Source organism: Scyliorhinus torazame, chromosome 4 (assembly GCF_047496885.1).
Source record: "Scyliorhinus torazame isolate Kashiwa2021f chromosome 4, sScyTor2.1, whole genome shotgun sequence".
NCBI lineage: Eukaryota > Metazoa > Chordata > Chondrichthyes > Carcharhiniformes > Scyliorhinidae > Scyliorhinus > Scyliorhinus torazame.
This window is the reverse complement of record NC_092710.1, coordinates 179,330,168-179,402,256: the sequence shown is the minus strand read 5'-3', so window position 1 is coordinate 179,402,256 and position 72,089 is coordinate 179,330,168.

The following is a 72,089-nucleotide window of genomic DNA, read 5'->3' as shown; positions in this document are numbered from 1 at the left end:
GTCGTATAGAAGACAAAATGACATTTGTGTCTGGCACCAATGGAGCAATAGTGACAACAAATTTATTGATGGCTCTGAGATCTTGCACAAAACACCACTCGTTTGGTCTTCCTACATTTGGAATGGGGAGTATAGGGGTGTTACAGGGCCTTTGTGTTCTCTTCAGCACCCTTTGCTGTAATAGTGCGTTGTTCACTCCCTCGATCCCTTTTTCTACTTCCGGTGCCAACCTGTATAGTTTGAAGAAGGGCAGGGCAACGTTTTCTGTAACTGCACCCTATGCGCAGGGGCAGAATGTACTTTTCCAACATGATTTTTATGTTGGGCCCATAGATGTGCCAGTACCTGGGCCAGGATTGAAGGGAGTAAATGATGGCTCTCTCGGGGAGGTTGTTGTCTTTCAGATGTGGCGGGCCATTGCTCCTCTTTCCAGGTCACTTTGCCCTCCTGTTTGCCATAAAATTCTATCAGGCAATTTCGTCCGTCCATTTCAATATAAATCCCATGTATTACTTTTTTCCTTTGGCCTCTTTGACCACTTCTCCTATTTGCTTTTCATTAGCGGGGTGTCTTACGGCCAATGTTAAATGGGGTTCTGAAGTTTAACCCATCCTAAAAAGTTCCCTCTGACTATGGGTCAACTGCACTAACATTCCTAATCCCACAACACCGAAAAATAAAAAGGAGTGATATGCAATGAGGTCTGCTTTCCTAAGTGACTTTGTGTTTGTAAATTGTATGCGTGCTCATCCTCACGAGCATTTTCTTTCTTTTAAACTGATTTTAATTTCCATATAGAACATAGAACATAGAAAAATACAGCACAGAACAGGCCCTTAGGCCCACGATGTTGTGCCAAACCTTTGTCCTAGATTATGTTTCAGTTCATTAGAGAAATCTCAACAAAAATCACTTAAGTTATAATCCCTGACTCACAATGACAGACGATAAAAAATACAACCCACTTAGCACTTCATGCTTTGACTAAAATTAATTGGTTAAACAAAACACACAGATTCTCATAGCTCACAAATATCACAGTTAATTGGTAGCCTTATCTCACGGCTACAGATAAATCTGAATTCCCTTTTTCTACAGGAACCCATCTGTTACGCTTTTACCTTAATCTTCTATTTACCTTTACTCCCCTGTTTTTTTGTTTCGAGAGGGAGTCAGCTTAATTAGATTCCTATGTGGGACACATAGGTTTTCCTACCTCATTCCGCTGCTTTACGATTGATTCTTTTCATTTTCTTACTCATTTTGACTCCCTTATCTGTCCTCTTTAAGGAGTTCACCTTCTTTCTCGTTCCAGATGTCTTTACCGAGGCTTCGGGATGACCTGTTAGGGGGCGTTGAGTTTATTGCTCATCGTTCCTTCTGCAAAATACTTTAGAACATATATATAACAATAACAACGACCGCAGAAATCATTTACAAATACTACAGGGAGCGCACACCGGTGTTTATCCTTTCACGAACCTCAAAGTCTTTTTTCTTTAAAATTTTAGTCTCTGAGTCACCTTTTTTCTTCCCATGCAGCTATCATTAATTTATTAATTAAAATAACTCATCCTAGCATGAGTCACTGGCCAGTAATAAAGGCTGCCGAGCAGCAGACCCCCCCCTTTCAGCTAGGGTCACGCTATGGCTCTCTCCCTTTCAGCTGAGAGAGTCCTGTTTAGAGAATCATTTCAGGGTTCAGGTCCCGTTAAATTAGGGAAACTGCAACGACTACGCCAATTTGACGTGGAAATTATAATAAAGACAAATTCCTCGAGGTTCGATTTAAGGAAATTTATTTACACAAATATATTTGCAGAGAGAGAGTGTTCCAGCTGCAAAGCCATTGCACTGTGCTCTGAGATTCGATTGAAGGAAGCATATATTTATAGTCTGAAATAACAGCTTGAAGTAAACAGGCATGTTTATATTAAATAGACCTTGGAAAGTACGTAAGATGAAATCCGTAGGACGTATGTTCTTGCCCTTGGCTAAAAATAACTCGAGTACACATTTTGTTATCTTTCGGAGGACAGTGTGTTACCATAATAAGGCCGAGACCAGAATATTCAGCAGTATTTCATTTATGTTACCTGACCTACTTATTTTCATTCAAAAGCAGTGTTGAACTATAGTCAAGCATTTCCCAGCATGCTTCTAAGTTGGCAACTCATTGATTTCCCTTCCACACGGTTGGATAGAAAGAGGATCAAATACAGCAGAAGTCCTGGCATTGATCAGGGGTTGGGCCAAATAGTCGGTTTCTGTGTTGTATATCCTACGTAATCTGATGTAATCCATATGGTGTACAATGAACACCATGAGGGTCAATTTCCAGGACCAGAGTCCCAAGTGCAAAGAACATAAGAAAGACCTCCAACTTGAATGAGGCAATTTTTCAAGGTGCCTGACAGTCATTTTACATCTGCAAACATGGGGCCTAACACCTGTTTTATGTCCCTTCTGGGAAACTGAGCATTGCAGAGTAGAATAGTGGCGGTAGCTTGGCTTATTTCTCCCTGGATTTTCAGCAGTTGCTGAAGTAGCCACTATGAGGCAAAAGATTAGTTTTAAAGATCTCATTCCTGCGAAATCAGTGGGAGCTGGAGTACAGTATCGTGATTCACCCCCTCCATCCTCCTCTTGGGACTTAACTTCAAGCCGCGGCCAATTTGGCAAGTGGCCTGGAATTTATCCTTTTAAAATAGGCAAGCTGCCTGCAGAGGTGCGGCAGGCGCCAGCAACTTAACATTAGCTAATGCTAATGAGACCCAAGGCCTAATTTTAGGCCAACCTTGGGCCTACTGGTTGGGGAACGGGATCAGTATTCAATGCTTATTTCAGGCCAGAAACCAGGCCTGACGTGATTTTCACCCATACATTTTATTTAAAGAAACAATAAACGCGATTTGCCCAAATCTGCAGTCTACAAATCGGCAAAATCTTTCTGTCATTCAGACAAGTTCTACTTGTAATACAAAACAAGTGCTTCTCTCTATCAGATTCATTATTCACTGAAGGAGAATTGATTAAAACCAGGTGGTCAGTTATTTGAACATGTTAAAAAAATGTGGAAATGTTGAATCTGTTTCACAAAAAAACTGTCCATCCATATGTCCTGAAGTTCAAATTAAATTTACCCAGTTCGCTTCAGCATAACCCTTAAATGGAATAGCTGATTTTAGGAAGTGTCAGTGTTCCGTGATGCGACCATCAATTCACACGAGACGGAGAGTTGAAGTGAACAGTGGTTTTAATCAGCTAGAACTGTGCCTGCCTGCGACTGCTCTGTACTGAGTGCCGCCTACATGCTGCACATCTATATACCTCCCCCAGGGGGCAGAGCCATAGGCGGAGCCCACAAGGGCACCAACATAATACAATGTAATGTAATGTAATACAATGGTGGGCCATAGGCGGAACCCACAAGGGCACCAACATAATACAATGTAATGTAATGTAATACAACGGTGAATGGTAGCAGTAATACATTCACCACATTCCGAATACGGAAATAAAATCAATAATTGTACAGGTAATCTGGAGAAGATGACAATTTGATGAAAAGTTAATTCCATTTAAAAAGCTACAAATCTGTTTTAACTATAATGAAGTTAAAGCACAAAAATTAATTGGTCATTTTTCCTAAATGTCAAAAGAGTCCACACCGGGTTGTAGAGAGAAATAAAGTTTTATTACAATAACTACTATTGACAAGGCATGAAAGATCCCAGCCAGGTCCCTCCTTTTGGTACCCAAACTGGCCGACTTTATCCAGAAGTTTAGCTATACATGGTTTAGGGTTCCCGACCCCTTTAATGAGGAGAGCTTGTATTTGGCGAGTCTCTCGGGGACTTTAATCATTGCCACTTCGTAGGTCCTGTGCAGGTTATGACAGCCCCTCCCCCGCAAAGTCTGAAGAATCTTCCGACGATTGTGGCAATGGAGGGCACCGGACTCGCTTCAATTGTGTGTCGTGTGCCCGTGGCGCAGGTTCGGGTGGAGTGTACAGGGAAGGTGAATGACACTTTTGGTTAGCCAAATCGGAATCTCTGCTGGAGGCTACAACATGGTGAACTCCCCATCGGAGACCACCGATGATTGGGTCTCCATCTCTGAATCTGTGGCAACGACTTTGTTCATGTCAGCGTCTTTACCGCTTGGGGTTCAGATCTCCCCGTTCAGGCAGCAGATTCGGCTGGACAAGCACTTTTTGTTCATGAAGAATTGGTTGCCTGAACCTAATGTGATCAAAGTGCTTTTGCATTACCCAATCCTCACCTTGTACTTGGCAGGAAACCAGCCCTGTCTGGTAGATTAATATCCAGGAGATCCACAGGCGCCGTCTGCAAAATTTGATATTTTCACTGCGGTCGACATCGAATGGTGCAAAGCCCTTGCAGGTCCTGGTTATGGACACCGATGTGAGGGAAGACCATGCCCAGTCCCGCCGGTAAGGTAGGTGGTTTAATTCCCGCCGGTGGGACTGCGGCCCATCGCGGGCCAGAGAAATCGGTGGGGGGGGCGGGGGGGGCGCCGATCGACGCGGTGCGATTCCTGCCCGCACCGAATTCGGCGGCCTGTGGAACGGGATTCACGTCGACCCCCCCCCCCCGGTGATTCTCCGACCTGGCAGGGGGTCGGAGAATCCCGTCGGGTGTAGCACACACTCACCAGGATTTCCTAATATGGCAAAGCACAAATGTGAAGAAAGAACCAAAAATTTGGGGCTGTTAATGGAAATTATGGGCTAATTTGACAGGTGTTTTAAAATTATGAAGCGATGGGAGGAGGAGTTGGAAATGGATAGTCTCCAATGTTAGAGCAGCCTAGGATGAGTGAACCTGGTGGAGAACGTGACGTGAAGGTGCTGTCTATGTCGAGTCCGGTTTTTTGAAGCAGGGGACGTTCAACACTGATCACGCTGCAGTCCATTGAACCTTGGCGTTCCTGGGCTCCTTTTCAGCATTTTACAGGGACAGCATCTGTTCTACGGCTCTTTTAAGGACAAGGTTGGGTCTTGCAAGCAGTTTTCTCTGCTTCGTGATGTTGTTTATCCCGCATACCAGCCAGCCCCATTCAGCAGGAATGGCCTATACATACGGTGCTCAGCTTGTTTCCTGAGCCCAGTGAGGAACCCGGTTACAAGTTCTCTCGGAATTCTTCCGGCTGTATTAAACCTGTAGTGCTGGAGAATAACTGATGGTATTGGTCGTGGTTCACTGACAGTATTGGTCGTGGTTCACTGCTAAGTCTGCCAGCGCAGGAAAGGTCTTTGTGTCCAGGGCCACCGGCTAAGTCAGGCTCTTAATGATGCCTAACATCTGGGCTCCAGAGGCAGTCAAAAAGATTACCTTCTGTTGGTCGTTACCTTCTATGCCATTCACACAAAAGAAATAGTGCATTCCTTCAGCGTACTGAAGCCAATCTTTCACACTCGCATGAGTGTCCCGAGTAACAGTATTTCTGGGTTCCCTTCATACACTTCTCCACAGCGACATTCTGCGGGATTCTCCGTTGGTGGAATCCTCCACCCCGCCAGCAGCGCACCCACATCCGCATCTTTCCCGATGCATGGGATGGCCCACAAAGGGAAATCTCATTGGTCGACTGTGGGAATGGAGACTCCCGCTGCCGGCGGGTAGGCGCCGCACCAGAAAATGGGGCTGGCTGGATGGAGAATCCCGCTCATTGTTTTTTTTCTATTGTCAAACAGGGCTGTCCAGATTCCTGCTCTTGCTCCTCATCGCCAGTGTAGTTGTCCAGGAGACATGACAAGAAAGGTTAAGTTGAATTGATTTTAACTCAAGAGTAAAGCCGCATCCACAGCATTCAACACCAGTATCCCAGCCCGGGACAATCAGGGGATCCGGGTCTGGGATTGTATTTCAAAGGCTTAATAATGACTCCCAGATGAAAGGGCCATTGCCCGTTATCATGGGAGCTCATACTTCATGAGCCCCATGGGTAGATCACTGAGTGATCCCTTGCGATCCTCGTGAGGGTTTTCACAATCGCAAATGGGCCAATTTACCCAAAAAGTGGCATTCTGGTGAATATTTGTTTTCGGACTTCCAGGATACTCACAGATGTCGGGCCAAAGGCATTGTCATGATAATTTATCCACATCACGAGATGTAAAGATGCACTTCCACAACATCATTCGTGAACAGAAAACATATTTATTAATTAGAATTGTTCAGCAGACATATGGCTGCACCTAGCTCCATGCATGTCTACTGCCTGAGAGGGCTCTACCCCAGGGCTGATTCCCCATTCTGAGTCCCAATTGGTCCCCCATTCCAGATGACTCTTTTCAGCTGTGTTCTTAAAAGGAAAATCATCACAATCCCTGACACCAAGCTCCCAAAGCAACTGCTCTACTCTGTACTCGGTCATGGCGGGGTACTCCCAGGATTACAGTGGGAATGCTTATGGATGTCCTTAAAGCATCCTTGAGGGAGGTCAAATATCCACTCCAGGACCTGTGATCAACCAAAATAGAGAAGCTCCAGTTGGCAACAGACTGAACACATTGACAGACTATGCTGAGAACACTCCGAGATGAAGTCAAGGCAAAAGAGAGAGCACACAAAAATCCAAACACCTTCTTACCTGGGATAGTACCGGCGGATTGGAAATTAGCAAACGTGACACCACTGTTTAAAAAGGGAGGTAGACAGAATGCAGGTAATTATAGGCCAGTTAGTTTAACTTTGGTAGTAGGGAAGATGCTGGAGTCTATCATCAAGGAAGAAATAGCGAGGCATCTGGATGGAAATTGTCCCATTGGGCAGACGCAGCATGGGTTCATAAAGGGCAGGTCGTGTCAAACTAATTTAGTGAAATTTTTTGAGGACATTACCAGTGTGGTAGATAACGGGGAGCCAATGGATGTGGTATATCTGGATTTCCAGAAAGCTTTTGACAAGGTGCCACACAAAAGATTGCTGCATAAGATAAAGATGCATGGCATTAAGGGGAAAGTAGTAGCATGGATAGAGGATTGGGTAATTAATAGAAAGCAAAGAGTGGGGATTAATGGGTGTTTCTCTGGTTGGCAATCAGTAGCCTGTGGTGTCCCTCAGGGATCAGTGTTTGACCCACAATTGTTTACAATTTACCTCGATGATTTGGAGTTGGGGACCAAGTGCAATGTGTCCACATTTGCAGACGACACTAAGATGAGTGGTAAAGCAAAAAGTGCAGAGGATACTGGAAGTCTGCAGAGGGATTTGGATAGGCTAAGTGAATGGGCTAGGGTCTGGCAGATGGAATACAATGTTGACAAATGTGAGGTTATCCATTTTGTTCAGAATAACAGCAAAAGGGATTATTATTTAAATGGTAAAATATTAAAACATGCTGCTGCGCAGAGAGACCTGGGTGTGCTAGTGCATGAGTCACAAAAAGTTGGTTTACAGGTGCAACAGGTGATTAAGAAGGCAAATGGAGTTTTGTCCTTCATTGCTAGAGGGATGGAGTTTAAGACTAGCGAGGTTATGCTGCAATTGTATAAGGTGTTAGTGAGGCCACACCTGGAGTATTGTGTTCAGTTTTGGTCTCCTTACCTGAGAAAGGATGTACTGGCGCTGGAGGGTGTGCAGAGGACATTCACTAGGTTAATCCCAGAGCTGAATGGGTTGGATTATGAGGAGAGGTTGAGTAGACTGGGACTGTACTCGTTGGAATTTAGAAGGATGCGGGGGGGGGGGGGGGGATCTTATAGAAACATAAAATTATGAAAGGGAATAGATAGGGTAGATGCGGGCAGGTTGTTTCCACTGGCGGGTGAAAGCAGAACTAGGGGAATAGCCTCAAAATAAGGGGAAGTAGATTTAGGACTGATCTTAGGAGGAACTTCTTCAGCCAAAGGGTTGTCAATCCATGGAATTCCAAGCCCAGTGAAGCAGTTGAGGCTCCTTCATTAAATGTTTTGAAGATAAAGATAGATCGTTTTTTGAAGAATAAAGGGATTAAGGGTTGTGGTGTTTGGGCCGGAAAGTGGAGCTGAGTTCACAAAAGATCAGCCATGATCTCATTGAATGGCGGAGCAGACTCGAGGGGCCAGATGGCCTATTCCTGCTCCTAGTTCTTATGTACCTACCAAACCCTTTGAGCACCATCGGGCACACATGTCGCAGACTCTGCCAATCGCAAATTATACATAACAACCATTTCAGAGCACATTGATACAGAATGGAAACACGTCATCCTCGATCCTGGGCGACTGTCTACAAAGGGGAGTATGCATCAGTGGAGTTATCAACTGAAGCAGAGAACATGCCAATTTTTATGAATAGGCTAAATAGACTTAGCCAGTGAATGCATTGCCACCTCCTCACTGTTAGTTCCCCAGGGACTATCTTGGGCACCTTTCTATTTCTGTGGCCTGTTGATAGCATCATTTGACGACATTGGGCGGGATTCTCCGACCCCCAGCCGGGTTGGAGAATCTCCGGGGGTTGGCGCGAAACCCACCCCGCCGCCCTGACGCAGGCTGCCGTATTCTCCGGCGCCATTTTCGGACGGGGGAGGGATTAATGCCACGCCGGTCGGGGGATGTTGGCAGCGGCCCCGCCTGCAATTATCCAGGCCTGGATGGGCCGAGCGGTCACCCGTTTTTGGCCAGTCCCGCCGGCGTGGGTTAAGTCTGGTCCCACACGGCGGGACCTGGCAGGTAAGTCGACAGGGGCGGTCCTCGGGGGGGGCGCGGGGGGATTTGACCCCGGGGGGGGGCACACGGTGGCCTGGCCTGCGATCAGGGCCCACCAATCTGCGGGCAGGCCTGTTCCGTGGGGGCACTTCTTCCTTCCGCGCCGTCGCAGAGAAGAGAACCCCCTGCGCATGCGTCAAAACACACCGGCCGGTCTGCGCATGCGTGAGATCACGCCGGCCCTTCGGTGCATGCGCAAACTCGCGCCATCCCTTCAGCGCTGGCTGAAACGGCACCAACCCCTCCGGCGTCCACATCGCCCCCGAAAGTGCGGAGAATTCAACACTTTTGGGGGTTGCTGAAGCCGGAGTGGTTGGCGCCGGTTCTCCTGCCGGCATGGGAACTTAGTCCCTAGAATGGAGAATCCCGGCCATTATGTCATGTTTGACAAGTACACCAAGACACCCAGCTCTTCCTCACCACCATCTCTCTCACACACACACCCTCTATTACCTCTGTCTTGTCAGATTACTTGTGTGACATTCAGTCCCGAATGGGCTCGAGTTCCTCCCATAGAACATTAAGAAGACTGAAGAAATTGCCTTCAGCCCCTGCCACAAATTATGCTCTCTACTTATCCATCCTTTCCCTGACTACTGTCTCACGCTGAAACAGACTTTGAACAACTATGGCTTCCTGATTGGCCTTGAGGTGAACATTCAACCAAAATCCTTCACATCACCAATATGGCCTGTTTCTACCTCTGCACCATCTTCACACGTGTTTCAGCACATCTGATGCTGAAACCCTTATCCATGCTCTTGCATCAAATTCCCACGTATTTTTTGGGACCAAATTGCCAAAAATAAATGAGTCAATTACTTGGCTAACATAATGCGCACAAATCTGAATTTCCAGTCTATCTACTTCTCTAGCATAATAGTCTGCTAAGTTCCCTTCACATTGATCAGTGTTGACCTTAAAGGAGTCACTATATACCATGAAGTCTAGAATTATTTATGTGACATTGAATCCTGCTTGTCGCCAGTTGCCTATCCAGATCCTTTAAATTGAGCTTAAAGATGCTGATTTTAAGAGGGTAGTGTGGGCCTAACAATTGGGTCAACAGCAATGTTCTCTTCTCGCATCTGCTTGGAATGAGTCACTGGTTTGTTGCACCACACGGTCCCTTTAAGTTTGATGTCTGATCATGCATGTGCATTTTAAAGGGAACATTGCTTGTTTGCGGCCCACTTGTTCTCTGCACGGCATATTATGTATGGCTATGCAGCCGTATGCTTCTGCAACTCAGAGAAAACATACCATCATGTTAACATGAACAAGTAGCCAACTGTAACTTTCACAGTGCCTACTGCTGAGTGAATAAAACACCTTCTGGAAACAAGTGGGCTTCCTCGCCCCAGCAAATAGGAAACCTAATGACTATGTTTGGACCCCAATTGCAATTTTAAGGGAAGCATGGGTGAAGTTGTGAATGCTTCATCTGGCATATTGATGTTCCGATTAAAAATTGGCAAGTATTATACTTAAATTTAATTTTCTCTGCAGTTGGAAAGAGCAGAAGTGTTCCTTCTAGCTCCACAGAAACACTGTGAGGAACTGTGAGCCCAGCCTCACACTGCTTCAGCACCCTGTCCCTCCCTGCTTCATGCATTTACCTGTGACCACTGCCAGGGTCCCTGATGGTTGACATTCTTCAGGTTCAAGCGGCAGGCAAGCTGCCTGGGGGCAGCTGTCTGGTAAATTCAGATGGGACTGGGTCCTTAAAATTGCAACAGCTTTTCACTGCAGGATGGCTGTAAACTCTTCCAGTTGGCTCGCACAGTCAAACACAACTCTAATTGCTTTGGCTGGGAATTATTTCCCACACACTGAATACTTCTTGAGAAAAACATTTTTTATTCAAACAACAAAGAGAAGTACAGCACAGGAACAGGCCCTTTGGCCCTCCAAGCCTGTGCCAGCCATGCTGCCTGTCTAACTTAAAACTGTCTGCACTGCCAGGGTCCGTATTCCTCTATTCCCATCCTATTCATGTATTTGTCAACACCCCTTAAATATCACTACCGTACCTGGTTCCAACCTTCTACTCCGACAGCGAGTCCCAGGCACCCACTACCCTGTGTGTAAAAAAACTTCCCTCGCACATCTCCTCTAAATTTTGACCCTCGCACCGTAAATCTATGACCCCCAAGTAATGTTTGCAGGTTCAATCCCCAAAGTTGAAATGAAAATGCTCTCTGATATTTAAACGGGATGGAATGGTGGCACGGTGATTAGGTCTGCTGCCTCGCAGCACCAGGGACCCGGGTTCAATTTCCCACCTTGGGTGACTGTCTATGTTTGCACGTTCTCCCCGTGCATGTGTGAGTTTCCTTCGGATGATCCGGTTTCCTCCCACAGTCCAAAGATGTGCAAATAAGGTGAATTGGCAATGCTAAATTTCCCCTCAGTGTCCAAGGTTAGGTGAGGTTATGGAGATAAGGCAGGGGAGTGAGCCACGGTAGAATGCCCTTTCAGAGGGTCAGTGCAGACTCAATGGGCCAAATGGCTCCTTCTGCACCTCCATCATTCCAAGACTAGTCTCCTTTCTCTTTCCTCCAATGCCAACATGTTCAGCTCAGCAAGTCTTTCTTCATTGCTTTGAATTGGAAGATATAAAATCATCCTATTCACTTTTCTCCAAGACCCATCCTAAAGCACCAATGCACTTTTGAAGATTGGTGGCCCAATGGCGCACATACTATTTTAAATGTTACTTATCCAGTGATATATTATACAGAAAGAGAGCATATTTTAACTTGTAGTCCAATGCCATCAACATATGTTCAACCTGGCTGCTGGCAGCTTCATTATAATTGAAATTACCTCGAGATAGTCAATAATCACAACCAGGTCCTCCTCGTCTTCAAAGTTTTCTGGAATATAAGAGCGGTCGTGCACACCCAGGATGACTTAATGAATATTGTCATTCAAAATCATAAATTATTTGCGCAATCAACTCTAAAGTGATCCAGTAATATTTAAGTTATGAATGGCATACAGTTCTTTTGCTTCTGGGTTCCAGATCAAAATACAAACAGATTGATGAAATTCCAATAACCTTTTGCTGCCAGATGCAAGAATATTATGCTGAATATGCTCAGGCAGCTCCGTTGCCCAAGACTACTGTCAGTTCTGCACAGACTGGCACTGAACCGACAGAAATCAAAAGATTGGGACATGGAAAGTAAGTCATAGCAATTTGATTGGGCCATTCTGGTCAGGCTGGGGCCAAGTAAAAGGGAGGAACAGAAAAGAGAAACCTTTGTTTTACACTTGTCACCTGTTGCAGCTGTCCAAGGGCGTCATGCAAACAGATTTTCACAACCAAGACAGGAATCTCAAATTGGAAAATGTCCTGACTCGGCTGACACCCCTCCTCCATATAAAGGATAGGTGCTAACCCCAGAAGTAGATCTGAGGCTGCGTTGCGGATGGGCGAGTGCTGAGGTGGGCTGGTTAGAATCAGGCCCACCTCAGTTCTCTGAGACTTTGTTCCAGTTGTTTTAAAAGCAGTTAGGCACTCTAGCCTTCACCCTCCACACCTCCTCATCTCCCAACCACTCCCCAGCTCACTTAATGCCCTCTTCATGTCAACCCATGCCTTCAGCCACCGCCATGCCTCCTAATACCATTGTGCTATCTTATACCTCCATGCTACCTCCATGCCACCTCATATCCTTTATGCCACATCAATAGCCACTCAACCAGCTTCCATAATGGGAAGACCTCAGAAGTCATGTGAAGATGAGAACAAAATGAACTTCCAACAATCTGATAGATTGTTTTGTAACATGTACATATGCTACAAAAAAGTCCTTGGGCAGGATTCTGAGATCGCCGATGCCGAAATCGCGTTCGCCGATCGGCCGGAGAATCCATTTTTACGCCGGAATCGGGGGCCGGTGCCTTGTTTCCGAAGCTTCGCCCCCTCAGAAATGCCATACTTACGCCGCACGCCATCAGGACGGCCTCAGAACATCACCTGAGGCCCTCCCCTGATGCTCCACCCCCAATGGGCCAAGACCCTGATGACGTGGGGCGGTTGTCCTTTCACTTTGCGGGGACCTCGCATGGCAGCTGCCGACTGTGTCCAGCGCTGCCACAGCTGGGTGGGGGAGCCATTCCGCTGGCAGGGGGGCTTCGCTGGGGGCTGGGGAGTGGTCCAAGGTGGCAAGAGGGTTACAGGAGGGCGATTTCTGGCAGGCCAGATTCCCGTTGTAGCCATCTGGGATGGTGTTGCTAACATTTGGTTGGCTCATAAATGTTGCTCGTTGTGTCTTTACTTAATTTGCTCTGTTTCAATAACCTTTGCTCTAGAGTCGCCAGGTATCTTTATGATACCACCACGAGGTTCAAGTTCAAGTGCTGATCAATAACTCAATGCACCAGTTAGTAAGTTTCAAACCAAAACACATTTATTATACAGAGTCAATCACTACTCATGCATAAATCTCGACTTACTAGACTATCTCGAAAACTAAATGGCCTATACTTAGCTTTGGAACTGGCCCACCAGGTCAGGGGAACAAATGGCCTTTTGTTCGATTCTGAGTCTGCAGAATTCAAAGCTGGTATGGACTGGTAGCAAGGAGCACCTATCTCGTAGCGTGCGTTGACTGGAGACTTACTAGATTGATGCAGCTACTAGGCAGGTCACTGTCAAGGGTTGTTTCGAGCTGCTGAGAGACCCTGCCAAGAAGAATGAATTGAACTTGGGGACTCTATTTTATAGTCCCCAGGGGTATCGCGCCATTCAGGGCGGACCCTGTACCTGGTTCCAAGTGATTGGACTAAGTTCTGATCACTTGGATCGATTTCTCCAATACTGGAGCTGTTCCCTGATCGCTGGACAGTTCATAAGTGTCCGTTGGCCTTCCTTTGTCTTGGCTCCTGCTGGTGCCGAGGAGTCTGGCTTGGCTTTGTTTACCTTAACTGTTTCCAATTGTTCCCGGGGATCGCTCATTAATATGTAGATGATTGTTAGTTTCAGTGCTGTCTGGGTTCCTGCAAGTTCTGATCTCCAGGAAACTTTTCACCTGCTGTTTTTCCTGCATTGACTGAATTGCCCTGCATTCTTAGCGGATCTCCATTTTAAGTCGGGAAGTGGCCAACCCAGATGGCTACACACCCTCCTTGTGATCCCTGACGCGAAGTGTGAAGGATCACATAACTGCGTCATCTTCACGCCCTGACCCAGTGAGCACTCTTCCATGGCCTCTACACTGACCATAACTATGCAATAAATTTTTAACTGACAATTCTAAGTCGCGCTATGTCACAACAGCGGCATGCAGTACAACATATATTAAAAAAACGGTACCTCTAACTATCTTCCATAAACTACACTCACTTAAACATCCAATCATACTAACTTCCTAACAATACAAACATAATAGCAGCATTTACATTTCCCTCTGGATTGGCGGTCAAGCACAGAGGCATATTTCTTTATTCGCAAATGACGCAAAATGAATGTCCTTTATTGTAGATCAAGGGGTTCAGGGGCCTGGTGAAAACCGAAAATAGGGGATCTCATCCTGTATACCAGGGTGCGGGAGCGGTAGGCTCACCTTAGCCATTTTCTCATGCGGATAGTCTGCACGATGCTGCAGAATATCGCCAATGCTAAAAGGGATTCAATTATGTATGAAAGGGAGTACCACGTTATAAACCTATCACACCATGATGGTGTGTTGATACTTGTCACTGGGCTCTGGGTGCTATGGGGAAGTGAATCATTGAAGGCCGGGGGTTTGGGGTCGGGGGGTTCGCGTTCGCGCATAACCGAATACGAATTATAATGATAACAAAAAACACGTATGATGTCTTCATTGTTCTCTTCTCTCTTCTCTTCTCTTCCTTTTCATCTCTTCTCTCTTCCTGGAGCTTCTGGAATTCTGTGGATCAAGCATAGTTTCTGTTGCTATCTTGTTTAATATCTTGCCACAACTGGGTGGGGGAGCCATTCCGCTGGCAGGGGGGCTTCGCTGGGGGTTGGGGGGACTGGTGGGGGGTGGTCCGAGGTGGCGAGAGGGTTACAGGAGGGTGGTTTTTGGCACGCCAGATTCCCGTTGTAGGCATCTGGGATGGCCACTTCCTGATTACAAAATGGACACTTTGCAAAGATTGCAGGGAAAATGGATAATACTGAGAAAACAAGCAGGTTCAGGATTTGTCTGCATATTGGAGCCGCAGCTCCCAGACAAGACCAGTAGGCCCATTGGCATAATAACGGCCCATCTCCGGGAACAAAAGAGTAACATTTGAGTAACCGATACTAAAGCAGACACCCCGGCGCCAGAGGAGACCAGAACAAAGCAGGACAACGGCCACCTAGGACACGCCCAGCCATCAAGGCACCCACCCCTTTATTGGAGGAAATTGATAGGAACAATTGAGAAACGGCCCAATTGCGGCCAAGTTCAAGGCCCGCCCAAAAGTGCGCAAAGCCCCTTTTGGGTATTAGAAGGATTCCCCAAGAGAGAATCGTTCTCTTGGCTCCGGCTCTCACCGAGGAGAGACCTGCCCAACAACTGCACCAGAACAAGTACAACGTCAACGCACGCTACCAGACAGACGACCTTAGCTGTTCCCCTTCACCACTTGGGCCCCAGCAGCCTCAGAACCGAACAACGGCCATTGTTCCTCTGACTGAGTGGGCGCCCGAAGCTAAGTATAGGCTTTAGCAGTAGTGATCATTTAGTCTGTAGTATTTGTGCATGAGTATATTTTACTGTGTGTGTAAATAAATAAGCATTTGACTTTGAACTAACTAACTGGTGTATCGAGACTTTGATCAGTATTCGGTTTGAACTTTGTGGCGGTATCAAGAGATACCTGGCGACTCCAGAGCAAACGTAATTAGAATTAAGGAAGGCGACCATGTTGACCGCCATCTTCAGAGCCAAATAAAGAGAACACAATTAGCAACATTTACTGGCGACATCTGACGGGACTCGACCTAGAAGTGGCCTAGTCACTTCGAGGGAACCAAAATTTGAATTGGAATCCAATTAGAAACAGAAAAAACACAAGTGTGAGAACGATACTGAGCAAACCTCCAAGATTCGGAAGTGTGTTATTGCATACGTACTAACAGGGATATAAGGTAAACCTGAGAGATTTTGTTGCGTAAAGCTGCCGGGAGTTTTGTAGGCCAGAAATTAGCGTAAACCGTACACGTGTTTACATCACCACTTTATCACCTCTTGTTCCAAATTCAGTAGAGAACCCAGATAGAGAAAATGGCAATGAAGGCAATGGGACGCCTTATGAACCCCCAAGAATTCGAGGTCGCAGCGACCAGTAGAGTAGGACAGTGTCCCGTATGGGATGAGGAAATCAGAAATGACCTCAAAGGGAAAGGATGGCCCTTTTGGAGCGAATTCTGTGCGAATGATGAAACAGGTCCGGGGAGTATAGGACATACTTGGTGGGAGAACCTGACAGAGATCCATAAGAAGAGCTTAGGGAAAGCTCACAAGCCGATGGCAATCGTGTCCTGCTTGGCACAATTGCGAGGCACAGAGGAGGTTGTTTGGACGCTCCGTAGAGAGATTGAGGAGAGAGACAGAAATAGTGATGGAGATGTGAGCAAGTTTGAGAAGGAGAATAAGGTATTGAGAGAAAAGTTAGCAGCGAGGGACAGAGAGATGGATGATGCCAAGTGGGCACACCAGTCTTGTTTCGCCCATTTAAGTAGTGTTCAGACCCTGTATGATAAGGCCTACCAGGACACGCAACGCGCGGTCTTGGTAAGACAAGAAACCGAGCAACAGGTAGAGCAATTGCAGAAGCAGTGCAATGATTTAAAAGCAGCCCTACGCGCGCTCCACACTTCCACGACGGAACAAAGGCAGAGCTCCGTAGATCACGCAAAGTGCCGGAAGCAAAATGCAGAATTGCAATCCCTGCTTTCTGTCCAGATGGGTTTCAAAGTGCGTTTGGACCCCAGTTAGATAAGGAAAACGGCCCCGATTGGCAGGAGTTAAATAAAACTGCCCACAGATAAGTACATGGGACATGTACGCAAGAAAAGCCTCAAACAAAAAAAGCACCCCAACCCCCGACTGAACAGGCGGAACACACCCCCATGAACCCTGTAACCACACACCGCAGGGCCGCAGCGGAAGGAATAGCAGATTTCCTATATACAACCCCGTTAACCATGACCAAATTACAGGACGCTAGTGGAAAAGTTACACCGTTCCTTCCCACATCAGACCCCACCTAGAGTTAAACAGCAGGCTACCATGTACGGCCTGGACGAAAAGGAGCAAGTGAAGCTCACAGTTTGAAGCCTCGAACCCTTCAGTCGTGGCAGCCCTTCCCGACCCACAGAATGTAGGAGGAGGCACACTCCAAGAGATGCACACAGCGATCCTAGATGCGATCGGCTATAACAGAGGAGACCCCGTAGAAGGCCTAAACAAGTGTAGGCAAAAGAAAACAGAGCACCCCACAGTGTTTGCTGGATGCTTGTGGATACATTTCACAGCAGTTTTCGGAGAATTAGCCCGCGCCCATCTGTCTGCGGATAATGTGGCCAAATGGACTTGAATCCTAGTCTCTCATGCGACAGAGGCAGGACAGAGAGCTTGCGCAAATTACGACCCCTCAGACGAGGCCAACAATGAGAAATGGGTTTTGAAAAGATTGTCCCGCCCTTGGGAGCAATCCATCCAAGGCAAAACCGCATTTGCAAAACCAGAGGAAGAGCAGGCAGACATGAATCCAGTTAGTGCACTAGAACCCCACATGGGTAAATGAGGGCAGGAATAGCCCACCACAGCCAAAATCCCAGGAATGCTACAACTGTGGACAATAAGGACACTTTGCATGAGAGTGCATCACGCCCCAAAAGCAGCAGAGAAACCAACAGACAGGCACCTTAAATAAGAATAGGGCAAAGCCAATCCATAGCGTTAGCGCCCGTTCAGAGATCGCAGACATGAACGGCACCGACTGACGGTGTTCAGGCTCCCCAACTTGGGTCTGCAACACCCTTTGGGACAAGTCCGGTCGACCGGTCGTAGCAGGCAAAGTCCGGGGACACCCCGTAGAATTTCTTTGGGACACAGGAGGGCCCGCACCACACTCAATTCCTCCACAATGTTTCAACGAGATACGTGGCCCACAACGGACACCATCACACTCAGTGGCTTTACAGGTAATTTACAACAAGGACACGTCACAGCCCCTGTAGCGATACAGATAGGGACCATTACGACTAAACACCCCGTAGTTCTGGTCGATCTACCCCAGACAGCTGAACACATCCTAGGAATTGATTTTATGAGCTCCCACAACCTCTCTTTTGATCCAGTAATAAATGGGTATGGAGAATGGCAAAGGCAGCACGAGCCCCCGCCACGCTCACAGTTGGAGACTATGAAAACAGAATTAGCTCAGTAGGAGACTTCTGGTTCGACCCTCAAGCCATTAGTCGGAATAAAAAAGTTAGGGAAGTCCTGCAGCAACATAAAGCAGCATTTGCACAGCACAAACATGACTGTGGCAAAATAGCTGGCTTGGTGAACATTACAGGTCTCGACCCCAGACCCCAAAAGCAGTACGGTTTTCCCCAAGAAGCAGAGGGAGAGATCTCCAAAGTAATAGAGAGTTTGCTGGATCAAGGCGTACTCCAATCAGTCGCCTCCACAAACAATGCACCAATTTGGCCCGTCAGGAAACCCGATGGATCATGGCGACTGACCATTGATTACCGGGAACTGAACAAAGTAACCCCAGCAGCAGCCCCCACCATAGCCATGAGTCGCGAAACCATGCGCAAACAGGGACCCCAGTCAAAAAGAAATTCGGTTTTGGAAATTAGCAATGGCTTTTGGTCCATTCCATTGGATAAAGCGTGCCAATATAAATTTGCCTTCACATTCCAGGGACAACAGTATACGTGGACGTGCCTTCCACAAGGCTTTGGAGGGCAGCACGGCAGCATTGTGGGTAGCACAATTGCTTCACAGCTCCAGGGTCCCAGGTTCGATTCCGGCTTGGGTCACTGTCTGTGCGGAGTCTGCACATCCTCCCCGTGTGTGCGTGGGATTCTTCCGGGTGCTCCGGTTTCCTCCCACAGTACAAAGATGTGCAGGTTAGGTGGATTGGCCATGATAAATTGCCCTTAGTGTCCAAAATTGCCCTTAGTGTTGGGTGGGGTTACTGGGTTATGGGGATAGGGTGGAAGTGTTGACCTTGGGTAGGGTGCTCGTTCCAAGAGCCGGTGCAGACTCGATGGGCCGAATGACCTCCATCTGCACTGTAAATTCTATGAAATCTATGAATCTATGAAACTCCCCCTCCATTTTCCACCGACAGCTGGCAAATGGACTAGCAAAATTTTCCCGACCTGATTGTCTGGTCCAGTATGTAGATGACTTGCTACTACAATCAGGCACAAAGGGAGAGCACATTTCGCTTCTCGCCGAACTCCTAGGACTCCTAAAACAGATTAGATGTAAAGTCAACACCAAGAAGGCCCAGATTTTGCAGGAAAAAGTGATGTACTTGGGTACTATAATCACTCATGGTAAACGCGAGATCGAGCAAAAGAGAATTGACTTATTCGTCAAATTGCCCCTTCCCCATAATGTCGAAGCCCTCTGGTCATTTGTAGGACTGGTTGGCTACTGCCTGAACCATATTTACGGTTTTGCCACAAAAGCAGCGCCCCTATCCGAACTTCTCAAGAAGCAGGCACCTTGGGAATGGCTTCCACAGCACACGGATGCCGTGGATGCTTTAAAGAGAGCCCTCAGCACAGCCCCCGCATTACAGGTCCCAGATCCACTTTCCCCGTACGCAATCGAAGTTGCAAGCACCGACCGAACCCTTTCGGCTGTGCTCCTCCAGGAACGCCATGACTAATTACGCCCCGTGGCATACGCCTCACGCGTGTTAGATCCTGTCGAGCAAGGATTTTTTTGCCTGCGAAAGGCACCTGCTCGCAGTTTTTTGGGCAGTACAGTACTTCACCTACATTACAGGACTCAACTCCATCAGCATTCTCACTGAACACACCCCGACACAGCTATTATTAGACGGTCAACTTAAAGATGGCACAGTCAGCCAAATCCACGCAGCCCGTTGGACCCTTCTTTTACAGGGACAGGACATGACAGTTAAAAGAACCACGACTCACACTTTCCTAGCCGATAATTTGCAGTATGCAGGCACCCCACATGAGTGTGAGATCATCACCACAAAACACAACACAGGCCCATTTATACCTAAGTCAGCTCCCAGGAAAGCAGGTAATACACCCCAGAGACTCCAGCCCACAGACACGTGCGCACCCCTGAAGATTTATGTAGATGGCTCCTCCACAGTTTTGAATGGAATGAGAATCACCGGTTGCGGCCCCTACCCTCCGTCCCATTACTCCGGCATATCCTAGAGACAGCTAAAGATAGGAAATACGGTATAATTAAGGTTCGCAGTCATCACCATTCTCCCCCCCCCCCCCTGTAACGTTAAAGCAGGCGCCCTAGCGAAGGCAGGTTCCAGGCATGGTTACTTTTGGAACCCCCCCCCCCCGAGAGCGCCCCAGTACACGTGGTTCAGGTCTCACAGACCAACATTCAGGATCTAGCAAAGGCCCGTATGACAAGTTTAAGAACACAATCACCACACATGACAGTGTGATTTTGAAAGAAGGCATTTATGTAGTTCCCAGCCAGGACAGGAACCAGATTATTTGTCAGTTCCATGACAATCATGGACACCAAGGCATTGAACCCACCCTAACCCATCTCAGACCTCTCTGCTGGTGGCCTGATTTAAAAGCCGATGTTACTCATTACATTGAAAATTGCTTGATCTGTACCCAGAACAATCCGGACAGATATGCAAGAAAGGCTCAGCTTAGTCACACCCGCCCTGTTAATGGCCCCTAGACAAATTTGCAGATAGATTACATAGGACCCCTACCCCACTGCAGAAATGGTTTTAAGTATGTGTTGGTGGTCATCGACACCTTCACAAAATGGGTGGAAGCTTTTCCATCCAGAACGAATATGGCCAAAACAACAGCTAAAATCCTAACACAGCACATCTTTACAAGATGGGGCCCCCCACGCAGTATAGAGTCTGATCAAGGCTCCCATTTTATAGGACGAATAATGAAAAATGTCCTCACAATTTTCGGAATTAGGCAGAAGTTTCACATAGCCTACCACCCCCAGTCAAGCAGCATTGTAGAGAGGATGAACAGAACTCTAAAAGCCACTCTCAGGAAAATGGTACAACAGAACAACAGCACCTGGGATTCAGTTCTCCCATTTGCTTTAATGTTCCTAAGAAACACAGTATCCACGTCCACAGGATACACCCCCCACACCCTCATGACCGGACGCCCCATGAAAGGGACAGAGTATTTATTAGGACTGGATTTGGCCAGTCCCGCAGTCACCGCCCTCATGCATGAAAATGCTGTACAGCAGCTTATTGAGAATATAAAGGCAGCCCAGCTCGCAGCAACTGTGAGACTTGGGACAGGAGGAAACACAGCAAGGCTTGTTTAAATAAAATGGTACACGCCGCCGAGTTTGTAGTAGGGCAGCAAGTGATGCTTTCCCTGTACAACCCCAGTTCATTCCTTTCCCCCAAATTTTCTGGACCGTACTCCATTTCGGACAAAGTAAGCCCCTCTGTATGCAAGATCACATATCCCGATGGCAAGTCTGTGTGGTTTCACATAAACCAGCTTAAGGCTTGTGGCTCGCAGAACAACCATGCACACCACATCTCGCTTGCAGCAGCAGACGAGCACGCCCCACCCACAGATGACGCATTCCTACCCTCCCCCAGCCAGACCAGCCCGTGCTCAGACACATCTTCAACTCCACCCCCAGAGGCACGACTCCGCCTCTCCCTTCCTTCAACCAGCAGCGACAGCGACAGTGATAGCGATAGCAATGACGACAGCCAAAACACACCACTTATGATAACACTCCTGCACCAGGCCCCACTCCCAGCGAATCCGAGCATGATTCCAGTGACCCCTTCGACATCACATACATCAAAGCCCTTGACCCAGACCCACCGCCCGACGAGTACGGATTACAACCTAGTAGCTCCAACCTCGGCACACGATTCTGGCACCGAGACAATTCGTTCAGGCTCATCCGGAATGATGAGATGGACCCCAATTCACCCCAAGCAGCTTTAGCCAAACTACTCCAGGCAAGAGTATGGCAGCCGGGAGAAGATGATGACATAGAATCTGACTCCCATCAAACGAATCCCTTTGCAACCCTGTTCGCTACTGAGCAATGAGGTGTCCACATGATGGCAAAAAGGAACCGATGGAGAGATACGGTGTCCTTTCTGATGGAACCTGCACCATGTTTGTAATGTATGTTTGTTCGTTTAATGAACATGTTAAATGTTGTTTGTGCATTTGAAAGGTTTTCATGGCCCCACGCCACCACCCCTCTGATGCCCAATGGCTGTTAGAGGAACTAGTTTGTCAACAGACAACCGTTCAGAGGAACTAGTTTGTTGGCAGACACCACTCATAGCTACTCTCCTGATTCGATCACGAGAGGCAGCCCCCCACGACCACATTCTTAACCGTTCTTGTCGGTCGCTTAGGCAGTGGAGAAATGGCACTGGTCCCCGCCCTGCCTGAGGACTCCCCTCTGGTCAGCTACGCTTGGATAGAGCACAAACGGCACTAGTCACCATCCTACCCGGGGATTCCACCCATTTCTTACCCGCCGCGGCCCATACGCACCCCATTTTGGCACTTTCAGTTCAAACTTCTTTTGTTTGTTTCTGACGACCCTTCGGTTACTTCTGTATGCTATTTACATCCTCAAACACTAGGATGATTGATCGCACAGGCTGCAACTGTGTCTGTTTATAGATGCAACACTGACTAAAACAGGTGACATTACATCACTTCCTATCTATTTACCTAAACAAATATTCATATGACTTTACTAATTTTATTCAACATATTATCTTAATAACCAATATACTATCAGTGGTAGTCTGGACCCTTTAAGGAGTTATGATTATGGGCAGCACGGTAGCATAGTGGTTAGCACTATGGCTTCACAGCGCCAGGGTCGCTGTCTGTGCGGAGTCTGCACGTTCTCCCCGTGTCTGCGTGGGTTTCCTTCGGGTGCTCTGGTTTCCTCCCGCAAGTCCCGAAAGACGTGCTGTTAGATAATTTGGACATTCTGAATTCTCCCTCTCTGAACTCGAATGTGTTGACTGGGGACTTTTCACAGTAACTTCATTGCAGTGTTAATGTAAGCCTACTTGTGACAATAATAAAGATTATTATATATTTATTATTATTTGTGGTCCACCTGACCTGCCTGTGGCCTATTGCGTGGTAGCGCATGGACCCTGGCCAATGGAAATAAAGTGGGGGGGCCAGGGGAGCTGGGGTCTGGTGAGTGTGGATCCAGGAGTGAATGAGTAAAAACATGTATTTTAACTGTTGTTCCTGTACATAGTTTAACTTCGTTGTTTGTTCCTTTAAATCAAGATGCCTTCTCATTGACACCTTGCACTATTACATTGGCCAATAGAATAAATCGGAGAACGGTAGGGAGCTTCAAGGTTTCGAGGAGGAAGTGGTTGCCATCAGAAACATCCAGAGAAGGGATGATAAGTCATCTCCATAGTAACAGTGAGTGAGATGTAATGGCACTAATAGGAAAATGCAATACTTTTGACTGGGGACCGAAGACTGAGGCCAATACATTGAGAGGCTCTGGTACTTTTTCACTGCTAATGCGATTACTGGGGAAGACAAACAAAAGGTACTTATAATCTCATTAAAAATTTAACATTCCCTAAGGTCGCAGGTTCCAAGTCGTTTCATCAGTGAGTCACATTGGTGAAAGAGCAATACAATCCCAGACCCCCCATTATACTGCAACAGTACAAAAGTGGGCGGCACAGTAGCACAGTGGCTAGCACTGTTGCTTCACAGCTCCAGGGTTCCAGGTTCGATTGCCGACTTGGTCACTATCTGCGTGGAGTCTGCACGTTCTCCCCTTGCCTGCGTGGATTTCCTCTGGGTGCTTTGGTTTCCTCCCACAAGTCCTGAAAGACGTGCTGTTAGGTAATTTGGACATTCTGAATTCTCCCTCAGTGTACACGAACAGACGCTGGAATGTGGCGACTAGGGGCTTTTCACAGTCACCTCAATGTAACCCTACTTGTGACAATAAAAATTATTATAAAAGATAAATAAATCAATTTAATTCGGCCATCAGGGAACCAGGGGTGACAATTTTCAGGGGTGGCATTTCATAGAATTTACAGTGCAGAAGGAGGCCATTTGGCCCATTGGGTCTGCACCGGCCCTTGGAACGAGCATCTCACTTAAGCTCACAGCTCCACCCTATCCCGTAGCCCAGTAACACAACCAAACCTTTTTTTTTGGACACTAAGGGCAATTTATCATACTCGCCAATCCACCTAACCTGCACATCTTTGGACTGTGGGAGGAAACCAGAGCATCCGGAGGAAACTCACGCAGACACAAAGAGAACGTGCAAACTCCGCACAGACAGTGACCCAAGCCGGGAATCGAACCTGGGACCCTGGAGCAGTGAAGCAACTGTGCTAACCACAGTGCTACCATGCTGCCCCTTAAAGTGAGCAAGGTGGCTCCCTTTGTGATAGTACGGATGGTTAATGGATATGGAATTGAATATGGTGGTGGGTTGGTGGGTGAACAAACCTAAGGTACCGGCAAGGAGGAGTCCAACCTCTGAGACTAAGCAGCACGGCTGCTAAGTTAACTGGGCCGGATATGTAGCCACCTGAGTTGGCCAAGTCCTGATTTAAAATGGCGAACGGCAAAGGCTGAAGGGAAATTCAGCCAACACAGGCAGAAACCAGCAGGTGCAGGTTTGCTGTGTATTTAACTCTGCAAAAGCCCAGACAGCATCGATACCAGCGACCATCAGATTAATCATGTAGCAGCCATCTACATACTAACGAGCAATCCCCGGGAACAATAGCAACATTTGGGCCGCAAAAAACTAAGCCAGACTCCCCTGCGTCAGCAGGAGCCAACACAAAAGAGGTTAACGAACACCTCAAGACCACCCATCGATCAGGGAACCGCTCCAGTATTGGAGAAATCGAACCAAGCGATTGGAACAAAGTCCAATCACCTAGAACCAGGTACAAGGTCCGCCCCGAAAGGCGGGAAGCCCCTGGGGACTATAAAAGTTAAGCCCCAAGTTCAAATCGTTCTCCTTGACCGGGTCACTCAGCAACACGAAGCAATCCCTGAGAGTGAATGGTCCAAGCTGCCGCATCCCTGAAGTAAGTCTCAAATCAACGCTCGCTATGAGATAGACGCTCCTAGCTACCAGTCCATACCGGCTTTGAATCCCGCAGTTGCAGATTCCGAACGAAAGGCCATTTGTTTCCCTGACCTGGTGGGCCAGTCCGAAGTTAAGTATAGGCCTGTTAGTTGTAGAAGTAGCTTAGACGTAGAATTTGTGCATGAGTAGCGATTACTGTGTATAATAAATGTGCTTTGATTTGAATCTTACTAATTGGTGTGTTGAGTTATTGATCATTACTTGGGCTTGAACCTCGTGGCGGTATCATAAAGATACCGAGAGCAAAGGTTATAAAACAGAGCCAATTGAACCAACCAAAAGTTAGCAACAAATACAAGGGGTCAAGGCCAATATCTACAAGAACCTCAATTCAAACTCCAAACTTTTAAGGGCTCAGCCTGTCCCATGTGCTCTACATCAGGGACTAAGTTGATAAGTTTGGAAGAATTAAAGTTCATAAGGCTGGTAGAATTCTCCGAATGGGTGGTTCCTTTGTTCCTGTCCTAAAACCCAACTAAGCCATCAGAATCTGTTGCGATTACAAACTCACCATAAGCCAAGCGACCCAAATCGACATGTATCAGATTCCTCAGATAGAAGATCTCTATGCAAAGCTGTCAGGGGGCCTCACATATACGAAGCTCGACTTAGGTCATGCATACCTACAATTTGAAGTAGACTAGATGAATACGCCGGGAAATATGCAACTATCGACAAGGGAATTTTCCAGTATAAAAGGTTACCTTTGGCATATCGTCCGAATGTGTATTTTTTCAATGGACGATGGAAAACTTGCTACAAGGAATTTCAAAAGTCGTGGTGTGTTTAGATAATGGCTTGGTGACGGGGAAGAACATCTGGCCAGCCTTGACTCCAGTACATAAAGTGGAGAAAAATCCTGAGGAAGAATCCAAGGTTCACAATGTAACATGGCTAAAGTGAGCAAGACGGTTCCCAATGTGATAGTACTTGTGGTTAATGGGCGACCATTGAGTATGGAGGTTCACACCGACACTTCAGCCACGGTGGTCGGTGAACAAACCTTCAGGTTTAGAGATGCAGGCATAAGACTTAAAAGGGAAAAATGCACCTTTACATATTTGGGGTTGTAAGTTGGCGCCAAAGGCATACACCCTTTAGAAGATAAGGTAAAAACTATCAGAGAGGTTCCTGCACCAAAATTACAGAATTAAAATTGTTTCTGGGCACGGTCAATTACTACAGCCATTTCATCCCAAACTTGCCAACAACATTAACGCCGTTGCACCACCTTCTAAAATAATATCAACGTTGACACTGGAAAGAGCTGCAACAACAGGCCTTCAAACTCATCAAGATTGCTTTATGATCGTCCAGCTTACTCGTTCACTTTGACCCAGATCACCTTAACATACAATACATCACCCTATGGAACAGGAGTTGTCCTAACACACAAAATGGAAGACAGAACCGACCGGCTCACAGCTTTCACCTCACGGATGCTATGCAGAAAGATATTCACAGATTGAGAAATAGGGCACAGTTTTGAAATGGGGCACAACAATGTTTCATCAATATGTTTATGGTCCCTGTTTTACCATCATAATCAATCACAAGCTGATATTGGGTTTATTCTGTGAGGATAAGCCCATTCCACCCATTGCTTCGGCTAGGGTGCGGCGGTGGGCTCTGTTTTTGCTGCCTTTTGTTATGTTTTTCAGCATTGACCAGGGACTCAGATCTCCAATGCCGATACTCTGAGTCATTTCCCGCTCCCTTAAAGTGTGACTCCACAACTGATGTTGCAGGAATTGCCCTGACTTTAAATGCTTTAGGATACTTTGCCTCTGTCAGCACCTCACATCAGCAAAGGAAGTCAGAGGATACGGTCCTATCAAAAGTTAAGCGGCTGGCATTGTCATAGCTCAGAGCAACTCAGACCCTACCAACTGAGGAAAATCAGACTCTGCTGCAAAAATAGGGTTCCTGGGTGGTGGTACCATTCCCAGAAAGTGAACCACTGCTACAAGGACTGCATCCAGGTCAAACCAAAATGAAAATGTTGGCTAGGTGCTACAGCCAGGCATTGATAAAGACATTGAGAATGTGGTCCTCCAGTGTGCCTGTTGCCAGTCACAGCAAGTCCTTTTTGGATTTTACCGCCTATTTCCTAGGTAAAATCTTCTTGGTACTGGTAGACGCCCACTCCAAGTGATTGGATTTCTAAGAAATGAGTATGACTTCGGCAGCCACCCTCAAAACTTTAAAATGGATTTTTGTGATGCAAGGCCTCCCAGAAGTTTTAGTTTTGGATAACAGCACCACCTTCACAGGGGAGAAATTCAGTGATTGGTCCAGAATAATGGTATACAACAAATCTGTACAGCCTCCGATCACCTGGCCTCGAATGGCCTGGCTGAAAGACGACAAACTTTCAAATCTGCGATGAAGAAGCAGTCAGACAAGCCACTGCATCTCAAGCTAGCCAATTTCCTCCTTTCATACAACACCACCTCCCACATTACCCGCGGGGTCACACGAATGGAACTGTTGATGGGATGTCATCTCTGTACTCGGCTGGAACTGGTGTTCCCCAGTCTTGTGGGGAAGTTGGAGGCGAGGCAAGCTATGCAAAAAAAATTCAATTACTCAACCAAAGATAGAAGATCCTTCAATGATCTAGTTTATGTCAGCGACTTGGGGGTGGACCAATATTGTTGCCTGGGAAAATCATAGCAAAGATTGGGCCTGTATCTTATTTGGTGGACTTACAAGGGAGAGATGTGTGAAAGCAAGGGAAGCACATAAGAAGGAGAGAGAGAGGCTGCAGCCCTGACAACAAAGCAAGTGGATTCAATGGTTACTACTAATGTTTCGCCATCACAGCAGAGAAAGAACTGAAGAAACAGGTTGCTTCAGAAGGGGTGCTACCCACCCCGAGTTGTCAAGAACATGTAAATTAAAGTAAAGCATGCATATGCATGCAATTAATGGGCTTGAAGCCCAAGTCTTCCCTCCCCCCCGCAACCCATCGTGATGCTTCACCCCCTCATCGGGAAGTCGACCGGGCGAGTTTTGGTGCGCGGTTGGCCAAGCGCAGCCCTGCCAATGTGGAGCCTGAGGGGGATCAAGACGGTCAGGGCACTGATAAAGTTCCCCTCTGCCATTGTCAAGCTGGAGAGGAGGGGTACCCCACGATTTAGGGGGTAGAGTCCTATCCCCCAGCCCTCCATAAATCCCCTTCTCCATTAGCGATCCCCTGCCTCAAAGCTGAAGAGCAGTCCAGGCAGTAGAGTGAAAAATCTGTCCTAACATCTGTTGCCTCAGACAGACGTCTTTCAAGCAGCAGTTGTTGCAAATGTCAGAAGCTTCCTTGAAAGGCAAGAACACTTGAAAGGACGTTGAATTCCCTGACAGCCTTTGAAATGCAAACCTTCCATTCAGTTTCAGTTTTACACAACAAAACCGTTCACCAGCCAGCAATCGACAGTTTAAATGGTCTGGACACAGGTGCTTGATGGATTATTTATTTATTTATGTTTCCTTTACACTTGAATGCATCTCCATTTTCATTTGATGCTAACCACAATGTTTATAAAAACTCTTGCTATGAATGCAGCTTCTCATCACATCAAAAGCAGCTAAGTGGTTTCACTTCCTCTTTGTTTGTGTCAAAAGTCTAAGAAACAACAGACTTTACATTGATGATTCCAAAATTTTAACACAAGTTATAAACAAATTAAAACACCATGCCACAACTTCCGGGTGCGGCTATGCAGAGCTAGGTCGCATATTCGGCAGCTCCTGCTTGGAACGGACTTTTGGGCTCTTTTACAGGGCCCCCACGGCATTTGTTTGACATTTCCCGGTGTGGAAAGAAGGCTGCAACATTCCCCCGACAGTGTCCCCCAGGAAGGGTATGTCTCTTGGTTGCCAGACACACGCAGAAACAGTAAAAGATTTGGCTGCAACTGCAGGATAAACAGGGCCTCTTCTAGCATGCAGGCGGGGGAAGGGCAAGCTTAAAGCTGCAAGCTGACCTGAGGGCCTGTATCAAAAGTGAATTCTAGCAGCAGAGGGAACAACTGTGAAAAGACCTCATCAAGGCCACTGAAGGGACTTCCGGTTGCGGTGATGCCTAGCTAGACGCACGCTTCGGCGGCTCCAGCTCCGACGGACCTTCGGGCTCTTTTAAGAGCCCCAACGGGGAATTTTTCGACGACGCAACCTGGTGTGGGGCGTGTGAGAAGGGAGTCCCCCCCAAACGAAGGAGGAAAAAACCGGCGGCGGCGGCGGCGGCGGCTGCAGCGCGAGGAATCGTCGACCAAAGGGTCAGAAAGAGAGAAGTACAAGATGGCGGCGGAGAAAGCGCAGGCGACATGGGGGCCTGAGCATGAAATTGTGAGACGGTGCGTGGAGCTGCTGAAGAGGGAGGTGCTGACCCCGTTGCTACAGGCAATTGAGGGGCTCAAGGAGACATTAAAGACCCAGGAGACAGAGCTCCGCGTGGTGGAGCAGAAGGTGACGGATATTGAGGACGAGATCCTGGGCCTGGCGGTTAAGACACAGACGCACGAGGCACTTCATAAAAAGTGTACTGAAAGGATCGAAGCCCTAGAAAATGGAGCGCGAGGGAAGAGCCTTCGGATACTGGGTCTCCCTGAGGGTGTGGAAGGAGTGGACTGTGGAGCGTACGCAAGTACGATGCTGAGCTCACTGAGGGGTGCTGAGGCCCCTACGGGCCCCTTGGAGGTGGAGTGGGCAAATCGGATTCCGGCGAGAAGACCAAAAGCGGGAGAACCACCCAGGGCGATAATCGTGCGATTTTACCGCCTTAAGGATAGAGAAGAGGTCCTGAGATGGGCTAAAAAGGTGCGGAGTAGCAGATGGGAGAATGCAGTGGTACGGGTATACCAGGATTGGAGTGCGGAGGTGGCGAGAAGGAGGGCGAGCTTCAACCGAGCCAAAGAGGTGTTGCATAAAAGGAAGGTGAAGTTCGGGATGCTGCAGCCGGCAAGACTATGGGTCACGTATCAGGAGAGACACCATTATTTCGAGACGGCGGAGGAAGCATGGACCTTCATCAAAGAAGAGAAATTGGATCGGAACTGAGGGACTGATGCTGCAGGAAATGTTATTGTTAATGTTACGGTGGAAGTTAATTGAGAAGTAAACAGGGAAGGGGGGAGACATTGGGGAAATGTGGGCGCCGGTGAGGGGGGAAAGACGGGACATAGTTGGAGAATGGGGAAGGGGAGGGGAAAGGGAGCTGCGCCATAAGAGGCGGGTCAGGTAAAGGGATGTTCCCGCACCAGAAAGAATAAGGCGGGAAGACAGGCGCAAGGCGGATGGGAGTTCCCCACATGGGGGGGGTCGAGGAGTGAGCAGGAGTAGCCGGGGTCAGTTGAAGTCAGCTGACTTACGGAAGTAATATGGGGGGAGCAATCATGCTAGAAAGAGATCTAGCGGGGAGGGGGGGAGGGAGGGGGAGGCGGGTGGGGGACAACTGGGTTGCTGCTGCGGAAATCCAAAGGGAAATGGCTAAAGAGTGGGTGGGCGGGGATGGTGTGCGACGCTGGGGGAGCGAGCGGGAGCGCGGAGGCGGGATATGGGACTGGCCTAGAGAAGGTAATGGCTAGTCGACACGGGAGGGGGGCAGGTAGCCCCCTAGTGAGGCTGATCACGTGGAACGTGAGAGGCCTGAACGGACCGATAAAAAGGGCCAGAGTGCTCGCGCATTTGAAAGGACTAAGGGCAGACGTGGTAATGCTCCAAGAGACGCACCTAAAGGTGGCGGACCAAGTTAGGCTAAGGAAAGGATGGGTGGGACAGGTGTTCCACTCAGGACTGGATGCAAAGAATAGAGGGGTGGCCATTTTGGTGGGGAAACAGGTCGCATTTGAAGCAAAGAATATCGTAGCAGATAGCGGAGGTAGATATGTAATGGTGAGTGGCAGGCTGGAGGGAATGGAGGTCGTGTTGGTTAACGTGTATGCCCCAAACTGGGACGATGCGGGATTTATGAGACGGATGCTGGGGCGTATACCGGACCTGGAGGTAGGAAACTTGATTTTAGGAGGGGACTTTAATACGGTGCTGGACCCGGGGCTAGATAGATCCAGCTCAAGGACCGGAAGAAGGCCGTCAGCGGCCAAGGTACTTAAGGGGTTTATGGACCAAATGGGGGGAGTGGATCCATGGCGATTTCTTAGACCTAGGGCTAGGGAGTTTTCCTTCTTCTCCCATGTCCATGGGGTGTACTCCCGGATGGATTTTTTTGTTTTGGGGGGTCGTTGGTCTCTGGGGTGGAGGAGGCTGAGTGCTCGGCCGTGGCGGTTTCGGATCGTGCCCCACATTGGGTGGACCTGGGGTTGGGAGGGGGGGGGAGCAGGGAGCGCTCTGGCGATTGGATGTGGGACTGATGGCGGATGAGGGTGTGTGTGCAGGAGTGCGGGGGTGTGTTGAGAGGTATCTGGAGGTCGATGACGGAGGCGAGGTCCCTGTGGGAGTGGTATGGGAGGCACTGGGGGCGGTGGTCGGAGGGGGGCTGGTCTCCATTGAGGCCCCCGGGGGGGAGCAGAGGCCGGGGAAGGGGGGGGATTGCTGGGGGAGATTTTGAGGGTGGATGGGGAGTTTGCTGGGACCCCGGGGGAGGGATTGTGCGGGGGGAGGAGACGACTCCAGACGGAGTTTGACCTTCTGACCGCCAGAGGGGCGGGGGTGCTGTGGGGGAGGGCACAGGGGAGGAGGTGTGAATATGGGGAAAGGGCGGGTCGCCTGTTGGCTCATCAATTGCGAGGGAGGGCGGTGGCGAGGGAGATGGGGGGAATTGGAGACGAAAGGGGAGACACGGTGCGAAGGGCAGGAAAGATAAATGAGGTGTTCAAGACCTTCTATGAGGAACTGCATAGGTCTCAACCCCCAGAGGGAGGGGAGGGGATGCGGCAGTTCCTGGACCAATTGAGGTTCCCGAAAGTGGAGGAGCGGGGGGTGGTGGGCCTGGGGGCGCCGATTGGGGTGGACGAGGTTATTGGGGGGCTGGGAAGCATGCAGGCAGGGAGGGCCCCGGGACCAGACGGGTTCCCGGTGGAGTATTACAGAAAATGTGTGGACTTGTTGGCCCCGTTGGTGGTGGGGGCGTTCAGTGGGGCGGGGGGGGGGGGGACTCTACCCCCGACGATGTCGGAGGCGACGATATCGTTAATTTTGAAGAGGGATAAAGATCCGTTGCAGTGCGGGTCCTGTAGACCCATTTCATTGTTGAACGTGGACGCCAAATTGTTGGCAAAGGTACTGGCATCGAGGATGGGGGACTGTGTCCCGGGGGTGGTGCACGAGGATCGGACGGGGTTCGTAGAGGGGAGACAGCTGGGTGTTGGCGTGCGACGACTATTAGGGGTGATAATGGTGCCCCCGGTGGAGGGGGAGGCAGAGATAGTGGCGGCAATGGACGCGGAGGGGGCATTTGATAGGGTGGAGTGGGAGTGTTTATGGGAAGTGTTAAAGAGGTTTGGGTTTGGGAACGGGTTTATTAGCTGGGTTAGACTTCTTTATGGGGCTCCAACGGCAAGCGTAGTTACAGGTCGACATAGATCGGAGTATTTCCGACTATATGGGGAACAGGACAGGGATGCCCGCTGTCTCCATTGTTGTTCGCGTTGGCGGTTGGGCCTCTGGCCGTGGCGTTGGGAGACTCCGGGAGGTGGAGGGGGGTGATTGGAGGGGGGGAGGAACACCGAGTCTCGTTATGTGCGGATGACCTATTGTTATACGTGTCGGGCCCAGCGGGGGGAATGATAGAGGTTATGCGAATTTTGAGGGGGTTCGGGGATTTCTCGGGGTATGGGCTGAGCATGGGGAGGAGTGGATTGTTTGTGATGCATCCAGGGGACCGGAGTGGAGGGATAGAGGGCTTGCCTCTAAGGAGGGTGGAGGGAGACTTCCGATGCCTGGGGGTTCGGATCGCTGGGGGTTGGGGAGCCTTGCACGGACTTGGTCTGGCGCGGTTGGTGGAGCGGGTGGAGGGGGACTTCGGGGGGTGGGACGTGCGGCCTCTGTCGCTGGCGGGCAGGGTGCAAGCAATTAAGATGGTGGTCCTCCCGAGGTTCTTATTTGTATTTCGGTGTCTCCCTATGCTAATCACTAAGACCTTTTTTAGTAAAGTGGACGGGAGCGTCGCGAGCTTCGTGTGGGCGGGGAAGGTTCCGAGAGTGGGGAGGGGGTTCCTTCAGCGTGGTGGGGACGGGGGAGGATTGGCACTACCGAACTTGGGCGATTACTATTGGGCCGCCAATGTGGCGGTGATGCGTAAATGGATGATGGAGGGTGAGGGAGCGGCGTGGGAAGGACTGGAGAGAAAGTCCTGTAAAGGGACGAGTTTAGAGGCGCTGGTGGCGGCGCCGCTGCCGATCTCACCTAAAAAGTTTACCACAAACCCGGTGGTGGCGGCAACATTGAATGTCTGGGGACGGTGGAGGCGACGGAGAGGGGTGCGGGGGGCCCTGGTGGGGTCCCCAATCGGGAACGGCCATGGGTTCGCCCCGGGAAGAGTGGATGGAGGATTTCAGAGCTGGTTCCAGTTGGGGGTTGGGAGGGTGGGAGATTTATTTATAGATGGGGCTTTTGCGAGCTTGGGAGCATTGGAGGAAAAGTGTGAGTTGCCCCGGGGAAATTTCTTGAGATATATGCAGGTGAGGGCATTTACTAGACAACAGGTGAGGGAATTTCCGTTGCTCCCGACACGGGGGATGCGGGACGGGGTGCTTTCGGGGGTGTGGGTCGGAGAGGGCAAGGTGTCAGAGATTTGCCGAGGGATGGGGGAAGAGGGGGAGGAGTCGGTGGGCGAGCTGGGGGGGGGGGTGGGGGGGGGAGCTGGGGGAGGAGGTGGAGGGGGGTGTGTGGGCTGGTGCCCTGGGCGGGGTGGATTCCTCTTCCTCATGCGCCGGGCTTGGCCTGGTTCGGTTTGGGGTGCTGCATGGAGCGCACATGGCGGGAGCGGGATTGAGCGGGTTCTTTGGAGTGGGGGACAGGTGTGGGGGGTGTGGTGGGAGCCCGGCGGGCCACGCACGTGTGTTTTGGGCGTGCCCGGCACTGGAGGGGTGTTGGAGGGGAGTGACGGGAGTGATTTTGCGGGTGGTGGGGGCCCGGGTCAAGCCAGGCTGGGGGTTGGCTCTGTTTGGAGTTGCGGAGGAGCCGGGAGTGCGGGAGGCGAGGGAGGCCGGCGTTGTGGCCTTTGCGTCCCTGGTGGCCCGGCGCAGGATCCTGCTCGTGTGGGGGGGGGGGGCGGGACCCCCCGGACTGGAGGCCTGGGTGGATGGTGTGGCGGGGTTCATTGGACTGGGGCGGGTGGGGTTTGCCCTGAGAGGATCGGCTCAAGGGTTCACCAGGCGGTGGCAGCCATTTCTCGACTACCTAGGGGAACGTTAGAGGGAAGACAGATGACCAGCAGCAGCAACCCAGGGGAGGGGGGGGGGGAGGGGGGGGGGGTTAGTTTAGGTCAAAGATAAAGGGGTTTTGTTACTTGTGTATTGTTTAAAATTTCTGTATTGTTATTGTTGCGTTTGCTTTGTAAGAGGAAAAAATTGTTGTTTGAGAAAAAATTTTCAATAAAACATTTATAAAAAAAAACAAAAAAACACCATGCCACACAACTGTCTATGAGTAAATCCAAAGTGATTCCGCTCATGTGATTTTAGATACTGTGATTGATATTTAAGGCCCCTAAATACTAACTTCCTGTTTGTTAGTTGAAGGGATGTGAAGGTTAATTGAGTTGGTACAAGAAGCTCACTTTATTTTAATGATTGGGCCTTTTTAGTAAAGATGGCGTAAGCTGGCCACCTGAAAATGGCACCCAGGAGCAGTTAGCTGATCCATTCCACAAATAACCAGAGAGGTGATCTGGCAATCAGTGAGAGGCTGGAGGACAGGGAATTCCAAACTTGCTTTGTGTGCCCTTAGCAGCAGACCTGCTCCTCCTGGCCACACAACGATAAGTTATGTATGTGTATTTAGGGTCCTCTGCTTCTGCAGTGACTGCTTCTTCTCAACAACTTGGTCGTTCAGTGCACCATGGAAATGTGAGAGTCTCCTGCCTGCATCAAATGGCTGCCTCAATTATCCAACAAGCCAATGGGCAGAAACAGGCAGTAGATGCATCATTTGGTTTTATCTCCCATCATGACTGGTATCATGTGGCGGTCTCTTTAAGAAAAGTGTATTTTATCAAATGGCTGAAGTGATGTCACTGTGTAGGTGGAGCTGGTCTTTTACTTTTGTTTGAAGCTCGAAGCTGCTTTGTGGCTCTGAGTTTTTTGGTTTTGTTTTCAGTCGGGAGCTGCATTCAAACAAAGAAGGTGTATTTTTGGTCTCTCGCTCTCTGCATGCTAAAGAATTTCTCCAGACCACTTGATAACTTCAAAGTAATACCTGTTTTCTGTAAGGAATTCAAACCTACTATTTTGTACAAAAAGGGTGTTTGGCTTATGGATGTTGTTAGGAAGGTTACTAAGGGTTACCTGTAGAGTACTGTATTTTGGGGGGGTATTTGTGTTGGTAGTTGATAAGATGTTTACTGTGTGTTTCTAAAATGTTAACTGGATTCATAGAAAAAACATTGTTTTGTTTAAAAATACTTAAGAACTCTGTTGCATAACACCTGGAAAGTGGGCCTTTGTGCTCCTCATAACCAAAATCTATTAATAGGTGTAAGTCAGGTGAACTCCATGATATACTTTGGTGTTCTCTCATCCCTGGGCCATAACAAATTGGGGGCTCATGGGGTAAAAGTCTATATTTCGTGATTGGATTGGCTTAGTGCACTTAAAGACAGTGAGGGGTAAGCATATTTGTGTTTGTTTTTCAGGTGTGGTATTCCAGTTTAAGTAGGGAGTGTGTTGTGGACAATGGCTCTTTCAGAGGCTTGGACGTTTTGGGGAGTGGAGAAGGTCACACGCAGTTCCTTACGAACAGAGACTAAAAAAAGTATTTTAGATTTGGCAAAAACATTGCAGTTAATGTTACCTGACAGCATACGAAAAGAAGAGGTACTTACAATGGTAGTTGAGCATTTAAAATTGCCTGAGATACAGTTCGACTCATTAGAAATGGCAAAAATTCAGTTACAGATTAAGCTTGAACATGAAAAAGAATTAAAGCAGCTTGAATACGAAATGAGGGAAAAAGAAAGAGAAAAGGTAAGAGAAGAAAGAAAAAAAGAAAGAATAGCTCTAGCAGAACAACAAGAAAGAGAAAGGGCGATACAGATCAGGGAAAAAGAAAGAGAGTTTGAACTTCAGAAAATGGCCATGAAACATGACAGTCAGTTAAAATTGGCGGATGTAAAGAGAAACATACAGTTCGAGGATCGTGATGAGGATAAAGAGAAAGAGCATCATAGTCGAAGGCTTGGCGGGAATCTATTTAAATATGTCCAAGTATTGCCAAGGTTTTATGAGAAGGAAGTAGATGCCTTTTTCATTTCATTTGAGAAGGTAGCTAAACAAATGAAATGGACAAAGGGCATGTGGGTATCACTGATTCAAATAAAGCTGGTAGGTAGAGGTAGTGAATGTTTGCATCGCTATCAGGGGAGGTATCTGGGACGTATGAGGAGGAGAAAAAAATCCATCTTAGGTGCATATGAACTAGTGCCTGAAGCTGACAGACAAAGGTTTGGAAATTTAAGGAAAGAACCTGGTCAAACATACATGGAATTTGAAAGGATTAAACAGAGCAATTTTGACAGGTGGATAAGGCTTTGAAAATAGACCAAACATCTGAAGCTTTCAGAGAAATTATACTTTTGGAGGAGTTTAAAAATTCAATTCCTTATGTAGTGAGAACTCATGTGGAACAGCAGAGGGTTAAAACTGCGAGGTTAGCAGCAGAAATGGCAGATGATTATGAATTAGTTCATAAATCAAAGATTGGTTTCCGACATCAGTTTCAGCCTGTGAGGGATAGAAATTCGGGAAAGGAGAAATACTCAAGTGGTAAAGGTAAAGGCGATCTGATGGGAGATAATAAGGAGAGTGTACCTCAGATTTAAAAAGAAATCCAGGAGGGTGGAAAAGAAATGAAAAGTTTCAAATGTTTACACTGTAATAAACTAGGCCATGTCAAGTCACAGCGTTGATGGTTGAAGAAAAGCACTGGGAAGGCTGATGTGGTAAACCAGGATAAGCCAGTGGGGTTTGTTAAAGTGGTAAAGGAAAGCCCAAGTGAAGCGAAGGAGGTGAAAAAGATTGTACAGCCTAAAAAAGAGGTGATTGATAAGAAGTTGCCAGATCTCTTTAAAGAATTTACTTGCGTGGGTAAAGTTTACTCATGTGTACCAGGAGGAGTAAGTAAAGAAGTCACAATTTTAAGAGATACGGGAGCTAGTCAATCTTTGATGGTAAGAGATGAGGAGTTATGCAGTTTGGGAGGAATATTGCCAGAAAAGGTGATAATATGTGGAATTCAGGGTGAGAAGATTGGTGCTCCATTATGTAAGGTTGAAAAGTCCAGTGAAGAGTGGTGAAGTGGTAGTAGGAGTAATAGCGAAACTATCTTGTCCAGGAATACAGTTTATCTTGGGTAATGATATAGCTGGATCGCAGATGGGAGTGATGCCTCCTGTAGTTGATAAGCCAGTGGAAAATCAGACAACTGAAGTGTTGAAGTATGAATATCCTGGAATTTTTCCGGATTGTGCAGTAACAAGGTTGCAAAGTCACGGGTAAAGACAAGAGGAGAAATCAAAGAGTGAAGATAAAGTTAAAGTTCAATGATTTTTGATCAGATGGTTGGAAAAGAACAAAAACAGGTGGAGGATGAGGCAGATATTTTTAGTTCAGGAAAATTGTCGGAGTTACAACAGAAAGATATGGAAATAAAACGGATGTATCAGAAAGCATACACGGAAGAGGAATCTGAGTGTATACCAGAATGTTATTACCGTAAAATGGTGCCTTGATGAGAAAATGGAGACCTTTACATATGCAGGTGGCTGAAAAGTGGGCAGAATTTCATCAAGTGGTATTGCCGGTAGGGAAGAGAAAGGCGGTGTTGCGAGTAGCACATGAGGTACCAGTAGGGCGTCATTTGGGAGTAAAGAAAACTCAAGCTAAAATACAAAAACATTTTTATTGGCCTGGACTACATAAAGATGTAGTTAAATTTTGTTGATCATGTCACACATGTCAAGTGATAGGGAAACCTCAAGCAGTGATAAAACCAGCACCCTTAATACCCATTCCAGCATTTTAGGAATCTTTTATAAGGGTCTTAATTGATTGCGTAGGACCGCTTCCTAAAGCAAAAGGTGGGAATCAATATCTTTTGACTATAATGGATGTGTCTACTAGTTTTCCAGAGGCCATTCCAGTACGCAATATTACAGGTAAAAAGATTGTGGAGGAGTTACTTAAATTCTTTACTGGATATGGACTCCCCAAAGAAATACAATCGGATCAAGGATCAAATTTTACCTCAAGGCTATTCAAAGAAGTTATGGATAGCTTCGGAGTAAAACAATTTAAATTAACTGCGTACCATCCAGAATCGCAGAAAGGTGGCATCGGACATTAAAGACAATGTTGAGGGCTTATTGTCAAGATTATCCAGAGGATTGGGATAAAGGAATTCCATTCATACTGTTTGCAAATAGGGATGCACCTAATGAGTCAACTAAATTCAGTCCTTTTGAACTAATTTTTGGTCATGAGGTAAGAGAACCACTTAAATTGATTAAGAAAAAATTGGTGAGTGAGAAATCGGAAATTACATTATTGGATTACGTGTCAAATTTTAGGGAACGATTAAATAGAGCAGGGGCATTGGCTAGAGAACATTTAAAAGTTGCACAAGGTGATGAAATGGGTAGCAGACAAGAAAGCAAAAGTTTGTAGTTTTGCCAGTGGAGATAAAGTTTTAGTATTGTTACCAGTGGTAGGTGAACCTTTAAATGCAAGGTTTTGTGGACCTTATCAGATTGAAAGTAAATTAAGTGAGGTGCATTCTGTGGTAAGAACGCTGGATAGAAGGAAAACTCACCGAGTGTGTCATGTGAATATGCTGAAAAGGTACTTTGAAGGGAAGGAGAGCAAAAGGAGGAGGTTTTAATGATTCTAACTCAAAGTGAAGAACCGAATCCAGATGACTGAATTTGACATCCCTCAAATTAAATTGGAAAACGAGGATGTTCTTCAGAATTGGGATAAATTGTTGAGTTACCTTCCAGAGGAAAAAATGAACTGACCTGAAAGAGTTATTGATGTGACATGGGCAAGTTTGTGGAGATAAGTTGGGAAGTACAAAAACAGCTATACATGATGTAGATGTGGGAAATGCTGTTCCAATTAAACAACATCCATATAGACTTAACCCTTTAAAATTGGCATAGGTTAACAAAGAAATTGAAAGTATGCTTAAAAATGGCAGAATTGAAGTGGGTTGCCACCAATGGATCTCACCCATAGTGATGGTACCTAAACCAGACGGTACCCAACGATTGTGTGTGGACTGTAGAAAAGTTAATGCAGTTACAAAAATTGACTCTTATCCTATCCCATGCTTGGAGGATTGCATTGAGAAGGTATGACAATCAGCTTTTATTTCCAAACTGGATTTACTTAAAGATTACTGGCAGGTACCTTTATCTGAAAGGGCGAAGGAGATTTCAGCTTTTGTGACTCCAGACGGTATATACCAATTCAAAGTTATGCCAGTTGGCATGAAAAACGCCCCAGCCACATTTCAACAGTTAATGTGGATTCACCCAATTTCAGGATTACCCAATTGTGCGGTATACATCGACGATTGGGGCAGCACGGTAGCATGGTGGTTAGCACAAATGCTTCACAGCTCCAGGGTCCCAGGTTCGATTCCGGCTTGGGTCACTGTCTGTGCGGAGTCTGCACATCCTCCCCGTGTGTGCGTGGGTTTCCTCCGGGTGCTCCGGTTTCCTCCCACAGTCCAAAGATGTGCGGGTTAGGTGGATTGGCCATGCTAAATTGCCCATAGTGTCCAAAATTGCCCTTAGTGTCCAAAATTGCCCTTAGTGTTGGGAGGGGTTACTGGGTTATGGGAATAGGTGGAGGTGTTGACCTTGGGTAGGGTGCTCTTTCCAAGAGCCGGTGCAGACTCGATGGGCCGAATGGCCTCCTTCTGCACTGTAAATTCTATGATAATCTATGACCTGGTAATTCTTAGTCAGACATGGAAAGAACATTTGAAGCACCTGATGAGTTATTCGATCGACTTCAGGAGGCGGGTTTGGTGATAAACCTAGCCAAAAGTGAATTTGGAAAAGCCCAAGTCACTTTCCTTGGCCATACAATCGCACGGGATGTGAAAACAAAAGTTATTGGGGGTTTCCAATACCCTCGACACGAAGGGAAATAATGCGATTTCCTGGCATGAGTGGATTTTACTGGAAATGTGTGTCGAATTTTAGCAGTGTGTTCACTCCACTGACTGACTTGCTAAAGAAGTGTAGCAAATTTGTGGACAGCGGAGCATGCGCATGCGCGGCCTCTGACCCGGAAGCGAGGGGGCCGGTATCTGCAGCAAAAGCTGTGAGATTTACTCCGGGTTCTTGCTAGTCCCCTGCAGGGCTGTGAATTCGTGTCCCTTTAAGCCAGAATTTTCAGAGTAAAACGTCACCGTTTTGACGCTGGCGTGGAGACATAGTCCCAAAAATGGAGAATCCAACCCAACATCTTTGGTTATTTTGGAGAACAGTACAAGGAACATAACATGTGTCTTAAGACAGGATTGTGAACCATTATCTATAATCAGGGATGTCTTACAAAGCAAGAGATAATAATAGTCATGTGCAAACGGAATCAACTCTTTTTCTGATCAGGAACACAACTTGAGTACAATGGAATGGATCCACGCCTCCAAACCTCCAAATTAACTTTCACAATTGGTTGAGAGTGGGCAGCACGGTGGCACAGTGGTTGGCACTGCTGCCTCACACACTAGGGACCCAGGTTCGATTCCGACCTCGGTGACTGCGTGGAGTTTGCACATTCTCTCTGTGTCTGCGTGGGTTTCCTCTGGGTGCTCCAGTTTCCTACCACAGTCCAAAGATGTGCAGGTTAAGTGGGTTTGCCATGCTAAATTGCCCTTAATTTCCAAAGGTTAGGTGGCGTTACAGGGGTAGGGCGGGGAGTGGGTCTGTGTCGGCTGGTCTTTCAAATGGTCAGTGTAGACTCGATGGGCCGAATGGCCTCTGATGCACGAGCAATGACCACTAAGTGAGGTTGTAGTCCAACTGAAGGCTTTAATAAGCTAGATGTTTACCCCAGCAGCTCAGGCACAGAATGAAGGCTGCTGGGGCGGCACGGGTTCTTATACCCCACCTATCAGGGCGGAGCTATCATACATTCTAACCAATAGAAAGCATACAGTTTCCACCAATGGTGCTTTAGCCTATCAGGTACCGTAATACCTTTAATACCACATTCACCCCCTGTTAAAAAAGAGTCCGGCGGGGGTGGTGGCCTGAAACTACAAAACATGGGAACATGGTATAATTAGTTAGGAGATACCATATTACCTCCGTACAGTGTTTAGTAACTATTTACAAGTCTGATAGCTATGTACATTTGATGGTTTATATTTACAGATTACAATTAAAATGAAGTAGTCAGTCGATCGGGGGCCCTGGTTGTCCTCTGTGATCATCGGAGCTTCGGTGGTGACTCCGGTAGGGGCTCGGGCGTCTGTGACTCCGGGAGCGTGGCTTTGATTTCCATGGCAGCTTCGGCACCCCTAGACGCTCTGGTGGGGAAAACGGTTGACCTGGGAAGGGAGCGCCTGCGGGGGGCATCGGTGGGTGGGGGGCCTAGGCGGGGCCAGCGGAAGGACCGATGCTCCTGTAAGGTGCTGCGGTGGAGGTGAAGGTGGGACTGGCGGCTGGAATGTGGGTGCGGTTCCGGCGGGCGCCAGGTCCCGTAGGGAGACCGTATCTTGTCGGCCGTCGGGGTATGCCACGTAGGCGTACTGGGGGTTAGCATGGATCAGATAGACCCTCTCAACCAACGGGTCCGACTTGTGTGCCCGCACGTGTTTTCGGAGCAGGATGGGTCCGGGAGCTGCCAGCCAGGTTGGGAGCGAGGTCCCAGAGGAGGACTTCCTAGGGAAGACAAGGAGTCGTTCGTGTCTGATTGGTGGTCGTACAAAGCAGTGACCGGATGGAGTGGAGGGCCTCCTGGAGGACTTCTTGCAAGCGGGAGACTGGGAGGTTCCGGGTCTGTAGGGCCAGTAGGACGGTCTTCCAGACCGTTCCGTTCTCCCTCTTTACCTGTCCGTTACCCCGGGGGTTGTAACTGGTCGCCCTGTTCGAGGCGATGCCCTTGCTGAGCAGGAATTGATGCAGTTCGTCGCTCATAAAGGAGGACTCCCTTTCACTGTGTATGTAAGCGGGGAACCCGAACAATGCAAAGACGCTAGGGAGGGCCTTGATGCCGGTCATGTCGGGGCAGGGGATGGTGAATGGGAACCGGGAGCACTCGTCAATCACGTTCAGGAAGTACGTGTTGCAGCTGGTGGAGGGGAGGGGGCCTTTGAAGTCCATGCTGAGGCTTTCAAAGGGACGGGAAGCCTTTATCAGGTGAGCTTTCTCTGGTCGGTAGAAGTGCGCTTTGCACTCCGCTCAGATTTGGCAGTCCCTGGTGGCTGTCCTGACCTCCTTGATGGAGTAGGGCAGGTTGTGGGTCTTGACAAAATGGAAAAAGCGAGTGACCCCCGGGTGGCAGAGGTCCTCGTGGAGGGCTCGGAGGTGGTCCACTTGTGCGGTGGCACATGTGCCACGGGACAGGGCGCAGGAGGCTCGTTTGGCTTCCCGGGACGATACAAGATCTCGTAGTTGTAGGTGGAGAGTTCGATCCTCCACCGTAAGATCTTGTTTTTTTATCTTGCCCCACTGTGCATTATCAAACATGAAAGCAACCGACCGTTGGTCAGTGAGGAGAGTGAATCTCCTGCCAGCCAGGTAATGCCTCCAATGCCGCACAGCTTCTACTATGGCCTGGGCCTCCTTTTCGACTGAGGAGTGGTGGATTTTGGAAGCATGGAGGTTACGGGAGAAGAAGGCCACGGGTCTGCCCGCTTGGTTGAGGGTGGCCGCCAGAGCTACGTCGGACGCATCGCTCTCGACCTGGAAGGGGAGGGACTCGTCGATGGCGTGCATCATGGCCTTTGCAATGTCTGCTTTGATGTGGCTGAAGGCCTGGCGGGCCTCTATCGACAGGGGAAAAATTGTGGATTGGATCAGAGGACGGGCCTTGTCCGTGTAGTTGGGGACCCACTGAGCGCAGTAGCTAAAAAACCCAAGGCAACGTTTCAGGGCCTTGGAGCAGTGAGGGAGTGGGAATTCCATAAGGGGGCGCATGCGTTCAGGGTCGGGGCCTGTAACTCCATTTCGCACTACGTAGCTGAGGATGGCTAGGCTGTCGGTGCTAAACACGCATTTATCCTTGTTGTATGTAAGGTTAAGGATTTTAGCGGTCTGGAGAAATGTTCGGAGGTTGGTGCCGTGGTCCTGCTGGTCATGGCCGCAGATGGTGACTTTATTGAGATACGGGAATGTTGCCCGTAAACCGTACCGGTCAACCATTCGGTCCATCTCGTGCTGGAAGACCGAGACCCCGTTGGTGACACCGAAGGGAACCCTTAAGAAGTGATAGAGCCGCCCATCTGCCTCGAAGGCAGTGTATTTGCGGTCACTAGTACGGATGGGGAGCTGGTGGTAGGCGGACGTGAGATCCACCGTGGAGAAGACGTTATAATGCGCGATCCTGTTTACCAGGTCGGATATGCAGGGGAGAGGGTACGCGTCCAGCTGCGTAAACCTGATGGTCGTCTGACTGTAGTCGATGACCATCCTATGCTTCTCCCCGGTCTTTACCACCACTACTTGAGTTCTCCAGGGGCTGTTACTGGCTTCAATGACCCTTCCCTCAGTAGCCTTTGGACCTCTGACCTAATAAAGATCCGGTCCTGGGCGCTGTAACGTCTGCTCCTGGTGGCGACGGGTTTGCAATCCGGGGTGAGGTTCGCAAACAGGGAAGGCGGGTCGACTTTAACAGTCGCGAGGCCGCAGACAGTAAGGGGGGGTATAGGACCGCCGAATTGGAAGGTCAGACTTTGAAGGTTACTCTGGAAGTCTAAACCCAGGAGTGTAGCCGCGCAGAGGTTGGAAAGGATGTAGAGACGGAAATGTTTGAACTCCCTTCCCTGGACTGTGAGGTTTGCTACACAAAACCCTTTTATCTCCACTGAGCGTGAACCGAAAGCAAGGGAGTTTTTTGATTAATGGGGTGGATGAGGAGAAAGCCTTACCGTGTCAGGGTGTATGAAGCTCTCCGTGCTCCCAGAGTCGATTAGGCAGGACGTTTCGTGCCCGTTGATGAATACGGTCATCGAAGCGGTTGAGAGTGTTCAAGGCCGAGACTGACTCAGAGTCACCGAGGCTAATCGCAGCAGTTGAGAATTCTGTTCGGGCAGTGCGTGGTCAGCCGAGCAGGGGACCTGGGAGTTCATCCAAGATGGTGTCTTCCATTGGTCGCACATGGCTGGGGGTGCACAAAATGGCGGCGCCCACCCCTCCAACGTGGCGTCCGCGAAACAAGATGGCGGCGCCCGGGGTCCGCACGTGGCCCTGGAATATGAAGATGGCAGCGACCGCTGGTCGCACGGGGCCCGTGGAGAAGTTTGTGGTTGCAGTCCGTATTCGCCGCTGGAGACCGCGGCAACCGCCCGGGCCTGGCATACCCCCACGAAATGGCCCTTTTTGCCACATCCCTTGCAGGTGGATGCGCGGGCCGGGCAGCGTTGGCGGGGGTGCTTGGCCTGCCCTCAAAAGTAGCAGCAGGGCCTCTCGTGGTTGCAGCGCAGGCCTGTGGGGGAATGGGGGAAGTCTCGGGGTCGGAGGGGTTCCACGTTGCCCAGGGGGCTGCTGCGCGGTCGGGAACGTAAGCGCGGGCGTTCCTGGAGGCCACGTCCAGGGACCCTGCAAGGGCCCGTGCCTCCCTGAGACCCAGGATGTCCTTTTCTAACAGGCACTGGCGGATTTGTGACGATAGCATACCTGCCACAAAAGCGTCCCGGACTAAGAGTTCTGTGTGTTCACTCGCCAAAACCTGTGGGCAGCCGCAGCTTCTGCCCAACACCAGGAGTGCACGGTAGAATTCCTCCAGCGATTCCCCAGGGGTTTGTCACCTTGTTGCAAGCAGGTGCCGGGCGTAGACCTGGTTTACCGGGCGAATATAGTGTCCTTTTAGCAGATCTATTGCTGCATCGAAGTCTTCCACTTCCTCGATGAGGGTGTAAATCTCCGGGCTTACCCTTGAGTGCAGGACATGAAGTTTCTGCTCTCCCATGGGTGCGTTTTCGGCCGTTTCGAGATACCCTTTAAAGCACGCTAGCCAGTGCTTAAAGATTGCCACTGAGTTCGCCGCGTGGGGGCTAAGTTGCAGACACTCTGGCTTGATTCAGAGCTCCATCCTTTCTTCTTAAAAAAAACTAGCTTATTAGATTGATGCACGATCAATGACCACTAAAGCGAGGTTGTAGTCCAACTGAAGGCTTTAATGAAAAATGAGTGAAATGAAAATTGTTTATTGTCACAAGTAGGCTTCAAATGAAGTTATTGTGAAAAGCCCCTAGTCGCCACATTCCGGCGCCTGTTCTGGGAGGCTGTTACGGGAATCGAACCGTGCTGCTGGCCTGCCTTGGTCTGCTTTCAAATCCAGCGATTTAGCCCTGTGCTAAACAGCTCCTGAGCTAGATGTTTCCCCCAGCAGCTCAGGTACAGAATGAAGGCTGCTGGGGCAGCACGGGTTCTTATACCCCGCCTATCAGGGTGGAGCTATTATACATTCTAGCGAATAGAAAGCATACAGTTTCCACCAATGGTGCTTTAGCCTATCAGGTACCGTAATACCTATAATACCACAGCCTCCTTCTGCACTGTGGGGATTCTATGATTCTCTGAGACGTAAATCTGAGCAAACTCTTTGAAATGATCAGATTCATATTTATGCTTGTCACTCAAAAGTGGCAAAAATTCATCTTGAATGTAGATCACTGGAGGTTCCAGATTTGATTGAAGCAAACGTATTTTAGCATATCTAGTCATCTGAATCGTTTTTCAAACTTCTCTTCAGCGAATTAATCTCCTGACAAGGCTTCTACTAAAATACCCCTCTGTTCTTCAACAAATTCAAACAGCTAACTGTGTTATTACAGCTGTAAACACTTCCCGAAAAACAGATGACATTTTTCACTCACTTATGTCATTTTTAATGTAATAAATGAATGTGTGACAGTTCATCAGATCAGTATTATCCATTAAATGAAACATGAAGTAAATACTAGTCTTCAAGATCAAGCACCACCCATTACTCCTGACCATCAGTGCTCAGATTTGCTAGAATGGGATTAAACAAGGGCAGGATTGTGGTCAGAGCAGGGTGAACTTGGAATTGTCTGCTGACAGTAACTAGTAAATTGCACTTTTTTGCACATTTAGGAATTTATGTGGTATGAGGCAGCATGCCCACCACAAGTTGGATCCGGAATTCTGCTTATCATCTTCAAATGCCTGGACATTTCAAATTTCAATTGAATCCCTACAGTGCAGAAGGAGGCCATTTTGCCCATCGAGTCTTCACCGACCCTCCGAAAGAGCACTCTACCTGGGCCCATTCCCCCGCACTGACCCATAATCCCACACATTGATCGTGGCCAATTCACCTAACCTGTACATTTTAGACACAAAGAGGCAATTTAGCATGGCCAATCCACCCAATCTGCACACCTTTGGACTGTGGGATTATATCCATGCAAGCACTCGGAGAACGTGCAAATTCCACACAAACGGTCGCCAAGGCTGGAATTCAACCCGGATCCCTGGCGCTGTGAGGCAGCAATACTGCTCCGACAGGATGCAGAAATTGATGGCGCTCTGACCAGTAAATTTGTCAGAGCATACAAATCTTTCATGTTGACATTGATGAAAGAAAAATACAGAGACAGTAAAAAATAAAGAGCGTGGACGTTTGGTTTTGATTAACTGGCAGTTGTTTTATAGGCAGATCTAAAGTGGAATTTCCAGAATTTAAGTATGCTTTAACTGCTAAAGCAGTAACGCTTAAGGTTAATTTGCTCGCCCATTGGGGGCCACATGCTGAAGTGGCATGTCAGATTTTGGATTGGACCCAAACACAATACAAGGCCCAAAGCAATTTGTATTGGACCATTTCTCGTTTATTTGGAAAATTACATATCACTTTGAGTAGCAAGAAAACCTTGACAGAAAGGGTCCCATTATTCATATGTTATTTCATTAAATATGTCCTACTAGTATAACATGGTGATTTGAAGGCTGTATATATCTTGCATCCCCTCAGCTGGAACTCCAACACCAAATATTGTCCTTTTACTGTGAATGAAAGAACATTCTTTCAAGTGAATTGCAACTTGAAGACATTCATTTTTCACATTTTTGTTTTGTTTCAATGGGAACATATTTATATTCCTTCATGGTTCCTAACATGGTAATGCTCAGGGAAATGCCTTTACCCGAGTCTTCATTGTATAATCATTGCCAACAATATTTCTTCTGCTGTGTTTTCATTGCAACATAGAATGGAATACAGGAGCATAAGAATAGAGGTTCCTTGGGGACAGCACAAGATACATCCTGCCAATTGTAGTACATTATCCGTTCTCTGTCTCCTACCTCCTAAAAAATTCATGGTGCAAACCAACAGTGCTCAACAGGGCTCAAATTCCATGCATTCAAATTGTTTTGTTCACAGTCTCTTATGTGGAACTTTGGCAATTGTCTTCTGGAAGGCTATGGTAAGAAACAGCCACAGGCATTCTCTGTTCTACCATGTTAATCAATTCCTCACAAAGTTCAACTTACTTTGTTTGAAATGATTTAGCCTCAACAAATTAATACTGGCTTTCTTGGATCAAATCAAATAAAGTCAAAATACTGCGGACATCTGAAAAAGAAACAGAAAACGCCAGAGTCTTGTATGATTTGTGGAGAGAGAAACAGAGTTAATCGGTAGAATTTTCCGAAAAGATTTCTAAACGTGGAAACGCAGGAAATGAGGTACGATTCCCGTGGAAACGCAGGAAATGAGGTGCAATTCCCATTGGGTAGTTTGACACAATCCAGATTACAATCCACCCAACTTGGAAATTTCTTTGGGGCCAGGGATAAGTCGCACCAAAAGTGTGATTTGTGGGACCTAAAGATCCTGGCAAGACCAGAACCTCAGAGATCTCAGAATAACCCAACAGCACCCGTTAGCGGCAACCCCCCCCCCCCCCTTCTCTCTGGCAAAGACAAACTTTTCTCTTCGACAAAGACCCCCCTATTGCTGTCATTAGGTCTCTCCCAGTGAGTGCCACCCCGCTGTGGGGTTGCCAAAGGCCCTCCCTTCTGGAGCTCTCTGGCCCCTCCCCTTTCAGGCCTCTCCTTCCAGCCCTCCCGCATTCAGACCCCCCACTCCATCCTCCCCTCAGGCCCCATCCCTTGACAGTACCAAACAAGCATGCCCCCCCGGCACCCGGGCAGTGCCAAGCTGAGTGGTGTCAGCTGCTACTATGGTTGAAAAGCGCCTGCAGCAAGCTGTTCCGGCAACAGAGGTTGAAAAAGATCCAGTCTAAAGAAATTACTGCCAGATAGAGCACCTGTTCTTTCCAGGAAGCACTTCAGACTTTAAGCAAACCCACTGTGAAAAAAATGTGCTCAGAATGCACATCTGCGTTTTCAAGGAAGGACTTCAGTGCCAGAAAAAATCTATACAGAAAAAATGTGGCCAGACAGGATATCTGCTCAAAAAAGCAAGCACTTCAGAGTTAATGGACCATGTAATGCTATAAAAACAAACAAAGCTAATCCCTCCTTTGAGTTAGCCTTCTTCTGTAAATCAAGAGGCTTGTAAAAGTCAAAGGGCTGTGAAATTAAATGTAGACAACCAAATGCAAAGGAATAAAAGAAGGCATAGTGCAACAGTGAAAACACAGAACTGATTGAAACTTCAAGATGAGTGAAATGGAATATAAACAAGCAAGTACAAAGGGATAAAAGAAGGCGTACAGCAACAGTGAAACCACAGCGCCTATTGAGGCGTCAAGCAGAGTGAAATGCTTCTTCAAGAAACAAGCTGGTTTGTCCTGTGAGAGGATTTTAGGACAGTCAGGCGGCACTATGCTTTGCCTTGTTTCAGCGTGTTGAACATAAAAAAAAGCAGGTTTCAAGGCTTCACAGACTCAAAGTGACCCCCATCCCGAGAAGACCCTTGACCTGGCCCCCTCCAGCCTATACCAAGCCCCCTAACCCACAGCTCCATTGAAGGACCCCCCCCCCCCCTCCCCCCCACCCTCCACAGCATCTGGGTAGCAGATGCTGCCCCCTTGTGCTGCCTGGAGGTAAGTGCAGAGGGGTACTCAGCTCTTTGCTCGCCATTGGAGACCATTGCACCGGTTTTAAGGACCAGTCGGGACTCACAAATGGGTGACTTCCCACTGGGACGGTGGGGGGGGGGGGGGGGCGGGCGGGTGGGGGGGGGGGGGGGGCGCGGGGGGGGGTGGTTGGATGCTGCTGCATTTGACTTTAATCTCATGAATGAGATTCAAATGAATGCAAGTGGGCTGGAGCAGGCTGGGAGCATTGGAAAGGTTTGGCGCCTGGCAGAAATCCTGAGCGGGATTCTCTGTTTGGGAGGCTATGTTCTCCCACCAGAGAAGAATTACAACCCATTTAGGCTCCCTCTGGTAATGTAAATCGGGAAACAATTCAGTATCCATTGCCAGTAAAGTTATGCATGATGAGGAATGCGAGGGATTCCTGAGGGAATCTTGCTATCGGGCCGTCATTTTGAGCCTGTGGCCTGATAGCGAAGTCCCATGGCTGGCCACACCTCCCCCTGCACTGCAAAGCAGCCCCCAAAGTATGGGAGTGACCCGACCCGAACCCCCAGGACCCCATTAATAGGGAGACCCCCCCCGGGACCCCCTTACTGAAGAGACCCCCTAGTAGAGGGACTCCCACAGTAACCCCTTAACCAAAGGAATCCACCCCACAGGGACCCCTGACTAAAGGGACCTCTCGCACAGACCGCCCCGCCCCCCACAGACCTCCCCCAGAAAAGAGACCCCTGACTGGAAGCTAGACCATAGTCCAGACAGAGGGAGTAAAAACGATTACAGCTGTAACACTCATATGGAAGCTCCATGTATACATTCACAGAATAACAGAATCACAGTATAGTACAGCGCAGAAGAGGCCCATTGGCCCATCAAGTCTGCAGCAATGCATGAAAAACACCTGACGAGTCTACCTAATCCTATTTGCCAGCATTTGGTCCATAGCATTGAATGTTATTTTCTTTTTTTAAACAAATTTAGTGTGGCCAATCCACCTAACCTGCACATCTTTGGGTTGTGGGGGTGAGACCCACAGACACGGGGAGAATGTGCAAACTCTACACGGACAGTGACCCAGGGCCGGGATTCGAACCCGGGTCCTCAGCGCCGCAGTCCCAGTGCTAACCACTGCACCACGTGCCGCCCTGGCATAGTGTGGCGTACTAATTGATCATCCAGGTACATTTTAAAGGATGTGAGACGAACCCGCCTCTATCACCCTCCCAGGAAGTGCATTCCAGACCGTCACCACCCTCTGGGTAAAAAGGTTTTTCCTCAAATCCCCCTTAAACCTCCTGCCCCCTCATTTTGAACTTGTGTCCCGTTGTAACTGACACTTCTGTTGTATTATGCTGCTTCGGATAACGCAAGCTGCTATTTGATGCAGTCTTAACTAAAAGATTGTTGTCGCTGCACCACTCCCCTAGATTCTCAATCTCCCTCATGTATTCTGACTCGTCATTATTCGAGATCCGGCCCACTATGGTCGTATCGTCAGCAAACTTGTAGATGGAGTTTGAACCAAATTTTGCCACGCAGTCGTGTGTGTACAGGGAGCAGAGTAGGGGGCTAAGTATGCAGCCTTGCGGGGCCCCGGGTTTGAGGACTATTGTGGAGGAGGTGTTGTTGTTCATTCTTACTGATTGTGGTCTCTTGGTCAGCAAATCTAGGATCCAGTTGCAGAGATTAGGGAGCCAAGTCCTAGGTTTTGGAGCTTTGATATGAGCTTTGCTTGGATTATGGTGTTGAAGGCAGAGCTGTAGTCAATAAATAGGAGTCTTATGTAGGAGTCCTTGTTGTCGAGATGCTCTAGGGATGAGCGTAGGCCAGGGAAATGGCATCTGCTGTGGACCGGTTGCGACGGTATGCGAATTGCAGTGGATCAAGGCGTTCTGGGAGTATGGAGGTGATGCGCTTCATGATCAACCTCTCGAAGCACTTCATTACGACTGAAGTCAGGGCTACCGGACGGTAGTGATTGAGGCACATTGCCTGGTTCTTCTTTGGCACTGGTATGATGGTGGTCTTCCTGAAGCAGGTGGGGACCTCGGAGTGGAGTCGGGACAGGTTAAAGATGTCCGCAAACACCTCTGCCAGCTGGTCCGCGCAGGCTCTGAATGCACGACCAGGGATCCCATCTGAGCCCATCGCCTTCCGAGGGTTCACTTTCAGGAAGGCCGATCTGACTTCGGAAGCTGTGATGGGGGGTATGGGTAAGTTATGGACTGCTGGGGCACTCGACAGCGGATTGTTGGTTACCTGCTCGAACCAAGCATAGAATGCAATGAGTTCATCGGGAGGGGTGCGCTGCTGCCGGAGATACTGCTCGGCTTCGCTTTGTAGCCCGTTATGTTATTTAGTCCTTGCCACAATCGCCGAGAGTCTGTCTGTGACTCTAGCTTGGTTTGATATTCTCTCTTGGCATTCCGGATGGTTTTGCGGAGGTCGTACCTGGATTTCTTGTATTGGTCAGGGTCGTCTGACTTGAACGCCTCAGGTCTATCCTTCAGTAGGGAGTCAATCTCACGATTGAGTCATGGTCTCCGGTTGGGGAACGTACGTACTGCTTTCTTTGGCACGCAGTCGTCCACACATTTGCTGATGAAGTCTGTGACGGTGGTGGCGTACTCATTTAAGTAGGTCGCTGAGTTCTTAAATATGGACCGGTCCACTGTCTCGAAGCAGTCACGTAAGAGCTCGTCTGTCTCCTCGGACCAGCACTGCACGACCTTCTTAGCTAGATTCTCCCGCTTGAGTTTCTGCTTGTATGCCGGGAGAGGGAGCACCATCTTATGGTCTGATTTCCCAAAGTGCGGTCGGGGGATGGAACGGTAGGAACCCTTAATTTTTGAGTAGCAGTGGTCAAGAGTGTTGTCGCCCCTGGTGGGACAGGAGATGTGCTGGTGGAATTTTGGCAGTACACTCTTGAGGTTGACCTTGTTGAAGTCTCCGGCCACGATGAACAAGGCCTCCGGGTGTTCTGTTTTGTAGTTGTTTATAACTGTGTATAGTACGTCCAGCGCCTTCCTCACTTCTGCCTGGGGTGGGATGTAGACCACTGTGATAATGGTTGAAGATAGTATGGGCGGCACTTCACGGTCAGGGATTCCAGGTCTGGAGAGCAGTAGGTCGTCAGGGTCGCCACATCCAAGCACCAGGGGGAGTTGATGAGGAGGCAAACCCCTCCACCCTTCGCTTTGCCTGATGATGCCGTGCGGTCCGCCCAGTGAATTGAGAAGCCTTCAGGTTGTATGGCACAGTCCGGTGAGGCAGGGGTGAGCCATGTGTCTGTGAAACAGAGCACACAGCAGTCTCTTACTTCCCTCTGAGAGGTAATCATCATAGATTATCATAGAGTCTGGCGTCACGTTCATCTAGCTTGTTTTCGATCACTTGGACGTTTGCCAGGAGTATGCTGGGGAGAGGGGGTCTTGAAACCACGTTGCTTCAGTCTAACCTGCAGACCACCGCGTTTCCCTCGCATCCTCGGTAGGCCGCTGTGGCTGGATGATCCTGGGATCCGATGGGAGAAGTCTGACCTTGTGGAAGGTAGGTGGTTGTGTCTGGCGGGGTCCAGGATGCTGGTGGGGACCAGGGCACTGGTTACATTTCTGGGGTCATGTCTGGCAGGGTCCCAGGCGCTGGTTGAGATAGAGGGGTTGCTAGGGGTGCATGTTTGCCATCCGGCTGGGCCCCGGCGTTCTGCGGGCACGTGAATACCTTGCAACGTGTTCGCGTCCTCGCGCGGGGTCTCCACCATTTCGGAGGTCCTGGGTCATGGGCAGGGGCTTCCTGAGGCAGGTTGGGCTGAATCCCGTGGTCTGTTCCCTCCCTGGGCGTTCCTGGGGTCGGATCTTGAGGTAGGCCCGGTCGGGCCTCCACGTTGATTTTTCATTCTTTCATCTCCAGGTAGGTCGGGTTGCTGGGCGGGCCTCTCTGGGTCGGGTCGCTGGGCGGGTCTCTCTGGGTCGAGTTGGGCTGGGTCTTGTCATCGGGGGTCGGGAGCTCCAGGGACTGGGCCAGGTGATCCGGGGGCTGGCATTGGTTGTTAGGCTGGGCTGGGAGCTCCGAGGTCTGGGTCGGCTCCAAAGCGAGGTCGGGGCTTCACTTCCGGTTTGGGTCCGATCCACTTCCAGGTTGAGGAGTTCAGGTTGAGTCGGGTCAAAAGGTCTCCACGGGCCTTGGAGGATGTTCAAGCCTGCAAAAAAAGATAAAAGAGAGAGGTTAGTAATAATGTTAGTCTTAGAATTAAATTTTAAAAGATTAGAACGAGTATAAGTTAAGTAAAAAGTGGATCTGTTGGGGAGAGCTTGCAGAGAGTCGCCTCGCTCCGGCGCCATCTTCTGGATATCATAGGCTTTTAACCTTCCACAGCCAGAGCCACCACCACTGCCAGACAACAGTAATTTGCCCTTCACTGCCACCACGCCTCATGACAAACGAAACCCTTTTTGGCACTGCGACAACTTTTGTAGACTGGTAAGACATGACGATTCGGATTCCACGACGGCCCACGCAGCCACGGCACAAAAACGACAGTCACAAGTCTGGCAACCGGGAGATGATGACGATTTCGAGCCTGACGCCGGTTACGGTAACCCTTTTACAACGCTTTTCAATACAGAACCCGGAGGTGTCCGGATGATGAGAAAAAGTAGCCGCATAAGAATTACGGTGTCCTACTTACTGATGGAGCCTGCCCGCCTGTTCGTTTCTCCTTTCTTTTTCATTGCTACATGGTTTTAATTAATGTCGGCCTGACACCCAATTTCTTGATACAGTCATAGCTACTCTTCCGAAGCCATTTACTGGCCAATGGCCATAGCAGGAACAATTGTTGGATCTCACATGTGTTACAAATTCTTTCCGCTCATTTCGGTCACCCAGGTAGGGATCAACGGCACTAATTCCGCTCCCTGCCTGAGGACCCCAAATGCATCCGGTCAGCTAAGCTCGGGTAGTGGAGCAACGGCACTGATCACCGCCCTACCCGGGAATTCCACCCATTCTTGCCCTGCCGCGGCCCACACGCACTTCATGTTCCCATCACTTCGAGAACTCTGGAATGGTTCTTTACACTTTTCACTGTCTTTGGCATGTCTTAGTTTCCCCTTCTCTGCTCTTATTGTGGTTTAAAGAATGCCCTTTGCCACAGTCTGTACACTCAACTCTTTACCTTCCGCGACTCTTTGGTTGCTTCCCCACCTGCTATTTACATGTTTGACACACTTGGTTGCCACATATATGCTGCTATACATGAACTACCTCTGGACCCTGGGACGAAGAAACTTTATAAAACCGGCCGCCTAAAACTCGGCTGGTTAAGATATGCCTCAACCTCCCATGATTGTGATTTAAGAAAGATTGGTCGAAGAAATTGTCCGCCCACTCCAAACATCGACCACAAGCTGCGAGATTCTCTGCACTTAAAAGGAATTTTTTTTTTCTCACATGTCTTGTCTCTAAAAAAGGATATTTCAAAAACAAAATGAGGGAGTCACACATGGTGACGATTCTAATGGGTAATTGAAGTTAAGGAGAGAAATACAAACAAAACGAGATGTTAACCAATGATAATAACAGATATTATGCTTGCATCCCCAGGAATATACGAAGAACAGAAGACAAGATAAAGAGAGGACTGATGACCTACATTGTGATCATCGCTGGACTCCTACAACGGCGCGTGTTACAAGCCTCTGTACCCTACACCACACCAGCCCCGAACATGACCACACAACATGATACCACTAGCCCGGACACCACACCACACATAGAGATAAACACTGATACCCCCACTTGATGCGAAAACATTGTTGAATGGTATTTCCTTTCATACACAGTAGAGGCCCTTCTGGTGATAACGATAATCTGCAGTGTTATCCAGATACTTAGACTCCGCAAATGGCGAAAAAGAGCCTTCCATTCCCCGATATATACACTCCGAGCCCCCTTCATTGGAATTCAACCCAACAAACAATGTAACCACCGATAAACATAAAGATTGTACACCTCTGTAACTTTGATAAGTTAAGTAGAAATGTGATGCTGCCGTTGGTTTAAAAATTTTGTATTGTACATAAGTTCCTTTTTATATTTGCCAGCAGAACGAGAGTAGCTTAGATAGTGATAGTTAAGTATTCCCTTGTGCGAATAAGTTACATGTGTAATAGTTGAATGTTTTACAGTGGCCCTTTAGAGATTATGAATGTATGATGTGTTAATAAAACTTATGTAAATGCTCCAAAACATATAACAGAGTAGTGTAGAACCTGTCCTTGACCAAGGGTAACCAGCACACCAAAGACAGATGAGGGATCAACAGTGTGATCCACCGCACTTCGCGTTCAGGATCAAGAGGACAGGATGTAGCCATCTCAGATAGCTACCTGCAAAGGACCATGGGAATTATGGCCATCCCAGGACTCAGACACACTCAGAGCTTGTGTATGTATTTGCAACCCAGATAGCTAGACACGATCGAAACCCCTGCTCGTTTGCATTCTATTGGTCCATTTCCCCAGAACAAAAGGACTGTACTCAGGTAACTGATACAGATGCAGGCTAACCGGTGCCACTCCCTTTGCTAAGAAAGCCCAAACAGCCAAGGTCAATTACCGCTCAGGACACGCCCAGCCATCAAGACACCCGCCCCATTATTGGCCAAAATCGAAGGCAGTGATCGAAGCCTGTCGAATTATTGGGTCCAAAGCTAAGGACCGCCCCAAAGAGCGCGAAATCCCAGAGGGATAAAAAGAGACACAGCCATGTGTTCGGTCTCTCTTGACCCCGGCCTACGCCTAAAACCAATTGTAGCATTACGACCAGAAGACAAGTTCAAGACCAACGACAGCTACCAGACGGATGAGCCCAGCAGAAACAGAGCTACTTCTTCCACACAGCCACGCAAGATCCGAACAAAGGCCTTGTTCATCTGCATAGAGCCGGTTGCCCTGAAGTTAAGTATAGGTTATTGTAGTTGTTAGGTGTAGTTTAACTTGTAGTGTTTTATGTTGCATGTCGAAGTAATCCTTGTGTGCAAATAAACTATCTTTGCTCTTGAACTGACTAACTAGTTGTTTGGTCTTTGATCGATATCCGGTAAAGCCTTATGGTGGTATCACTTGACACCTGGCAACTCTGAAAAGCAATATTATCATTAATAACTGCTATGTCTAGTTAATTTGGCAACATTATTGGTGACGCTGGTCGGATAGTATTCCACTCATTAAAAAGAGCAACACTTCTTGTCCTCGGGTACTTTCATTGCCTCGATGGCTTTAATTTTGTCTGTGTCCGGGTGCACACCGTGTCGCAAAATCTGATCGCCCAGGAACTTCAGCGTGGATGTCCCAAAACAGCACTCGGACATGTTTAGCTTGAGGCCATGTTCATGTATGCGTCGGAATACTTTCTTGAGTCACGACACATGTTCCTCTGGGGTTGTGAACCAGATTATGATATCGTCAACGTAGACACGAACCCCTTCTATTCCCTCCATCATCTGTTCCATGATGCGATGGAAAATCTCTGATGCCGAGATGATGCCAAATGGCATTCGGTTGTAGCAGAATCTGCCAAAAGGCATGTTGAAGGTGCAGAGCCTTCTGCTGGATTCTTCAAGTTGGATTTGCCAAAATCCTTGGATGCGTCCAATTTTGTGAAGAAGCGCGCCTGTGCCATCTCACTCATGATTTCTTCCCTCTTCGGGATGGGGTAATGTTCCCGCATAATGTTTTTGTTCAGATCCTTGGGGTCAATGCAGATGCGTAGGTCCCCCGAAGGCTTCTTTACGCACAACATCGAGCTGACCCAGTCGGTTGGTTCAGTGACCTTGGAGATGATGCCTTTTTGTTGTAGACTCGTGAGCTTTGCCTTCAGGCGTTCTCTCAGTGGAGCAGGGACATGTTGTGGTGCGTGGACCACTGGCTTGGCATCAGGCCGCAGGAGAATCTTGTACTCGTACGGCAGCGTGCCCATCCCACTAAATACATCTGGGTACTGGGTTAGGATGTCGTCGATGCTGGCCTGAAGATCCGAATGGCACGGCGTCGTGGTGTAGACCCTTTGAATGAGGTTCAGTTGCTTGCAGGCGTGCGCACCTAGCAGGGACGCCCTGTCTGGTTTAACAATCTTGAAGCATAAGCTTGCTTGTGTGTGTCGGCTGGACACCTGCAGATGGCAGGACCCCAGTGCCTTGATTGCGTTTCCATTGTAGTCCAGGGGTTTGCAGGCAGCTGGAAGGATTGTGGGGGGCTTCTTGATTCTCTTGAAGTCTACCTGCGAAATCAGGTTGGCGGAGGCACCCATGTCCAGTTTGAACTGGATGGGACAGTGGTTGACCTTCATCACTGCATGTCATTCGTCCTCGGAATCCACGGCCAGGATTGATTGGACTCGCGATGTGTCCAGTGTGGCGTATTCGCACTTCGTTATAAAGCCCACTCGGTAAGTGTTGTCCAGGTATTCATCATCTGGATCCGTCGCACTGCCTGCATCAGAGTCATGCATTCGGTGTTGCACACTTCTGATGCGCCGCTGTCGGAATTGGGGGCGCTGGCTCCTGACTGGTGGTGCAGATCTGCACAGGGCTGCATAGTGGTTTGGTTTCCCACAGTTTAAACAGCGTTTGCCTCTTGCAGGGCAGTTTTTTAAAAAATGGGCGGTGCCGCAGTTCGCACACGTCATGACGTCGGCATCATGACGCTCAGTGCGTTGTTGTGCATGCGCGGTGTGGTTCTCAGACGTCTGCACCTGCGCAGTGCGGTTGTCGGCCGCTTTGTGTTCTCGATCGCATGGCGCATGCGTCGGGCCCCGGGAAGAGCGCGCAAAATAGCCGCTTTTGTCAATGTGGAGGCGCTGCATCCGGGAGATGGCCTGAACACTCTCCACCTCGTGGGAGGCTTGTTTTTCACTTTCTGCCATTTTGTACTGTGAATAGCGATTTTTAGAGTGCTCAAGCACAGAAAACGTTTCAATCGCGAATGGCAGGGTCATGTACTTGATTTTCAACAATTGCTCTCGCAGAGGACCAGAGTGGATTCCAAAAGCGATTTGGTCTCTGATCATGGGGACAGTGATATCACCGAAGTTGCCGGATTGCGCTAGCAGTCTAAGATTAGTTAGATAGGAGTTGAAGGATTCGTCTTTACCTTGCATCCTCTGCTTGAAGATGTAGCGCTTGAAGATTTTGTTGGTATCCACCTCGCAGTGGCTGTCGAATTTGTCCAGGATGGTTTGGTACTTCGTTTTGTCCTGCCCTTTGGAAAAGTGAAAGATCTCTATCGCATGGTCACGCGCAGTGGTGAGTAGAAGAGCTATCTTCCAAGCATCGGCCGCGCCATTGAGGTTGGATGCTTCCACATAAAGTTGAAATTTCTGCTTGAATGATCGCCAGTTGGCACTAAGATTGCCGGTGGTCCTGAGCTGATGAGGAGCCTGAATCTTGTCCATTGTGCCTGTATTCAGTAGCTGGTTGTCACGGATCTTGCTGAGTTGAACTAAATAGATTGAACAGTCACTCCTGGTATCATGTTGTGTTATGCTGCTTCGGATAACACAGGCTGCTACTTGATGCAGTCTTAACTAAAGGATGCTCCAGACTCTGAAATGAGTTCAACGTGTTTATTGAACTATTAACACAGTTCTCAAATGAGATCGATTCTCTGCTAATCTAACTGTAGTAACTCAGTCTAACTGTACCAGCTTGCTCTAAGCCATGTGCTGGGGTGTGATGCTGCTGATCAACCCTGGCTAGCTCTCTAGATGTCTGTCTGTGGAAAGAGGCAGGGTGTGAGTGCTTCATCCCTTTTATAGTGTTTATGTCATGCCACCTTGTGGTGATGCCACCTCTGAGTGTCCTGATTGCCCATTGGTTGTGTCCTATTCTAAGTGTTCATTGGTTGCATGTTTGCATATCATGACAACTTCAACTAAGGGGACCAGTTGCTCCCTATCCACCCTGTCCATGCCCCTCATAATCTCAATGAGATCGGCCTCAGTCTTCTCTGCTCCAGCGAAAACAACCCAAGCCTATCCAACCTCTTTTCATAACTTAAATGTTCCATCCCAGGCACATTCTGGTGAATTGCCTCTGCACCCCCTATCCTGGTACCTGTCAATGCTGGCCACTGTACAGTACCAGATGCCACACCTTAGCAAGGAAGGGTTCTGTTTGCGTCAAGTCACAAATACACAATGCAGTGACGGGCAAGGAGTCCATAAGATTCAGGACAGTGACCACTTTGTCTGCCGCAGGGGGGGTTTGCGGATTAGGTCTGCAGAGGAAGACAGCTCAACACATCAGCATGCATAATCTGGGTCCCTGGGCGGTGCTCAGAAGAGTATTTGTAAGCAGCCAATAACACGGCCCAGCACCGAATCCTTGCAGAAGCAATTGGTGGGATTGCTTTGTCTTCAAGGAAGAGGCCCAGCAACGGCTTGTGATCCGTGACGATAAAGAATTGGCAGCCATAGATGTACTGATGAAACTGCTTTACACCTAATACAGCCGCCAGACCCCCTTTATTGATTTGAACATACTTTCTCTCCACCGCAGCCAGCATCCGTGAGGCAAGGGCGGTCGGATGTTCACAGCCATCGTACTTCGCGTGGCGAGGGGGAGCCCATACTCAGAAAAATGCTTCACCACCGCTTCGAGGTTCTGCAAATGCCCCTTTAATTGTATGCAAGCCAGGCTGCAAAACCTCAGAATGTTGCTCAGTACTGCACACAGACCATCAGAACCCACTTGGAGGATGTGCTGCCAATCCAACTGCCAATCGCGGCCCAACATGCTGGGGCTGCTTCCTAGCACGACAACGAGGGGAAAGCGAACTGATTGGTGCCCATAAACTACTGGAGCAAGGGTGGACCCCACAATATTCAATATTCAGCTGTTCCCCAGATTTAGTGGCCAAATGAGCCACCATGTCAGCCAAAATCAAAGTATGCACACCTCGTTCAATAAGATAAAAGGAGCTCAACTTCACCACAGAAATGGCAGCTCCTGTTTCCAACATTTGGAGCATATGACCATTCACCTGTTTCGAGTGCCGCATGGGGGCCACACGGGGCATTATTAAACAGTTCAGCTGCATCTCAGCCTCTTCCTTGGCCTCTTCCCAGGCCCGGGGCTGATGCCTACCTTGACTAGGGCACCTGGAGCCCTTCTGTTGCCTGCAGTTATGCCTAAACAGGTGCCCACACATTGCACTGAGGCCGGAATCGCCTTCAGCCGAGTCCAAGGACGTCCCATGTCTGGACGGCCGACTCTTTGTCCAGAGGCTTGACTCGCTGTGGCAGTTGGTCCAGGCCGTTGTGACACCACTTGAGGGGTGACGCCCCAATACATTTGTCTCTATTCCTTGTAGCTTTCTGCGTGCTGGTTCCAGTCTTCAGCACTGACGTCAAATGTATCAAATCGCCCAAACAGATGCATGGCAAAATAATTGGCTCCAGAAAATCAGGGAGGTGGTTCAGCCAAGCAGGTTGCAGTGTCAACAGCAAACAGGTTTACTCCTCGTTGCCAGTTTAATAAGGACATGGGAAGTCTACACTGAGTAAAATAAAGAGCTAAATTTATTAACAATAATGATATGTACATTGGCCAGTAGACCCCTCCTGGGTTCCTACTCTCTGGGCAGTGCCTACTGGCCGACCTTTTATACAATGGTTAATAGAGTTCCCCCACTCCTCCGTGAGGGCTACGGGGAAGATAATCATTCCCACCCTGTATATCCCTTGCAGGATATTACAAATTTAATAGAATGTTTTTTTCCATGTGGCCAGTGTCCCTGAAAAGCTTCACACATCTGCACTCCCTCCCCGATATCAATGTTGATCACGGACTAATACACGATGTACCATGCGCATTTCCTTTGCTTAATGCCCATATGTTCCTGATGGAAATGTGGAATTAGGTCCCAGTGAAAAGCATCAGGTAAAATAACCTGTTTTCCCTTGAAAGACACAGCTCTTGGAATACCTCGTTCAGCTCTGCCATCTGAGGGTGTCTGGTAATTCTTTCATCAGATCAGGCCAACCTTTTACCTGGACCTTGGTAATGCCTTCAGTTATGCATCATTTGCTGTTTCATCCTGAAATTGGTTACACTTCTGTTGACCACAGTTCATCAGATTATCATTGAGCACATCTTCTCTGTTGCTGTCTATGTCATTTACCTCTAGCTCCAGTGAGATATCAGCAGTTTTTTCTGGATTGGGTGAAATGGTGATTGTGTGTGAAGTAACCATTTTGTTCCCAGGCTTCTAATGGGTTTGAAAATCATAGCGCTGCATTGTTCGCAGAGGTCATTGGAGTCTGGGTGGTGCATTTGTCAATGGTCAGTTTCCACAAGAATCAAGAAGTAGATCATTCAGCCCATTGCGTCTGCTCCACTATTCAATGTGAATATGACTCATCTGACAGTCCTCAACTCCACTTTCCTACCTCATCCACTTAAACCTGTATCCAATTAGTGATTGACATTCAGTCTATCTCAGCCTTGTACATATTTAATGATCCTGCCGCTACAGCCTCAGGGTTAAAGAATTCCACAGATTCACTGCCTTCTGAGAGAAAAGAATTCCTCATCATCTCCGCCTTAAACGGGAGACCCTTTACTCTGAGATTATGCACTCTAGTCCTAGACTCTACCACAAGGGGAAGGACCTCTCAGAATCTACAATCTCAAGTCTGCTAAGAATCCTATGCAGCCCGCAAGTGTCGGAAGAGGAGACATTCACGATGAGCCGCTGACATTTTGGGTTCAAAACATGACGGGTGATGCCATGACTCGTCATGCCATCCAACTGAATCTCTAGCTTCTCCATGTGTGAATATTGCATTGCCTTGGAGAGTCAATCAATTTCATAGAATCACTGCAGTGCAGAAGGAGGCCATTCGGCCCATCGAGTCTGCACCGATCCTCTGAAAGTGTACCCTACCTAGGTATTCTATCCTCTTAACACAGTAACCCTACCTAACCTAACCTTTTGGACACTTGGAGCAAATGACCATGGCCAATCCACCTAACCTGCACATCTTTGGGAGGAAACCGGAGCACCCAGAGGAAACCCACGCAGACACGGGAAGGAAGTGCAAACTCCACACAGTCACCCGAGGCCAGAATGGAACCCAGGCCCCTGGAGCTGTGAGGCAGCAGTGCCAAACACTGTGCTGCCCATAAAAGACCCATGCCTGGCAGTGGTGGATGCCTGTAGCACCACATCTGGGGCGTCATTCTCCGACCCCCCAGCGGGTCGGAGAATGGCCGTTGGCCGCCGTGAATCCCGCCCCCGCCGGTTGCCAAAGTCTCCGAAGGGAGAAAAGTCGGCGGGGCGTTAATGGAACGTGATGACCGTTCACGTCGACGTAAATCAAACCTCCTTTTCATCGGCGTGAACCTGTGCTCCAGGTTCACGCCGACCAGCGTGGAGGTGAGTGACGGCCTGGGGGTTGGCCGCTGGGCAGGCGATGGCGTGGCCGCAGTCTGAATGTTACGGGAGAGGTGTGTCCAGGGTTGTGTGTGTGTGTGTGTGGCGGGGGGCGGTGGTTAGAGTGGGCTGGGCTCCGGGGGAGTGCCGGGAGGGGGGTCCGTGCCGGGGAGGAGGATGGGGGGTCCGTGCCGGGGAGAAGGTTGGGGTCCGTGCCGTGGAGGAGGATGGGGGGGATGGGTCCGTGCCGGGGAGGGGGATGGGGGGTCCGTGCCGGGGAGGGGGATGGGGGGGTCCGTGCCGGGGAGGGGGATGGGTGGTCCGTGCCGGGGAGGAGGTTGGGGTCCGTGCCGGGGAGGAGGATGGGGGGGGGTTCCGTGCCGGGGAGGGTGATGGGGGTCCGTGCCGGGGAGGAGGTTGGGGTCCGCGCCGGGGAGGAGGATGGGGGGGGTCCGTGCCGGGGAGGGGGATGGGGGGTCCGTGCCGGGGAGGGGGATGGGGAGGTCCGTGCCGGGGAGGAGGTTGGGGTCCGTCCCGTGGAGGAGGATGGGGGGGGGGTGGGTCCGTGCCGGGGAGGGGGATGGGGGGTCCGTGCCGGGGAGGGGGATGGGGGGGTCCGTGCCGGGGAGGGGGATGGGTGGACGGTGCCGGGGAGGAGGTTGGGGTCCGTGCCGGGGAGGGGGATGGGGGGGGGGTCCGTGCCGGGGAGGGGGATGGTGGGTCCGTGCCAGGAAGGAGGTTGGGGTCCGTGCCGGGGAGGAGGATGGGGGGGTGGGTCCGTGCCGGGGAGGGGGATGAGGGGTCCGTGCCGGGGAGGGGGATGGGGGGTCCGTGCTGGGGAAGGGGATGGGGGGGTTCGTGCCGGGGAGGGGGATGGGGGGTCCGTGCCGGGGAGGGGGATGGGGGGGGGTCCGTGCCGGGGAGGGGGATGGGTGGTCCGTGCCGGGGAGGAGGTTGGGGTCCGTGCCGGGGAGGGGGATGGGGGCAGGGGGGTCCGTGCCGGGGAGGGGGATGGGGGGTTCGTGCCAGGGAGGAGGATGGGGGGGTCCGTGCCGGGGAGGAGGTTGGGGTCCGTGCCGGGGAGGAGGATGGGGGAGTCCGTGCCGGGGAGGGGGATGGGGTCCGTGCCAAGGAGGGGGATGGGGGGGGTCCGTGCCGGGGAGGGAGATGGGGGTGGTCCGTGCTGGGGAGGGGGATGGGGGGTGGTCCGTGCCGAGGAGGGGGATGTGGGGGGGTCCGTGCCGGGGAGGGGGATGGGTGGTCCGTGCCGGGGAGGAGGTTGGGGTCCATGCCAGGGAGGGGGATGGGGGGGGGTCCGTGCCGGGGAGGGGGATGGGTGGTCCGTGCCGGGGAGGGGGATGGGGGGGGGGGTCCGTGCCGGGGAGGGGGATGTGGGGTCCGCGCCGGGAAGGGGAATGGGGGGGGTCCGTGCCGGGGAGGGGGATGGGTGGTCCGTGCCTGGGAGGAGGTTGGTGTCCGTGCCGGGGAGGGGGATGGGGGGGGGGTCTGTGCCGGGGAGAGGGATGGGGGTCCGTGCCGGGGAGGAGGATGGGGGGGGTCCATGCCGGGGAGTGGGATGGGGGGGGGTCTGTGCCGGGGAGGGGGATGGGGGGTCCGTGCCGGGGAGGGGGATGGGGGGGGCTCCGTGCCGGGGAGGAGGTTGTGGTCCGTGCCGGGGAGGAGGATGCGGGGGTCCGTGCCGGGGAGGGGGGTGGGGGGGGGGTCTGTGCCGGGGAGGGGGATGGGGGGGTCTGTGCTGGGGAGGGGGATGGGGTGTGGTCCGTGCCGGGGAGGGGGATGGGGGGGGCCCGTGCCGGGGAGGGGGATGGGGGGTCCGTGCCGGGGAGGGGGATGGGGGGGGGTCCGTGCCGGGGAGGTGGATGGGTGGTCCGTGCCGGGGAGGAGGTTGGGGTCCGTGCCGGGGAGGGGGATGGGGGGTCCGTGCCGGGGAGGGGGATGGGGGGGGGTCCGTGCCGGGGAGGGGAATGGGGGTCCGTGCCGGGGAGTAGGTTGGGGTCCGTGCCAGGGAGGGGGATAGGGGGGGGTGCCCGTGCCGGGGAGGGGGATGGGGGGGGTTCGTGCCGGGGAGGGGGATGGGGGGTCCGTGCCGGGGAGGGGGATGGGGGGGTCCGTGCCGGGGAGGGGGATGGGTGGTCCGTGCCGGGGAGGAGGTTGGGGTCCGTGCCGGGGAGGGGGATGGGGGCGGGGGATCCGTGCTGGGGAGGGGGATGGGGGCGGGGGGTCCGTGCCGGGGAGGGGGATGGGGGGTTCGTGCCGGGGAGGAGGATGGGGGGGGGTCCGTGCCGGGGAGGAGGTTGGGGTCCGTGCCGGGGAGGAGGATGGGGGAGTCCGTGCCGGGGAGGGGGATGGGGGGGGTCCGTGCCGAGGAGGGGGATGTGGGGGGGTCCGTGCCGGGGAGGGGGATGGGTGGTCCGTGCCGTGGAGGGGGATGGGTGGTCCGTGCCTGGGAGGAGGTTGGTGTCCGTGCCGGGGAGGGGGGTGGGGGGTGGGTCTGTGCCGGGGAGAGGGATGGGGGTCCGTGCCGGGGAGGAGGATGGGGGGGGTCCATGCCGGGGAGTGGGATGGGGGGGGTCTGTGCCGGGGAGGGGGATGGGGGGTCCGTGCCGGGGAGGGGGATGGGGGGGGCTCCGTGCCGGGGAGGAGGTTGTGGTCCGTGCCGGGGAGGAGGATGCGGGGGTCCGTGCCGGGGAGGGGGGTGGGGGGGGGGGGGTCCGTGCCGGGGATGGGGATGGGGGGGGTCTGTGCCGGGGAGGGGGATGGGGGGGTCTGTGCTGGGGAGGGGGATGGGGTGTGGTCCGTGCCGGGGAGGGGGATGGGGGGGGCCCGTGCCGGGGAGGGGGATGGGGGGTCCGTGCCGGGGAGGGGGATGGGGGGGGGTCCGTGCCGGGGAGGTGGATGGGTGGTCCGTGCCGGGGAGGAGGTTGGGGTCCGTGCCGGGGAGGGGGATGGGGGGTCCGTGCCGGGGAGGGGGATGGGGGGGGGGTCCGTGCCGGGGAGGGGAATGGGGGTCCGTGCCGGGGAGTAGGTTGGGGTCCGTGCCAGGGAGGGGGATAGGGGGGGGTGTCCGTGCCGGGGAGGGGGATGGGGGGGGTTCGTGCCGGGGAGGGGGATGGGGGGTCCGTGCCGGGGAGGGGGATGGGGTCCGTGCCGGGGAGGGGGATGGGGGCGGGGGATCCGTGCTGGGGAGGGGGATGGGGGCGGGGGGTCCGTGCCGGGGAGGGGGATGGGGGGTTCGTGCCGGGGAGGAGGATGGGGGGGGGTCCGTGCCGGGGAGGAGGTTGGGGTCCGTGCCGGGGAGGAGGATGGGGGAGTCCGTGCCGGGGAGGAGGATGGGGGAGTCCGTGCCGGGGAGGGGGATGGGGGGGGTCCGTGCCGAGGAGGGGGATGTGGGGGGGTCCGTGCCGGGGAGGGGGATGGGTGGTCCGTGCCGGGGAGGAGGTTGGGGTCCATGCCGGGGAGGGGGATGGGGGGGGGTCCGTGCCGGGGAGGAGGATGGGTGGTCCGTGCCGGGGAGGGGGATGGGGGGGGGGTCCGTGCCGGGGAGGGGGATGGGTGGTCCGTGCCGGGGAGGAGGTTGGGGTCCATGCCGGGGAGGGGGATGGGGGGGGGGGTCCGTGCCGGGGAGGAGGATGGGTGGTCCGTGCCGGGGAGGGGGATGTGGGGGGGTCCGTGCCTGGGAGGGGGATGGGTGGTCCGTGCCGGGGAGGAGGTTGGGGTCCATGCCGGGGAGGGGGATGGGGGGGGGGTCCGTGCCGGGGAGGAGGATGGGTGGTCCGTGCCGGGGAGGGGGATGGGGGCGGGGGGTCCGTTCCGGGGAGGGGGATGTGGGGTCCGTGCCGGGGAGGGGAATGGGGGGGGTCCGTGCCGGGGAGGGGGATGGGTGGTCCGTGACTGGGAGGAGGTTGGTGTCCGTGCCAGGGAGGGGGATGGGGGGGGGTCTGTGCCGGCGAGGGGGATGGAGGGGGGTCTGTGCCGGGGAGAGGGATGGGGGTCCGTGCCGGGGAGTAGGATGGGGGGGTCCATGCCGGGGAGTGGGATGGGGGGGGGTCTGTGCCGGGGAGGGGGATGGGGGGGTCCGTGCCGGGGAGGTGGATGGGGGGGGCTCCGTGCCGGGGAGGAGGTTGGGGTCCGTGCCGGGGAGGAGGATGCAGGGGTCCGTGCCGGGGAGGGGGTTGGGGGGGGGTCCGTGCCGGGGATGGGGATGGGGGGGTGTCTGTGCCGGGGAGGGGGATGAGGGGGTCTGTGCTGGGGAGGGGGATGGGGTGTGGTCCGTGTCGGGGAGGGGGATGGGGGGGGCCCGTGCCGGGGAGGGGGATGGGGGGTCCGTGCCGGGGAGGGGGTTGGGGGGTCCGTGCCGGGGAGGGGGATGGGGGGTCCGTGCCGGGGAGGGGGATGGGGGGGGGGTCCGTGCCGGGGAGGGGAATGGGGGTCCGTGCCGGGGAGTAGGTTGGGGTCCGTGCCGGGGAGGGGTATGGGGGGTCTGTGTCGGGGAGGGGGATGGGGGGGGGGGTGTCCGTGCCGGGGAGGGGGAATGAGGGGGTCCGTGCCGGGGAGGGGGATGGGGGGTCCGTGCCGGGGAGGGGGATGGGGGGGGCTCCGTGCCGGGGAGGAGGTTGTGGTCCGTGCCGGGGAGGAGGATGCGGGGGTCCGTGCCGGGGAGGGGGGTGGGGGGGGGGTCTGTGCCGGGGAGGGGGATGGGGGGGTCTGTGCTGGGGAGGGGGATGGGGTGTGGTCCGTGCCGGGGAGTGGGATGGGGGGGGCCCGTGCCGGGGAGGGGGATGGGGGGTCCGTGCCGGGGAGGGGGATGGGGGGGGGTCCGTGCCGGGGAGGTGGATGGGTGGTCCGTGCCGGGGAGGAGGTTGGGGTCCGTGCCGGGGAGGGGGATGGGGGGTCCGTGCCGGGGAGGGGGATGGGGGGGGGTCCGTGCCGGGGAGGGGAATGGGGGTCCGTGCCGGGGAGTAGGTTGGGGTCCGTGCCAGGGAGGGGGATAGGGGGGGGTGCCCGTGCCGGGGAGGGGGATGGGGGGGGTTCGTGCCGGGGAGGGGGATGGGGGGTCCGTGCCGGGGAGGGGGATGGGGGGGTCCGTGCCGGGGAGGGGGATGGGGGGTCCGTGCCGGGGAGGAGGTTGGGGTCCGTGCCGGGGAGGGGGATGGGGGCGGGGGATCCGTGCTGGGGAGGGGGATGGGGGCGGGGGGTCCGTGCCGGGGAGGGGGATGGGGGGTTCGTGCCGGGGAGGAGGATGGGGGGGGGTCCGTGCCGGGGAGGAGGTTGGGGTCCGTGCCGGGGAGGAGGATGGGGGAGTCCGTGCCGGGGAGGGGGATGGGGGGGGTCCGTGCCGAGGAGGGGGATGTGAGGGGGTCCGTGCCGGGGAGGGGGATGGGTGGTCCGTGCCGTGGAGGGGGATGGGTGGTCCGTGCCTGGGAGGAGGTTGGTGTCCGTGCCGGGGAGGGGGGTGGGGGGTGGGTCTGTGCCGGGGAGAGGGATGGGGGTCCGTGCCGGGGAGGAGGATGGGGGGGGTCCATGCCGGGGAGTGGGATGGGGGGGGTCTGTGCCGGGGAGGGGGATGGGGGGTCCGTGCCGGGGAGGGGGATGGGGGGGGCTCCGTGCCGGGGAGGAGGTTGTGGTCCGTGCCGGGGAGGAGGATGCGGGGGTCCGTGCCGGGGAGGGGGGTGGGGGGGGGGGGGTCCGTGCCGGGGATGGGGATGGGGGGGGTCTGTGCCGGGGAGGGGGATGGGGGGGTCTGTGCTGGGGAGGGGGATGGGGTGTGGTCCGTGCCGGGGAGGGGGATGGGGGGGGCCCGTGCCGGGGAGGGGGATGGGGGGTCCGTGCCGGGGAGGGGGATGGGGGGGGGTCCGTGCCGGGGAGGTGGATGGGTGGTCCGTGCCGGGGAGGAGGTTGGGGTCCGTGCCGGGGAGGGGGATGGGGGGTCCGTGCCGGGGAGGGGGATGGGGGGGGGGGGTCCGTGCCGGGGAGGGGAATGGGGGTCCGTGCCGGGGAGTAGGTTGGGGTCCGTGCCAGGGAGGGGGATAGGGGGGGGTGTCCGTGCCGGGGAGGGGGATGGGGGGGGTTCGTGCCGGGGAGGGGGATGGGGGGTCCGTGCCGGGGAGGGGGATGGGGGGGGTCCGTGCCGGGGAGGGGGATGGGGGCGGGGGATCCGTGCTGGGGAGGGGGATGGGGGCGGGGGGTCCGTGCCGGGGAGGGGGATGGGGGGTTCGTGCCGGGGAGGAGGATGGGGGGGGGTCCGTGCCGGGGAGGAGGTTGGGGTCCGTGCCGGGGAGGAGGATGGGGGAGTCCGTGCCGGGGAGGAGGATGGGGGAGTCCGTGCCGGGGAGGGGGATGGGGGGGGTCCGTGCCGAGGAGGGGGATGTGGGGGGGTCCGTGCCGGGGAGGGGGATGGGTGGTCCGTGCCGGGGAGGAGGTTGGGGTCCATGCCGGGGAGGGGGATGGGGGGGGGTCCGTGCCGGGGAGGAGGATGGGTGGTCCGTGCCGGGGAGGGGGATGGGGGGGGGGGTCCGTGCCGGGGAGGGGGATGGGTGGTCCGTGCCGGGGAGGAGGTTGGGGTCCATGCCGGGGAGGGGGATGGGGGGGGGGGTCCGTGCCGGGGAGGAGGATGGGTGGTCCGTGCCGGGGAGGGGGATGTGGGGGGGTCCGTGCCTGGGAGGGGGATGGGTGGTCCGTGCCGGGGAGGAGGTTGGGGTCCATGCCGGGGAGGGGGATGGGGGGGGGGTCCGTGCCGGGGAGGAGGATGGGTGGTCCGTGCCGGGGAGGGGGATGGGGGCGGGGGGTCCGTTCCGGGGAGGGGGATGTGGGGTCCGTGCCGGGGAGGGGAATGGGGGGGGTCCGTGCCGGGGAGGGGGATGGGTGGTCCGTGACTGGGAGGAGGTTGGTGTCCGTGCCAGGGAGGGGGATGGGGGGGGGGTCTGTGCCGGCGAGGGGGATGGAGGGGGGTCTGTGCCGGGGAGAGGGATGGGGGTCCGTGCCGGGGAGTAGGATGGGGGGGTCCATGCCGGGGAGTGGGATGGGGGGGGGTCTGTGCCGGGGAGGGGGATGGGGGGGTCCGTGCCGGGGAGGTGGATGGGGGGGGCTCCGTGCCGGGGAGGAGGTTGGGGTCCGTGCCGGGGAGGAGGATGCAGGGGTCCGTGCCGGGGAGGGGGTTGGGGGGGGGTCCGTGCCGGGGATGGGGATGGGGGGGTGTCTGTGCCGGGGAGGGGGATGAGGGGGTCTGTGCTGGGGAGGGGGATGGGGTGTGGTCCGTGTCGGGGAGGGGGATGGGGGGGGCCCGTGCCGGGGAGGGGGATGGGGGGTCCGTGCCGGGGAGGGGGTTGGGGGGTCCGTGCCGGGGAGGGGGATGGGGGGGGGGTCCGTGCCGGGGAGGGGAATGGGGGTCCGTGCCGGGGAGTAGGTTGGGGTCCGTGCCGGGGAGGGGTATGGGGGGTCTGTGTCGGGGAGGGGGATGGGGGGGGGGGGTGTCCGTGCCGGGGAGGGGGAATGAGGGGGTCCGTGCCGGGGAGGGGGATGGGTGGTCCGTGCCGGGGAGGAGGTTGGGGTCCGTGCCGGGGAGGGGGATGGGGGGGGGAGCGTGCCGGGGAGGGGGATGGAGGGTCCGTGCCGGGGAGGAGGATGGGGAGGTCCATGCCGGGGAGGGGGATGGGGGGGGTCTGTGCCGGGGAGGAGGATGGGGGGGGCCGTGCCGGGGAGGGGGATGGGGGGGTCCGTGCCGAGGAGGGGGATGGGGGGGGTCCGTGCCGGGGAGGGGTTGGGGGGTGTTCGTGCGGGGGAGGGGGATGGGGGTGGTCCGTGCCGGGGAGAGGGATGCGGGGTCCGTGCCGGGGAGGAGGATGAGGGGGGGTCCGTGCCGGGGATGGGGGGGGTGTCCGTGCCGGGGCGGGGGATGGGGGGTCCGTGCCGGGGTGGAGGATGGGGGGGTCCATGCCGGGGAGGGGGATGGGAGGGGATCTGTGCCGGGGAGGGGGATGGGGAGGGTCCGTGCCGGGGAGGGGGATGGGGGGGTCCGTGCCGGGGAGGAGTTTGGGGTCCGTGCCGGGGAGGAGAATGGGGGGTCCGTGCCGGGGAGGGGGATGGGGGGGTGTCCGTGCCGGGGAGGGGGATGGGGGGGTTCTGTGCCGGGGAGGGAGATGGGGGGGTCCGTGCTGGGGAGGGGGTTGGGGGGTGGTCCGTGCCGGGGAGGGGGATGGTGGCTCCGTGCCGGGGAGGAAGATGGGGGGGTCCGTGCCGGGGAGGGTGATGGTGGCTCCGTGCCGGGGAGGAGGATGGGGGGGTCCGTGCCTGGGAGGGGGATGGGGGGGTGTTCGTGCCAGGGAGGGGGATGGGGGGCAAGTGAGTTGGTCCACCTGGCCAGTTGCCAGCCTCCAACAGTTGGACCCATGCGGTCCATGCCACCTGGAAGGAGGGGATATGGGCACTGATGACATGTCGTCCGCCCCCCCGCCACCCCCACCAGGCCGTCATGTTTTCCGATCATCCAGCTATGTTGGCCGCCGTGGCGGCAGCCGCTAATGTCCATGTTGCCCTGGATGAGGAGGAGGAGGAGGAGCGTGCCAGAGAGGCGGCGCAGGCTGCCGCAGAGGGGCAGGGGGCAGATGCCCAGGCTGGAGGGACACCTGACCGACAGGACGAGGAGGGGGAGGAGGATGTCGCAGCCCCACGGCAACGGAGGCACCCGAGGGCGCCCCGTGTGTACCGGCCCCGGCAGTCAGACCAGGACCTCACGGACCGGGAATGCAGGAGGAGACTCCGGATGAGGCGGGAAACCGTGGCACACATCCGCCACCTGCTGGCACACATGTCACCGCGTGGCACTGGCGGGGGACACTCTCTCCCCGTGTCCGTCAAGGTTACGGATGCCCTGAACTTTTATGCAACAGGTTCATTCCAGGCACCGAGTGGGGACCTGTCCGGCATACCGCAGACATCGGTGCATCGGTGCATCCGGGCAGTGACAGATGCCCTATATGCCATGGCGCACCGCTACATCCGCTTCCCTGTGGGCCGGGCCAGCCAAGATGCCCTGGCCGTGGGCTTCTCTGCCGTGGCCGGGTTCCCCACGGTCCAGGGCGCGATCGATGGGATGCACGTCGCCGTGCGTCCACCTGCAGATAACAGGGCCGTGTTCACCAATAGGAAGGG